We start from the raw sequence: 72089 nt of genomic DNA on the forward strand, positions 1-72089 counted from the left end.
TTGTTTTCATTATACGTCTTTTGGGTTAAGCAAGAGCGGTAGGAAGTAATCTATATTAAATTGATATAAAAATAGAAGTTTTAATACCCGCAAAAACTATGCAAATTTGTAGAAATAAAGCCAGACCACAGATCCCAGTCAGCACCACAATGCCACTGGAAATACTAACACCATCAGAAAATTAGTTCAGACAAAAAAAATATTAGTGAGTGCCTACCTACATAATAAATTAACCACTCCCCCCTGCCCAACTGACAAGTTTGTTTCATCGTGCAAACATAAGACAATTTTTTGTTTTGGTTCTGAGACTATTTTTGTATAATGTTACATGTTTACTTTCTATACAAATACAAAAAAGAATAATGTTTCATTGTTTGGTACATCAGAACACGACCCCATGTGTCTTTTGAAGTTTTGGTCCTGAATTACTAACATTGTAGCTCACAATTCTAATATTGCAAAATACTAGTTAAGAGTCCTTTGGGAACCTTCGGAAAATGGAAACTAATGATTAATCCCCTAGGAAATAGTGGTATAAAATACAGGGCAATGTTAAGGTTGTCTGGTTGTCTCAGTGCCCGATTTGCTAAGGGAACGGACAATGCATTTGTGAGTGTCTGCAGCTGCATATGTGTGAAAAGGCCACACGGATATTGCTTTAAACCATACTGGCTGGGTTTTGTAGTTTTGAGGTTAGTATTATAGTCCATTAGCAATCTTTGCTTTTTTTTTTCCCCCGCAACTGTTTATGTTTGAATAGATTGTTAAAATGCAATTTTTTTTTTAAGCCTGGTTTCAAAACTCTAATGTGACTCTCAAGAGAGGTGTGTGCATGCAAACATGGTCATTTCTCTTCCTAGTCCCTGGACTAAATTATGGTAATCTGAAGTCCTGACTGCCTCAGGCTTCTGTTTCTAGTATTTCTGCTTGAAAGCACTCTGCGCCAGCCTGCTACCAGGCTTACAGGTGTCTTCCTTCTAAGCGTCCAGAGACACTTCTCACCATTCTTTACTCCACTGTGTGACACTGATGGCAAATCTGATACCCACTGCACATGATGGTCAACTGTACAATAAATATATCAGTCCATCACAGACATGATCTGAAGCTGCCAAGAGGCCTTTTTCCTAATTAGACACATCTGATAGAAAGATCACACAAAGAGCGAGTTAACTGGCACTGAACTACTGAGCAGACCTCAAAGCACTGAGGTGGTCTGCTGAAAAAGTGCTTTAACGTAGCCATCAACAAACTGATAAAAGAAAATGGAACAGGGCAAGATTGAGTCCAAGTGCCAGAAATGCCATGGATGTGCCAAATTACCAAAAACCCCAGGCATTGGAGTAGTACAAACTGAACAGAGGCCGATAGTTCCCTAATTTTCTAGGCCTGTTACTGAACCAACTGCAAGGAAGACTAGTACATTTAAGAGACTTTATAAGAGATGGAGTGATGCAGAAGCACAGCAAAACAGAAACCTATTCACCAAACAGTGGCTAGCAAAGGACTGACCAGAAGGCTTGGAGAACAGCATTTATAATCTGCACGGGTTAGTGAACGACATGCAGCAGGAAGCCTGGCTCACACTGTACCATGCTACTGCTGTCCTCAAGGGTCAAAATTCATGAAGACTCTGCAAAACAACCGAACTCTCATTAAGGGGCTAAAATCCTGTCTGTAAAGGGTTGGGCTTTTTGCACCAGTGTAGCTACACTAATACAAACCACCCTCCCTAAGTAGACTCATTGCACTGGTGTAAAACACGGTTTGCATCAATACAGCTCATCCACTAAGTCTAAAAACTGACACCAATTGTTTCTTAATCTCCTCTCCATTAAAAACAAACACCACACATCCGGATAATTAAAAACAGAGTTTATCAAGGAAACAAATGGCAGACCCTTGACTGTAGCTGTAGTATCACTGAATGCTAAAAACAGACACACACACCCCTATTTTATCAGATTATAAATTAGCTGCTGTGGAGTAGGCTTTAAAAAGTTACATAATTACAAATAACCACCACGTTGTTTCCAAGAACCTTTATACATCTTTTTAATTAGATTAGCTTTACAAGCAACTTGAGAGCTCTTTATAACGAACACTGCTTTTCAAATTACATGACTTTATAGGCAATCTGTAAATGAATCCTGAATTTCTTTGCCTGTTATAGAAAAAGGTCTCCTGTGTTACAGCTGGCTAATGTCATGAATAAAAATAGTATTATGAAGCTTTATCTTAACCAGGACTAAACACATACAGGTCATAAGACAGTTTAAAAAATACTTTTAAACAGGGACCTGCTTTGTGACGCAAGATTGAAGATTTCAACTGACATGAAATGAACAGATTCTAAAAGGATACTGTTAAAGAAATGGCTGCTCTGATTTGTTGACCCTTTTGTAATGATTGACAAGAAATGATGAAGCAAAAAATTAAGCACTTTTTTTTAACCTGTCTGGCAAGCAGAAACCTATACAGTGATTAGAATTTGATACTTTGCATACCTGCAGCAATAGAAGTTTGAATTACAGAGGGACTGGAATAGAATTGAAAGGTTTAGGTTTATTTCTGAAACAAAACCAATCAAATCTCTATCAAAATAATACAAAAGTAAATAAAATTAAAAGTGGTGGCTTTTTTGTGTGTGTTTGTTTTGTTAAAGCTGGCCTAATGCAATGCACTGCAGACCAGACAGTAATGAAGATTTGCACTCCTTGGTCAGGCTGGCAGAGGCACTTACAGTAGAGAGGTGTCTTGTTTGATTTTCTGGGAATGGAGGAAAGAAATTAAATTGTAAAGGGTGAGAACTAATTAAGGTCTGAACAAAATGAGAATTTTTCCATAAGGTCTCCTCCATTGTATCACAATACTGAATTTCCTCCACGCCCCATCCCACCCTTCACACACACACACACACCAGTCAGTTTGTCACTAAATAAAATTAGGGTTGTTGGGTCTTTTTTTCATGTTTTACATGAATAGTAATCTTTTTAATAAAAATTACTGAGCTTTCCATAGAAAAGGTCTCTGATTGAATACAAACTATACAGATGCTAAAACTGTTGTAAGCTGTAATATTATATACAGAAATATTTCTGTACACTCACATTGTTTTGGCTATGTAAGGAAATCAAGGACAGATAGAAAAAATGAAGGAGGTGAGCTCAAATACCAAAGACATTTGTAAATTTGGATGCTGCCTTTTAGGATTTTCTTTGTTCTCTCAAACTTTAAAGCTCAAGACTAGAACATCCATCTCTTAAGTAACAAAATTTCAAAGCTTTTGGATATCTCATCTTTATTCTGTAAAGTCCATTTTTCCTTTAAAAAAAATGAAAATGTAAAAATAAAGTAATTTTTTCCCACTAAATACTCAGGACTGATCAAAGGCCAGTGCCTTTTTGGGGAAATTCTTCAGCAGAGTGACAATCTGAAAATGTATTACACATGAAGCTTGTAGTGATGCACTTCAGCCTCAATGTACTCAATGTTCCCTTGATACTATATAATAGACCAAGGTGCCAGCCTGCAGACCAAATGGGACACCAGTATTCAGAAAGAACACAAAGTTTGTGAATTTCAATGTTCTATTAACTTATATACATAAAAGAACAACTTTCAGAAAGGAAGAAAAAGGTGGAATTCTCCTGTCAAATACATAGGGAGGAGGTTCTGGTACCTCTAAAAGCCTAGGAAAGCCCTTATGTATCCTAGGAACTTGATGGTATTTACCAGGTCCCCAAAGCCACCTACAGTATGGATAGTGTCAAGTTCACTTAGTGCCAGTCACATTAAAAAAAAAAAAAAAAAATAGAATCCTTCCCCTCTGTGGATTCAACATACAACACCATGAATTAGAAGTTGCTGATAGTAAGATAGTGATTTGTTTCTGTTAACAAGTTTCATAAAGGACATAGTCAAAAACAATACAGCAGCAATCTTTAAAAGTTCAAATTAGTGTGAGATATGAATGTAAAACAATCAGGTTTTTAGCTGGTAATTAAAGTGCTCCTTTTCTGACTTTAGATGTAAAGAAAATTAAAGTGATCATCAGTTACTGGCAATTCTTATATTAAATTAGGTATTTCATGGCAGAGAACAGTTTTACAAAAATAGATCAATGATATTTTGGAGAATACTGTATTTTTACTCAATTTTGATAAATTGTACCTGGTCATACAAAAATTACCCCAAATCCAAACTTTACCATATAAAAAAAGGGAGAGATGAATTGGATGACAGGTCTGACAAAATATAAGAATGGAAAAATTCTATGTAGGGCACTTATTTCATGTCCATATGTGTACGCTATTTCTTACTGATTGCTTATCTTCTTTACATAAGCAGTCACAGGTCTGGAGTCACAATCACATAGCACAATGCTTCAGCAGTCAAAATCTTCTGTTTGATGCAACATTGAAACGCTGTGTTTGTTTCCTTATTAAAACGTTGATTTCTTGTCAATTTTTCTTTATCCCATTATTCACATTCAAAAGTTAATAGTTTACTGGGGGAAAGTAGCAAGGAGAGTTGCTAGATGAAATGCTTTATAAAACGTCTTTCCCAATTGAGTCAGAAGGTTTATTGAGTTCAACCCTCACACCTTTTTCACCTGCAGAAAAATAATAAAATACATCAGCATAATATTTTAAGCATGTGCTAAAGAGTGTGCTACAATAAAACTACTGTGCCATTTCTATGCCCTCCTGTTGAAAGTTTGGTACTATACAAAATAGGTATTTTCAAAAGGTGTTTAACACGTTCAGAAAATAAAATACAAATTCATATACTTATTACCTTCTGATGAGCCAAATTCTGAGCAACTACTTTTATATTCAGGAGAAATTTTTTCCAACTTTGGTGCTTAAAGTTTGGATCGTAGGTGTCAATTGACTGAATTATGGTTGAAAACTCAAGTCATTTACTTAGCTGTTCAAATATGGAGTTAAGAGTCTAACTTTAGACAATCCATTTCAAAAGTGTAGGGCTCAGTCCTTACACAGAAACTCGCAAAGAAGTCAAGTGAACCTCAGGATTTGGTCCATCATTTTACTTTTGTGAAGAGAATTACTGAAGAAGAGAGTTTGTTACATCTTTATCCTTTTTAATATACAACATCCTATCTGAGGTATACCCTAAATTGCCACCTCTCCTGGCCTTTTCGTTGGAAGTGAACAGAAATACTTTAAAGTAAAATCAAACTGTTTAAGTCTCCAAATCATTAACAGAAATCAAGTATTTAGTTTTATAATTTTTAAATCTATACGTATTAATGGTAAACCAAAAGAAAGACCTATCGTCTACCAAGGCCAGAGCTGAAGTGCTCAGATTTCTGCATTCCCTGGAAAACTGACACCTAAAGCAGAGAAGGAGCTAAATTCCTCATATTGCTTTAGGAGTCTGTGTTGTCATCAACTGTACCAGGATAAATAGGAATCGTAAGCAGTGTGTGCATCTGCTCCCACATTTGGCTTCCATTTAAATCAGAGTCAAAATTCTCATTGACTCAGAGGAAGTCAGATTAGAACCAGATTCTCAAGATGGTGAAAGTCACCACAGAGCCACTGACTTCAGTAGTGCTATTCTAATTCTCAACAGCTGGGAATCTGGCCCTATAACTATACATGCAAAAAATATTTAAATTGACCTTTACTGCCAATGCCATCAACTACTTCACATCAATTTCATGCATGGCAGCAGAGCTAAACCACTCATTCTGATAAAGCTTGCTTATTTGCACAGGAAAATTAAATCAACTTCCTTTTGAAGGGCAAACCACAAGAGGAAGGCAGATTTTAGCTAAGTGGGCTTAGGGCAGCCTTGCAGAAGCAGCGACTATCACAAAAATCAACAATTGTAAATGAATACATTCTCAATTCTTTTATTCCAGATATTCAGTTTTAGCTTTCTTTGCTTTTCAATACACACACTCCATTCAAGCAGATTTATCAAGTCCTGTCCAACTGTTAAAATTATCTTATATTTTAGGTACTTGCATGGCCCCCATTACTCTCTAATCTCTAATGTATTTATCCTAGGTATTAGGGATGGGGAGAAGTAATATCCCAGTTTTACAGATCAGGAACAGACACACAGAGGCTAAGTGACTTGCCCAAGGTCATGCAGAAAGCATTTGGAAGAGTAGGGAACTGAATCTGGGTCTCCAAAGTTACAGGCTAGAGCAGAGGTTCTCAAACTGGGGCTCAGGACCCCTCAGAGGATCGCAAAGTTATTACATGGGGGGGGTCGCGAGCTGTCAACCTCCACCCCAAACCCTGCTTTGCCTCCAACTTTTATAATGGTGTTAAAATATATATATATATAAAAGTGTTTTTAATTTATGGGGGGGGGGTCGCACTCAGAGGCTTGCTGTGTGAAAGGGATCACGAGTAAAAAAGTTTGAGAACTACTGGGCTAGAGCCCTAACCACTGGACCACCGTTCTTCTAAAACATGACTACAAAAGTCATGTTAACCCTCTCTTGGTGACTGGTGTTAAGAATATTTAGATGTCTTTTCCAATAAACCAAGAATATATATATATGTATATATATATATATAAAATATACAAAAGTGATTAATTACCAGTTAGATATTTTACTTTAGCTCGTGCTCTTTCATCTGCATCAAAATACCACACTGTTATTGCGTACCTATAAAATGGATGAAAATACAACAAATGAATTCCTAAACTCTGGAAAACAAACAGTGATGTTTATTTACATAATACAACCCGTTTAATTGTTAGTTTTTTTCAGTACATTTGATAGAGTAGGATTATGGGGAATAGGGGAGAAGATTTTCTGTAAATGTCTACTGTTTTAATACCATTTATATGAAGGAAATTGTTATTTGAAAAGACAAAGTGGGTTTGCCATTGATGTTATGAATCTGTATTTTTCCAGTAAATCCTATACAATTATTACCCAAATCACATTCAGAAATTGTATTGTATAGTCTGCAGCCAGACCATCTTAGGTTGTGGTCTCATACTTCATAAATTAAGCAGGTTCAAGATAGTGTCATGCTGCAGGAAGTCATGCTGATCATTCACTGGGACGGAGAAGTAATTATCCCTTCCAGACAGATCAACCAGCATTCTATAGCCCATGTACAGTGCACGATAGGCACTTCAGAAATATTTTAGTAGTTTCAGTAAGTGGTACCCTTCCATCTGAATCAGTACTGAATCAATGCCCCAACAAAGCTTCCAGGGGTATTGTGCCTTTGGAAATACAATCTTTCAAACAAGATAGAATAAAGAGGAGGTCCCACACACATGTATTTAAAAATCCTATGGTACTTTTTGCAAAGGAGGTGGGGTGTTGAATTAAAAAGGCTAGAGCATAAAGATTATTACATTCTGCCTAATCAAAAACCCACAAAATTTTCAACAAGCTGCCTGTCTGCTGTCGTGTAGTGTTGCTGTACACTGTTAAACAATAACATGCTTCAACCCAGGAGCAGCTGATTTCTGTAATTTTTTTCTACTCCATTCTTCACATAAAAATAGACATATCTGATTACATAAGATAACTTAAATTTTCCGTATGATCCAGGTATTTGGTTCTGGATGTGAAATTCTCCTAAAACAGATTTTTACGGAGTAGCAGCAATGTCATTAGACTTTCATCATTCTTGTTCTAGAGTTGAAATACAGTAACCTTTGCTGCCACAAGCAATTATGGGCAACATCGACCTTGATATTTCCTAACTTTTGAGTACTTAAATTTTCAATCAGAATATTCACTCTTTTAAAAGGTTTAGACTTTTTCTTTTAAAATGTAATTTTCCCCGCCTTCCCCCCCGCCCCATAAATAAAAGGAAAATTCCAGACTATGAAATTTCTATTTAGCTAGTTACCACCAGAATGCCCTGTTCTGTGCAAGGTGGTCTGTAAATCTGCCAAGGGCTCTTCTTCATCATCACGCACTTCACCTAATGTGCATCTTGCTCTAGTGCACATCTTAGAAGGTGCATATTGAGTGAGGCATTGGTCTTATGATGCAATTCATCCAATGTACTCACTCCCTATAAGATCAAACACATACACTGTGCACCCAAGTTAGTCTGACAGACATATACCTATATTCCTTTGGGGCGTTGCTTTAAAAAGTGCTTTTGTTCCGATTAGGATTATCCCACTTTGGATGTGCAGTAAACATTGCTAAACAGTACGTAATCATCATCATCATCAAGCTTTTATAAGGGGCTTTTCATCAGTAGACTCTCAAAGCACTTTACAAAGGCCAATATCATTACCCCATTTTGCAGATGAGGAAACTGATGCACAGACTGAGGAAGTGATCTGTCCAAGATCACCTAGCAGGCCAGTGGCAGAGCCAGAAATAGAACTGACATCTCCTGATTCCCAGTCCACTATAACCCTTAGGCCACACTGCCTCACCAAATCAATGTAACCAAAACAGTCAAAAGGCTCAATGAGGGCTATTTCATCTTCCCCCCCCCCACCTAATATCAACTTTCTACTCCCAGCAGTTTTGACTATAGCCACTCAAATAAAAGATAGCAAGAATTTAAAAACAGGAAAACACGTTTTCTACCTATGATCCTTGTCCTCAAAAAAGCCTGAAACATTTTTGCTCAAATTAATTATCCTTTATGCAAAGAGCAAGGACTTAAAATTAAAATGCTGGGCAACATTAAGTATGGGTTTCACTACTAGCATCCCAGCTTTTACATCTTGACATATCAAAATGTTATGTGCAACATGAAATCTGGATTCTACAGAATTTATAATTACAATGATTTAGTAGTTAAAGTCCCCCCAGTGGATTGGCAGATAGCATCTGGTAATGCCACATTGGAGACACAGGTTTGGCAGTGACTGCAGATATGTTCACCACCATTACAATTCTGCTGTAGAATTAGTAGCACATTGGTGACAGTTAAGTTCTGTTTGCAATTCAGACAAGGAGCAACATAGTACTCCATGTAATAGAGAGAGTTGAGTACAGAGGAGCATCCCATCCTTTCTCCAGCCATGGCCACTTTTGTGGTGTAAAACTGGCAGGGGAGAACGAAGGAAATTTTAAAATAAAAAAAAAAAAGACAGTAACCTCCCCAAGTTAAAAGAATGGCAAAGAAAATTGCTATGACTAGCCGATCTCAGACACATGGTGTCTAACGAGGAGCAAGGAGGAAAATTAATACAATACAGGCCTAATAAAAAGTCAATTGTAATTAGTGAGAAGACATCACTGACTATGAGTAGGACCCTACCAAATTAACGGCTGTGAAGAACACATCACAGACTGTGAAATCTGGTTATTGTAGGGGAGGGGCAGAGCTGGGGGCACCCCAGCTAGGGACTCCTATTGTGCACCAGCCTCCAGCTGCTAGTCCTGGCCTGGGCTAGGGAGGGAGGGAGGGGACTTCCTCTTTCCTTGCAGGGGCTGCTCCTGGAGCTGAGTCAGACCCACCTCCAGGAACCTCCCCCAGCTGCAGGAAGCTCTGTGGCTGCTGGCTGGGTGCCCAGCTCTGAAAGCAGCACAGAAGTGAGGTTGGCTGTCAGCCCCTGACCCAAGCAGCAGGCTGCAGATCCTGCTGTCTGCCCCGGGCACGAGATTGCCAGGAAAACCCAGACATATGGTAACCCCCCCCCCATACTCTGTGACCCTCACTTCTGCTGGCTTCTGAGCTGGGTGCCCAGCCAGCAGCTGCTGCTCTCCAGTTGCCCAGCTCTCAAGGCAGCACTCCTGCTAGCAGCAGCACAGAAGTAAGGGTGGCAATCCCACAACCCCCTACAATAGCCTTGCAACACCCCCCGCCCCCGACATCCCCTTTTGGGTCGGGACCCAAACAGTTACAACATGTGAAAGTTCAGATGTAAACATCTGAAACCATAAAATTGATTATTTTTTAAATCCCATGACCATGAAACTGACTAAAATGGGCAGTGAATTTAGTAGGGCCCTAACAATGTGCTCTGTATCAGTCCATTTACGAGACTGATATAGCTTTGTGAAATCAAAATTACCAGTGGTCTCCTGTTTTGGAGTATTTATGTACAAAAAAGGATTTTCTGAATACTCAAAATTGTACCCAGAACTAGATTTTCTAGAAAGAGGAGAAAATGCATAGAAAGACAACAGCACGATGGCACTCTGACATCAAGCATCAGTAGTATGTTTACAAAGGAGCCTCAAATTGTACAAGAAATGGGCTCTGTTTCAGGCCATCCTATATTAAAATTTCCTCCTTGCTCTTAGTTTGTCATTATATGTTCTTCTCCCTCTAACAGAAGCTTTGTGAAATACATTCTTACATCTCATTCATCTTACCTTGTAGCAAATGCTGGTTGCACTTCATGAGGGTTGCGGCGGTCAGACCAGAAAAACAGCAGTCTATCAAATTTGGGTTCAATATCAGCAAATTGAGCTTTGCCTTCTGGGAATATTCGAAGAATACCTCCACTTACCTAAGTGATTTAAAAAAAAAAAAGTTGTAAATATTTACTCTTCATCCAGTGATTTCAAGGTGCTTTACAAATAGCAACTCTCAACACCTGTTTTACACTAAAAAGGTTTTTTTGTTTTTGTTTTTTAACCATTACCCATTTGAGGAAGTGAGACAGATGTTAAGGTGGTGACCAAAACCACAAAGCAAAATCAACACAGCCCAGAATAGCAGAGTTCTAATTCTGAGTCCCACTAGATTTCGCTCTCTCCAAGGGCAATTATTGATTTGCTAATGATACATTTAAAAAATCATGAAGCTGTAATTTAAAATAAGAAAAAAGTTGACAACTCTTTTTTTTAAGCTTTTGGGAATCATTGTTCTTTGGGTGCCATGTCACTGTCCACTTATTTCAAGCTCTTCCAAACTTGGAGCTCTTAAATAGGCGGGCGAGTATGCATAGCTACAGAATACCAACATCAGAAAAAGGAGAGAGTTACTCACAATGAATATTCTTCTAAAGATCCTGGTCGTCTTTGGTCACATCGCGCCTCCCTCCAGCTGGTTGCTCTGAGGGTATCATATCCCTAGTTTTTTAGCAATACATAACCATTCTAGTACTTTAGTATATATGCCATTGTGGCATCTCTAGAGCAACTCTGACATTGTTTTCAATGGGCCTTCATTTTCTCCAGAGGAAGACAGTAGTTTGGTGATTATGGAGAGGCTATGGTTCTCCCCCCCTTCTGTCCCTTCTCCACCCAATGATGTCTCCCTTCTACCTCACAAAGAGCCTGCCTATTCTTCATCCCTGTAATTCCTTCACCCCTCTCCTAGGAAGGCTGCTGCTACTGTCGAGGATATGGAGTGGACTGGCTCTATTCTGCTCCTACACCAATTTGTGCTTCTCCTTGGGGCCAGAAATCATACTGGTAATTCAGGCGAGGCAGGTCAGCTACAGATAGTTTAACCAGTGAACAGGAAAGAATTCACTACACCTAGTGAAAGCCTCCTCAAAGCTATGAACTGATCTTTGCCCCTTCTCTGTGGCATAACCTCCCGCCCAATAAAATCATAGTAATTAGTGCTCCAAATGCCAGTCTGAGCGGCTGCTGCTAAGATCATTAAGTAAACCAAAATTTTTAAAGGAAAATCACCAAAATGTTTAACCCTACAATCTCTTTACAGTCTGAAGGATGCAGCCATGCCAAAATGGGCTAGTAACTTACTTTTTAAATGAAAGAGGTTTACCATTTTGCATAGAAGGGTCAGAGGTGCAGGCTTTGTGGGCTCCCCCGACCTGGCTACTTACACTCACTCCAACTCAGATTTCAAATCTTCAAATTGTACACAAGTATACCATCTCCTCCACAGGGCTGCCGAGTGAAGTGGTGTGTGTCATGAAAACCTTCCAACATGAAAATTATCCTAATTGAACTCAGCTGTGGCCAGTTAAGCACAGGGATTTGCATATCAGATCAGATTGGTTAATATTCCTCCTCCTTTCAGTTCTCTCACTTTTAAGGTTAAGCAACAGAAATGTATTGATAAATCACATGACTTTTCAGACAATCATGAGTGAACTTTTCTTCTGTACTTAACAATAGGGAATAATCTCTGCATAATTGATTGCTCCTTAGTCCCTTGGCAATGCAATCTTTGTCGGGGTCCGAATTCATGGTACAGCTCTGCATCTCCTTCGGCTGTACTGAACCAGGATTAGCTACCAACACTTCCAAAGTGTTAACTGCATTTAGACATGTTGGTCAAGCCCCAAATCCTAGAGAGTAACTAGAAAACTACTGGCTAAAAACCAAATGGAGATTTCTATTAGATCCCGCACACAGAATGATCAGAACAGCGATCGCTACAGCCACAGTACCCATCTAGTAGTCTAGGAGCTAGTTTATAATATCACAAAGGCTTTGCCAGTATATTAGCAATATAGTGAAGATATTTCAACAAGATTCCAGGCAAGAGCAATATCCTTCAGAACCTGAAATTTATTAATTCTGCCATAAAGTACATTAGACTTTTTGGGAGCTCATAAAAGATCTTTTCTAAGCCTTAGACCTGGTCTATAAGCTTTTTTGTACTGGTATGACTATTTTGATTGGCAGAGATTTAAAACAACCAAACACAATAGTTACACCGGTACAACCCCTAAGATGGTTGCAGTTATGCCACTATAAAGGTGTTTTATGCCAGTATAGCTTATTCCTCTTCCTGTATGAGTAAAAGCTATATATATGGCATCTTAATGCTGGTATAATTGTGTCCACACTAGAGAGGATTGTATTGCTTTGAACTATACTGATATAGTTAAAATGGTACAGCTGGTGTTTTTAAAACAACTCCTTAACCTCCAGCTTCTCCCTTCAGACAGAATAGGTGTTGGCTACTGTTTAATGCCAGCTTGACTAAAAAAAATTTTAAAAATAAAAATTTAAAAACCCACATGCACTACAAAGTTGAAGCAAATATAGTATCCTTCATTTATACTTTCATACTGAATCTCATTAATACATTCTCTCTTCAGTTACTTTTTGTTTAATATCAATTGGGAAAGAGGTTTGTTCTGTTTATATTACATTAATGTGTATTCATACATATGAATATCATAATTTTTAGGTATCTGGGGTGCTCAGACACTAGTGTAACTGTCTTATGTTTTATCAAATAAGACATACAAAAAGTATACCATATTAAAAGCTTATTAGTCCCTTCCAGCCTCCCACTCCAGGAGGTTCTATCAATACCCTTCAAAACCCCGAAGCAATAATGCTTAATATTTGGTACACCTCACCAAGGTTTACAAGGAATTCTCCTATTTTATTTAAAGTAAAATATAAAGTAAGTGACATGGAGCTCAATGAAAAGCTTCTGGACAAGGAGCAAGAATCCTAAACACACACACACACACACACACACACACACACACACGAAAAAATTTGTTAATAAATTCTCTTATATAGAAGAGAAACTACATACCTTGGCATCCCAGTCTTTATTAAGATAATATATACATGTGACACATCTTCCGTCTCCATTTGGATTATCAACATGACGCACATATCCTGTTCCATTGCCTGGATAACAAGCCACCATTGCCTGAAATCAAAGAATCACCATATGAACCAAAGGGACATTTCTCCTACCTGTTAAAATGGATTTCTGCCCTTCATCTATGTCAGTTCACACTTAAAGCTTTTACTCCAACTCACACCTGTTAATAGGCATCAGCATCCACTGAAAGCTCCCTGAACTGGTGTAGCTATGGAAACAATTTACAAAAATGAAAAACATTCTCTTTACTTTCAGCTCCGCAAGACCTGACTCACTTGAAAGACACTGAACAAAAATCCTAGCAACAGGAAATATCAAGTAGAACTTCTTACTCCCTACCTGTTTGAATGACTCCACAATGAAAGGCAGATCTGCAAATGAAAACTTAAAGCCTACGATATAAAAGTCATTCCTTCAAAATGTTTTTATATATAAAACAAACCTGCCACAGAAGAACCCCTACTATGCTTTCTAATTGATAGTTTGTTAAGATGGGTATGGACAAGTGACAGATTCCATTTTTTTTGTGAATTAAGTCTATTTGAATTATTTCCCATGCTAAGCAATTTCACATGAAAACTTTAAGGATTTTATACTGCCACCCAACATCATAATACCTTGGTACCTATAATCATACACCGTATTTTTTGTTTTTCTTTTAAACTACAATTATGACTTTTGCATTTTTGCAAAGGGTATGATGGCTTCCTCCCCACCCTGACAAACTAGACTTAATGAAGGTCCATTGTCTAGAGATCCTTTCTAAGCCAAGGCATCACTGACTAGTTAAAGGTAGACTAACAAATTTAGCTCAGAATTTCAAACCCTAACCCTAAATTTTCAAATGGCTGAGCAAAGTTTCAGTCATACTAATCTTATGATAATCAACAAGAATTGTATAGTTTATACCTTGCTTAACACTTTAAAAACATGCCCCTCACAATTTGAAGCCTTTCAGTGCATGGCTTTGCTGGCACTATGTTTTGATATTGTGGTTGGGAGAGGATTTCTGGAGGCAAAGCTTTTTTAAAAATGTTTCTTTCTATAATATAGACCAACATAGGCTATTATAGAGTTTATTCCAAATGCAAGAAATTGCTGTTTGGCACACAGATCGGAGGGTATTTTAATAGCAGATTTTAAAAGCACTTAAGGTTAATTCAGTAAAAACTATTTTTACAGCCTGAAGTTTCCCTGTGTTAATTATAAATGGAAAAGAAGATCTTGCTACAAGAGTAAAAACCAACCTACATATTTTAACATTTAAACACAAATATAGTCCTATGTAGAGAAATTAGAATATACTCTTTGTTAAAGATGGTGTCAGTAAATACAAGTTTAAAGTTTGGTGAACCGTAACAAAGTATGGACATATAGTCACGTTAATGCAAAAAGCTAAGTTAATATGACATTACAGCAGAAGTCTCAAAGCCACAAACCACACAAAATTCAGAGTTTGCTTAATCCCTTAAATGCATTCACTCACATTACATAAACATATTACACAGAGTAATGTGACCTAATATTTGGCTAGGTCAACATTTATCACTGTTGCCACAGGAAGATTAATTCAGTATTGTTTAGATTTTGTGGGTTTATGATACCAAACAATGTCATATTAGTGTTCCATAACTTCCTGTTTTGTATAAACAGGAATTAATGAATGAAAAATGAAGCTAGTTTTGAAAAGGAAGACATTTGGCTTCCGTAAAAAGCCAACCTCTCTTTTGAAAAATGTCAGTCTACCACAGAACCAGTATCTGGTCCTCTAGAACTTGCACAGCTTTAAAAGCTGAGTAAAGTTTTTGCTGGATCCAGCCTCACCCACACCTATCCCCAGCTGTTATAATTTCATCTGCACCTCCATCCAAATGTTAAGGAATATTAAAATATATAAAATGGTAAGTTATTTGAGATATTTGGATGAGAAGTGCAACATAATTCCATTACAGATATTAAGCCTCAACACCCAGATGAAACAGTACTACTAAACTCATGTAACAGAACCTCTCTGTCTCTATTTTCTCTTAATGACTTGAAGATCATTCATTGAGTCAGTGAGAATCAAGAGTAAAACCTACAAATCCTGCTTCCCATACCAGTCCCTTCTAACCACCAGAAAATACTCCTTTTAAGACACTTAAGTGCATCCAGGGAAGACAAGTTACGCAGAATAACATAGCTTCCACAAATTTGTAACTCTGAAAGGAAACCAAATGAGTAAGTTACAGGAAGATTCTCTTCATTTACTGTTTCTTGACGTGATCCAGGAGACTGGATTGTACAATTTTAATTCTGCCTATTGAATTTAAAGGAGAGCCTTCAAAGCCATCTGAAGACGCAGACCTACAAGCCCTTTTTAAGATAGCATAATGAAGACCCAATTATCACCATCTAATCTTTAATGTAGGATTTCCAATAAATATGTTTGAAGTCAGTAGTCAGTAATGCTTGAAGAAAAGGAGTACTTGTGGCACCTTAGAGACTAGCAAATTTATTAGAGCATAAGCTTTCGTGAGCTACAGCACTAGTGAGCTGTAGCTCACAAAAGCTTATGCTCTAATAAATTTGTTAGTCTCTAAGGTGCCACAAGTACTCCTTTTCTTTTTGTGAATACAGACTAACACGGCTGCTACTCTGAAACCTGTCAGTAATGCTTGAGTGTGTTTTATATGATTCATATGAATCTAAAATACTCAATGCTTAGAAACCAACTTTTATTTTTATTTTTTTATTTTTTTTACTTTACAGTCTATTAGTAGCAGAAGCAAATACTAAAAGAAAATAGTTTTGCTGTGACACTTTATCTAGCTAATATATATTGGTCATATCAGTAACGGTGACTCAGCATTTAGGAGCAAAATGGAAAGCAAAACTGCAATAAAATGATATTGCATACTATATTTACATATATTGCTTTATTATTCATTCCCCTGCTCCCCCTCCCAACTGAATTACTCTAAAGGAAAACTAGAAAGCTTACAGTTTCCATAGTGTCTGTGAAATGTATTTTTTTCTTTTCCCAAACAATATAAATATGTTCTCATGTACTTCAAAGTTATTCATATTTAAGAGAGTTTTCATTTTGCTACTTAAGGATAAAGCAATTATATATATGTAAAATGAAATCACACTATGTTATTCCATTATATGCTATAGGGGTGTGTGTGTGTGTGTGTGTGTGTACGTATGTGTGTGTGTGTGTACGTATACATATATAAAATTAAGGTGTAATACCTTTATTTTTATTTCTATCCAACCCTTTGGAAGGCAATATTGAAAATAATGCAGAAGTAAACTTGTAGCCGAAAGACGTACCATTTAACAGAATATTTTCCATTTAGTTAGAAGTTGCGTCCAAAGACTTAGCTTGGATTGATGCCCCTTGTACTGGATGTTTTTGGTAACAGGAGACAGAAGTCTCCAATAAGAAACATCAGAAACTGGGAAAAAAACTCCTACTAGTCCTGCCCCAAGACTGAAAAAAGCTGCAAGAGAAAAGAAAGTAATGATCCTCTGGGTCTCTGCCCAGTTCAAACATTTCAATGAGATTACTTCAAGATTCAGAATGTTTTAGGTGGGTAGAAAGACAGTCACTTCTACAGGTATTCTCTATTGACCAAGTACATGATTACCTTGAAGGGACAGAGAGACGTGTCCGTGGCCAAGGTAGAGACTGAAGTAGTAGGTGTCTAGAAAGGCTGGACAGGAGCACTGATATCTGGGAAGCTTCTCTTATTCTAAAATGCAGTGTGCAGACTGGTGCTGATTCAGTGGCTTTACAATTATACTGCATTTGTGGCCCTTTTCTCCTCAAAAGGGCAATCTTTCTTTACAGGATTACAGCCATTTGATTTGTCCAGAAGCAAGACAGAATGAGCTACTAAACCACTATCCGCTGCACTGCTCTGCAGACAACTGCTGGCAGGCCGAACAAGATGGAGGTGTTGGTTGGCAGGTCTGGAGTGAACACGGATGGAGGAATGAGGAAGGACAGAACCCTGGGCTTACCTTTCCCTGAAGATTCCAGCTATTTGGATTATCTGCTAGTTGAAGTAGGCATGCGTTAGATTGCTCTGCTGATGAAAGCCACCAGGAAGTGGGGGCTAGGTTGAACTTGGCCACCGTGTGTGTCTGTCTCTGTCTCTCTCTCTCTCTCACACACACACCAAGAAATATTGTAGGAACTGATCTCCTGGATCAGGCAGGTTGGTGTAATGGGACAGACTGCTCCACTGCGTTTCTGAAGATGGCCACTGAAAAAGAGCATGGTGAGCTAGTGAGCTAGGCTAGGCTGCACTGAAACACACGGTGAGGGAGCAAGAAGGAATGAGGATTCAGCACAGAGGATCTCCACTGCAGCTTGCCCTTAAATGAAGGTAAACAAATTTCAATTACTGAAAACAGAATTCTATTTGACGTTCTCTGCAATCTGCAAGATGGAGAACAGTGATCCTAAAGCCGCCCTCTCGGGTGGAAGCAAAATAAACTGGTGTCAAATGGTATGATGTGGTAGTCTGACCTCTGAGGAAGGAAGGGAAAAAACCAAAAGTGGAAACAGTCTCTACAGTGGTGGAATGGCAATGGATGCCTATATATGAGCAGTAGTTTATATTCTCTTAGGGAGCTTTCATGCAATCCATGAATGAATGACTGTCCCACATTGTGTCAGTCAAAACAAGATTTCTTCTGAGAGATATTTTTTTAATACTAGTCTACCATAGGATACCTAGCAAAATAAGTGAAGTAACATACGTACCCTAGAAAGTTTGATAGCTCAGGACCTGCTTTTCCACTCTCCTTTCCCCCTAAATGATGCATGGGATTTTGGTTCTAATTAATTTAATCCAAGAGATTAACATGTTTTAATCTATCTAAAAGCAGGTAAAGCATAGACAGAGGAAGATTGGACATATTGCACACAAGCCTAATTAGTGTGAGGATTGCTGAATTTCTTTCACTTCAGTTCTGGGCCACCAATTAATTCCAATCAGAATGGCATTTAAAAAAAAAAAAGACATGTCCATTAAGATAGATAAAAATCAATGCATTTCATAATTGCTCGGTCAGAAAGTGGAAAATTTAAGGTTACTAAAATAGTCTAAATATGACTCGGCAACCAAGAGCTGAGAGTCCATAGCACATTACCAAGCCTTAAACCATCCGGGCATACAATAAACATAACTGGTGTGTCATTTAGCAGAGGAGAGTTCAAACACTGTCACTGTGTCTACACAAAGTTCTCTTAACTGCCTCTTGAAAATGGAATTCTCTTGTATTCAACAGTACACGGTTATGCAGTAGGGAGCTCCAGGTGGTGCATATGATAATGATAGGTGATCTACACAGTAATCTCTTCTATATTATATGCATATACACATACACAGAAATCTTGATGGGCTTTTAAATGAGATCTGGGAAATCTAGCCCCAATACATTGTATACATACATATTATATTACACACAAACAAAACCTGGTTCCCTCAAGGGCTGAAAACAAGAATGTCAAAATATCATGAAAAGGAATGGGCTTTTTCACAGTATTTTGACATTCTTGTTTTCAGACCTTGATGGAACCAGGAAGTGTAGATGCACACATTTAAAGTCTAATTATGTTAGCCAGATATTTTTTAACTTGAGTTCAAAAACAGAGGCTTGGGTTTAGTTTAAATATTGGTCAAGTATGTTCTCTTTATCTAAACTGGTTCATCCATCTCTGATTTCCTAAAGTAATCCAACTTTTACTTTGTTTAGAAGTTAGTAAGAAGAGTTTGATCTCATTGTATTTGGTCTATAGCCCTGGACCCAGTCTCAAACTACTTACTAGTATACCATGTTTTATTGCTTCTCTCTTTACCCACTGCTTGGAGTGAGCTAGCACCCAAACACTGATATATCTATCTATCTATCTATCTATGTTTGGGTTCTCACTCACTCCAAGCAAATCTCCAAGCCTTCTGCGGGTACACCTTCTTTGTCAACATTGGCGGATGTTAAAAGCTTTTTAAAGGAGAATGACTATCAGTGTGTCCCTATGTTTTTATTATTTATTTATATTGTTGATGTAGGAAGTTTATGTCTATTTCTTACTTTGGACTTTCCCTCTCCTTCCCCATACAGCTAGGACACAGACACAAATTTCTATCTATAGTACCTCAAAAATTTGTAATGACCAGAAATAAGGTACCATAACAGTCACAAACAGTTTGTATGAACAGCAACACCAGTAACCTTAAAAAAAACAAACACCCACAATAAATAACATGAGCATAGGGCATTTGTTAAATGTTCGCCTATAATCTGTAACTAACATTTTAGTGTTTCACTTTGTACTAGAAAAATTGGAAACATTTTCCACAAAAAAAATAGTTTTGAGCTCCTAAACCTATTTCTGCATTCATTAACTTAGAGCTTTTCCCCACTCAAGATTTTGAAATAGAATTTACAGTATAGATTTCTGGAGACTAATTTAAGTACTCTGTATAAATACAAAGCGTATAAAAGTGTTCCACTTCCCTCAAAACCCACATCTGGTACCAATGTCCCCTTTATGTCCAAATAAGCATGTTTCCTTCCCTGTAATACAGAACTGCAAGGCCTTTTCCTGACAAACAATCTTTGATAATACAGAGTAGATGTTTAAAATTTAATCAAATTTAGTCTCTCTGCAATAATCAACAGTGTGTGGCTGAGAGACTAGAAGTGTCAAGTCATGCATTTCAAATCTATACTAGCCCCCTTATGAGTACCATCCTTGAATAAGATATTACAAGTTTAATATAGGGAGTTGTGTGTAAAATTAATGATTTCCCCCTCCCCACTCAATGTTATAAAAGATTGGCAGGATAATTCACTATTTCCTAGTACCGGGAGACACTTCATGAATAAAAGGAATCACTAATACTTGCTTTAGCCATAGGATTGCCTATTGTGGTTGAATGTATTCCTGGAGATTTCATCACATGACAATGTTTAAAATGTAAATGTAAAAAATGTAAAAATAGGGTTGGCAACCCTATTTAGCCAGCTGCTTCATTTTTTGTTTAAAACGTATCTTATTTCTAATTAAAGGCATAACAGGAACTTTAATACTGGAATTTAGCTTACAAGTAAGCTTTCTTGACTTAAATAAAAGTTCTGTTCAAGGAGGGTTAGTAGAATTGGACCCACTTAATAAGAAGGTTAACATATTAGTATACGTTTGTTTTAACACTGTTGAGGTACACAATGTATGTCTGAAAACAGATTAAGATTACACAATCTATGTTTAGTGCCCAAATCAAAGTCTCAGAGACTAACTAAAAGTCTTAATGAACAGAAAGGCTTGCTGCTATAATCACACCTCTTTAAAACAGATATTCAGCACAAATGTGTAAAAAGCACATTTAAAAGTGGACAATTTGTATATATTGTATATCATTTAATGCTGCCAATTGTGCTCCAGTCTAGGCATGACATACTACCCAAAATTTATTTGGATAGCATTTTGGTACTTACACAATTTTTGAATGAAAACATGATAAAAATGTAAATAGTAGTCTATTACGTAGAAAGGTCAGGATAGATAAAAACCAATGTTTGTTAAAAAATCTCAAGAAATCATTTTAAAAAAATATTTAAATTAAATACAGGTTGTTAGGTTTTTTTAAAATGAGCCTATTTGAAATTATGACCACCTACGTTAAGGCCTAAACTTATTATAATTATTAAAATAATTTAGATTAAATAAAGTAATATTAAGCAGTACAAATTGCTGCCAAGTTTTAAAGAAAGTCAGCCACTGAACTGGTGGAATTCATTGAGTAAGCACCTGGAATCAGTATTTGCTGAAGGGCTAACCCAGCTTATGATAGCAGTAGCCTCTTCTGCAGAAGCAGAGAATATCTTCTTCATTTCAGTTTTTTCATCTAGTTTAGTTTGGTTTTCCCTCTTCTTATGGATGAATAAAAGCTACATGAGAGAGGTGGTCTAGTCATAGGCATCAACCCTGTGGCACGGGGAAAAAAAAATGGTGGATACCGAGCACTCACCGGTAGCCCCCCTATTAACTTCCCCCCCACTCCCCTAGTGCCTCTCACCTGCCAGCAGACCCAGTGGATCAGCGCCTCCCCCTCCCTCCCCACGCTTTCCTCCCGCTGGCTGCAATCAGCTGTTTCACAGTGTGCAGGAGGCAGGGAGGGAGAGCGAAGATGCAGTGCGCTGGGAGGAGGGGGTGGAACAGGGCAAGAAGAGGTGCAGCGGGGGTGGGGTCTTGGGGGAAGTGCCTGGGGCAGAGCCAGGGGTCAAGCGCCCCTCGTCACTTTGGAAAGTCGGCACCTGTGGGTCTACTGGTTCTAAAATTTTGAAGGATATGACTACTAGAAACAATCAGCTCAATTCACAAACTACTTATAACATTGCCTTTAATAATTTAATTAGTTCAATGCAACACATTTTTATAAAAACTTTCTTATGCATCCTGCTTATTTAAAGGTAATTTTATTTAACCAATAAACATTTTAAAATGCTGTTTTTATGTATTTCAAAATTGAATGTGAACTTCCATCCAAAGTGAGCTTTGACACAAAATCACAAGTAAAAAAAAAAAAAAACCCCAAACATCCAGTAAATAAAAAAAAGAAAATGCATCATTCTACATTTATAACATAATAAAAAAACCCAAAATTAAGAAACTGAATAGATGTAGATAATCTCTATAATTGCTTAAATAAATGTGCAAGACAGTGCATCTTCCTGGGCAGCAAAAAAAAGCATCAAATTTAGTGTAAAGGCTATATTATACACACCCATTTAAATGGTTACCAACCAATGAGAATCAACTGCTCTTTAGAAAAATTAAAAGTACAAATGCAAGACAAGATTAATAGAGATTTTTTAAATCAAAGTTTCCTGCTTGCTGATTTATATCATGATTAAAATCAGTAATTTACATTAATCCACCCTGAGGACAGTAATACTGAAAGAGAAACTACTGCTTTAAAATAATTTTCAACTGTATTTAAATCTGATAAAATAATATTTGTGACCAAAGAGAAACATATAGCCTAATGATGATGCCATTCGGCTTTATAAGTTTTAACCTATAAAATGTGTCTACACAACTTTTCTTTACTTTCTTATCATTACATGTGCAACCCCACTAACGGTAGAAACAATGGGAGTTTCTAGAATAGATAAGTGTTTTTTCTACTACATCATCTCAACCTACTCAGAGCAAAGACAAACCAAAATGCTGTTCACTCACTGCACATGCTGTTACCATAAGTCTTGATATTACCATTCAAAAGTAGCTTCCCTCTGAAATTATTTTTTGCTTCTTAAAACCAGAGTTTCAAAGGTAAACATTTAACCAGTTCAGACATTCACCACTGAACACTTAACAACAATTCAAATCCTGGTTTAAAGGAACAAAGAACAGCATGTATCATTGCCTGGAAACCATCAATCCAAGCAATAGCATAAGCCCAGTGGGCAAGAGACCGCATAAGGGGCACCTTACACCTTTGTTCCCCACAACTTCAGCACCCACATCTGGCCCATGTGCCACAGCCACACATGCAGAAGAGTGAGGCTTTTCTTTTGCAGTTCTGTTTACTGACAGATCAACATTAACAAAAGTGAGTGTCTGAGGGAAAATAATAAATAAACCATAGAATGGCTTTGTGCCAAGGCCAGCTCAGAATGTTTACCATTTTAAGAACATTGTGCATTTTACAAAGCACATGTTCATGTGGTTGTGGTGGGCAAATCAGATTTAGAATCCCTTGTTCCTTTCTCAGTTAATGGAAAATGGGAGTGCTTCAATGACAGCACCTTCAGGCCCGGTCTATACTTGATTTAAAAAAAAAAACAAAACGAAAAACGATCAGTTCTACCACAGATTCAACTGAATCAGTTCGTAAGAATTTTTATTTGTTATGATTCCCTAGTGTAGACACCACTTCAGAGTGCAGAAGTGCAAGTAATGCACTCTGGCCAACAGACAAGTACTGACTAGTTAAGAGGGAGCAGCATCCATTTCTCCTTGGGAGGGTCACTTGCAATCAGGATGTCAATGGGAAGAGAACAAAGGAATTCTGAAAGAAACACCTACTTTCCCCTGCCACATACATGCACCACAAAAAGTCAATCAGTTGTACCACCAGATGTCAGCAATCTAATAAGGGACTTGGCTAGATCTGTTCCAAATTTGTTCATACCAAACTTTGAAAAACCATCATGAAAGGTTACCAAAACCAGGCACAAAGTCTACTAGGCTGCCCTTTACCATTATAGTGACTAATGAATAGAGAAAGGATATACCCCTCAAAAAGATTTGCTCTTCCTTTACCAATGGGGGATAGGATTCCACAAGACTGACTTAACTCTAGTCAACAAACTTAATGATTACTTGCTGTGAAAGTTTATGTCACAAGAGTCAATCATAATTGCTGTGGAAGACGCTGGGTAAATGCTACCATGTGAGGGACAAAAGTGAGAAAACAAGTCAAGGAAAGGGAGCCAAATAGACACCATTCAAGAACAGAATCAAAGAGAAAGACTAGTTAGCAGGAACTGAAAGTTAAAAAATTCCTCTGAAATAAAAACATAACTAAAAACAGTTTTTCTCCTCTTCCACCCATTTGAAAGAATAGAAGGGGGAATCCTGCACCAGACAAATAACAAGGAGACCGAGTATTTGGCAGCCTTACAAAACAGTAAATGCTCATTCTTAAGCCATCTTACAAGTTTTACATTTGGAAGAAAGAGCAACACAATGATCTGGACCCAAGAATGATTTCAAGACAGCAAATATGCACCTCTATCCTCTCAGATGTATTCCTTCAAAATGAGAGTTCTTACATACATGACATCACAAGTCCAATTAGCAGCAACCTTTTCACCAAACTGGAGGATAGACAGGCTTTTAAATATACCATACTTCCTAGAAAAAGGACTACAAGGACTAGTTATAATACTTCAGATCAAAGGTGTCATACTCACACTCCATGGGTAGGATCTGGCCCATACAATATATTTGTGAACAACATAGGAGATTCAGAATTTGCAGAATCTAAGTCTTCATTTAAAAAAGCGTTTCTAGTGGCTGTAAAACAAGTATTCCAAGTGTCAGACTATAAACCAATGCAATGTCAGCCCAAGTCTGCAGAAACCTTGAAACAATGGCTCAAAAGGTGTGAACTCCCCACTCCACTAATTTCACTAGAGTGTTCATTCTAAAACCTAATGATATTTCAAAGTGTAAACTAACTAACTATCTCACTACTTATTTTAAGAAGTGAATGAGGAAGGGTTGGGAGTTGCTGCAAGGAAGGAAATGCAAAAAGGACAAGACACAGGGAAGCAAAAAAGAAGGGGAAAGGAGGATGGGGAAAGGAAGAGAAACAAAGGCCAGAAACAGAAGTGTTCCTAAAGGTTAGCAAATTTTCCCCATTCAGTAATAATAATGAATGCAACGATAAAGCATTGAACAAATTAAATAATAGATCAGTTTAGTTACTACATACCATGCTTGATCTCTGGACAAACCTCCCATTGAAATTAATAGAAGATATGCTATGGATTGAGGAGAGTAGTCCCAAATTTTTACTGCAACTCAAGGACTATAATTTAAAAATGGAAATTAGCCCTCTACAGAGAATGGCCACGCACAGTCTTTCACATGCCTTTCAGAAGTATGCATCAGTGATGTGTCATCCCCCACACTGTGAATGCTAGTCTCTTAATGGCAAATGAAACTTCAGAAACACTACCCCTGTTGGTCAGCAAATTGAGACACTGAAGTAGTAATTTTTAATTGATGGGTCTTTTAGATTAGTACAATTAAGAACATACTGATCCCAAAATTTAAACACTAGTACCATTCATAAGCCTTCACTGACTTAAGATATCCAACAAACAAGACAGAAAATGTTGAAACAAGAATCTGACTGAAGGGAGATGGGGGGAAAAAAATAGAAGACTTACAACATGATCCAAAGCTTGCCAAACACAGGCTTTGATGATTGAGGGAACAAGTTCCAAAAGCATGTTTTTTAATTGTGAATGCCCTGCTACTGACCCCATGAAACCAAGTGCCAAGCACTAAACAACTGAAGCACTCCAAGGTGCCTTAACTATAATTGCATGACATAGGAAAGAAGGCAATCTTTTAAACAAATGAATTACAAAACATCTCAGATTTGGGAGCGTATCAGTAGCACCTAGAAATGCTCCTGAAAGTAAACAGGAAAACAGTAGAGAGCATACAGCTGAAGTATTGAGTGCTCATGCCTATCCATAACACTCAGAAGGCAGGCTATGGAGTTCTACACCAGCTAATGTCTACAGAGATTTCTCAAAGGCCACACCACGCCACATAGAGCACAGGACAATAATCCAGTCTGGAAGTGACAAAAGCATGGATAACTCTGGTCAGATCCAGATCAAAGAATGATCAAGAAATTGCAGTCTGTTACAGATGGAAAAAAAATACTATGAGCTACTGCTGGTAACTCCACATTAAGATACAGCCAAGGATCCAAAAGCACCCTAAGTTTGCAAACCACACTAGAAAAGGAAAAGGAGTACTTGTGGCACCTTAGAGACTAACAAATTTATTTGAGCATAAGCTTTAGTGAGCTATAGCTCACTTCATCGGATGCATTGAATGCATCCGATGAAGTGATGTAGCTCACGAAAGCTTATGCTCAAATAAATTTGTTAGTCTCTAAGGTGCCACAAGTACTCCTTTTCCTTTTGCGAATACAGACTAACACAGCTGCTACTCTGAAACCTAGCATCTACTTCCTTAAGTCTTATCTCAATATCCCACTAGTTGCTTTAAAATTTTGAAAATTTAAATTTAATAATCTAAAAAAGGTAGAATCCCTTGTTAAATAATAGCTATTCTTTAAAGCTGTGTTACCGGCTTATTTCCAGTATTTACTTAAATTTTTCATATTTTATTTTTCAAGTCCATTAGGTGAGATTAGACTGCTAAACATAGATAAAATAATGGGACATCAATTTCTTCACCTGTGGGTCACCAATTCAAATCTGACCCAGGTGAGCAGCACTTAAGAGCAGGTACTATCTGATCATCATTCAATGGCCTAGATGAATGGGTATCCACAGATCAGCTCCAAGTGGAAAGCTCACCATAATTAGCACCTCTGTTAGCAGTCTCCTGATAATATAACAATGACAGAATGGGCATGGACATGGACAATGCTCCTCCAAAACATGCTCCCCCTAAACACAGCTGAAACACAATGTCAGAAGAGCAGGGGAAGCACACATTGGTACTGCCTGAAAAGGCTCTATTCTATGGCTAAAAGGATTGCTTCAGTTTCTGTGCTGTAAGTCTGGCACAGAGGTGGGCAAACTGTGGCCTGCAGGCCACATCCAGCCTGCGGGACCGTCCTGCCTGGCCCTTGAGCTCCCCACCAGGGAGGCTAGCCCCTGATGTCTCCCCTGCTGTCCCTCCTCCTCTGCAGCCATGCCGCCGCATGGGCGGCGTTCTAGGTGGCAGGGCAGTGCGGCACCGTGTCTGGCTCCGGCCGGGCGGAGTGGCTGCCAGACATGCTGCTCTGAGTGGCATGGTAAGGGGGCCAGGGAATCCCAGAGGGCAGTCAGGGGACAGGGGGCAGTTGGATAGGTGTGGGACTCCTGGGAGGCCTGTCAGGTGGATGGGGCAGAGGTTTGGGGGGAGGGGGCGGTCAGAGGATGGGGGGTTGGAAAGGCGTGAGTCCCGGGGGTCCTGTCAGGGGACAGGGAGGGTTGGAAAGGCGTGAGTCCCTGGGGTCCTGTCAGGGGACAGGGAGGGTTGGATGGGGCGGGGAGCAGTCTGGGGGTGGGAAGTGGGAGGGGTTGATAGGGGGTGGGGCCAAGCTGTTTGGGAAGGCACAGCCTTCCCTACCCGGCCCGCCATACAGTTTTGCAACCCCAATATGGCCCTTGGGCCAAAAAGTTTACCCATCCCTGGTCTGGAACCTCTTAGAAGCACAAATTTAAATTTACCACACACACACACACACACACACACACACACACCCTCTCTTTAATTTACACTGACCTTTTTCTAAATTTAACAGCAGCAAAGAACAGAAAGCTATCTCCAGAACTATTTTAAGTTAGGACTTAACTTGCATTACTTACCTAGACTGTAAGCTTTTCAGACCAGAGACTGTTTTTGTTATGTATGTACATGCCTAGCAAAACGCGCTTGGACCTCTAGACAGTATCACAATGTAAATAACAACGGTCTCAAAAAAACAATGCTTTCCAGTTAAATTCACAGATTTGAAACAAAGCAAACCATTTGCCTTACAGAGTCATTAACAAGCTTTTGAAAGGGTATTTAAAAAAAATGAAATGTTAAAGAGAAGTGAGAACAGAGTACTTGACCCTGTTCCTTCTGCTACAGAATCAAAGAAGAGTTACACATTGTTTCATGCAGTGCGGGGGGCGGGGGAATGAAGGTGCCTAAATTTAAGTGAAATAAGAACATTTTTGGAGAAGAAACAGTCCCTTTTGTAAGCAATTTAAAGAAGCCCTGATTCAACTTTTCCGTTGGAACTAATCTCCAGACTCTAGAGTGTACCTACCCTGCAAAAATTTGTGGTTTTCTGCAACAGTACAGAAAAAGCTTATTAGTGGGGACAAGACCCAGTAATGCTTTGGCTGGTCATTTTCAAAGGGATACCATCAACTTGAAACATAGTCTATTTATAAAGCAAGTTAAATGTATCTTCAAGTACTACCCCTACTCCCAAGTTCCCTCTGCCAATTTTGTAGTTTTACTTCACTTTTTCCTATATTAAGTATTAACTATACCTCTTCCTTGCTAATGTGTGAAAGATTCAAAACGGGAGATTGAATGATTAGATAACACAATTGAGGAAACTGTTGATATACAATAAGAAAAGGAGTACTTGTGGCACCTTAGAGACGAACAAATTTATTTGAGCATAAGCTTTTGTGAGCTACAGCATCCGATGAAGTGAGTTGTAGCTCACAAAAGCTTATGCTCAAATAAATTTGTTCGTCTCTAAGGTGCCACAAGTACTTCTTTTCTTTTTGCGAATATAGACCAACACGGCTGCTACTCTGAAACCTGTTGATACACAGAGAGCTGTCAAATGCACAACGAAAACTGACAAAAAAAAGTATGCATTTTCTCTTATCCTAAGCATAACTAATCTTATGCATTACAATAGTAGGTCAAACTTAATCAGAAAAATGTGTTTTAACTTTGTGTCCTTTTAACACAAGAGCTTTGAATTGCCGAATCATCCCATATTTAGATACTAATACTTACGTTAAAATAAAAAAGTATTATGAATAAAACTAAGCATATCCTATGCCGGTAATTCTAAATCAATAACGAATGTAACTAATTGGTAAAATTACTCAGATAGGTTCTTCTATTTTTCCCTAAGTACACGAAATGGAGTGGAAAGCTAACATGTTGTTCTATCTCCAGAAACAGTTACCATTTGTGCTTATATAAGTTGTTATAGCAGACTGTTACAATACTGGCTCACTTTGGCAGAATTGCAATATTATGACCAAATGGTGATCTGCTGTTCAAAGATAAGTGCAGAAACAATTTGAGTGTGCATTTGCTAAAAATAGGTATAAAATTAGATTTATATTTTTCAAGTACCAGGCTAGTCCACTAACAATATTTCATTCCCATGAGTTCATTACCATTATAGGAAATAAAGTAATTAACACCACGCCCACCAAGGGGACTGAGGCCTGGTACCAGGCCCCAACATCCTAAAGAGAGTAATTTTCTAGCCTTTGTGATTACTAAGAAAGTCTTCTGAATGCAACATAGCCTTCATCGCTCCGTAGACATACGAACTGAAACAGCAGCTCTAATGGCCAGATTATCCATTCCAGTGGTAAAAGCCACAAGAGGAGACTTGTTGAGAAGGAATTTCTGAGAGAATCTCTTCAGATTCCCATGCATCATCCCATCAGAGGCAGGGTCTGCTCTCCAACCAGACAGTTCCGCTGGGAAATTCCACTTCCTTCCTGCTGTACACAGACAACTTAGATCAGCTGGGATACTCACCCCCGCCTTCCTAAACCACCAGTTTTGTACAGAGTCCTCCACTGTAGAGTTTGCTCATCCCATTGGTATCATGGAGCACATAAGAGACCTATCCAGTTTCATTGTATTTTCTCCATTTAAGCCTATTTGAACATATCAGTTTTTACTTAAGTTCCTTCTCATCCCTATCCCTTTGCTTTGAATTTCAATATATAGGAGTGATTAAAAACTGGCATGCTTTGGAAAGTAACGTGAAAACTTCCCCACATTATTCAATCCTAACCTGAAACATTCTTCTGGTTCCATTCCTGGCTTCTCTCAAAGTAAGGCTGCCAAATGATAGCTATGTAATGAGGACAAATGTCTACTAAAGTTTAAAGTGATTCAATGATGCTCACTTGCATGGAATGTAAACCAAACATCCAAAAGTGGCAGTGAATTAATGTACAGAGTGCCACCTTTCCTTATCTAGGGGTACGTTATCAAGTTACTAACTGTATTTCCCTATGTTGCCTATACCCAAATTTAAAAATATTTTAAATAAATTATTTTTCCCACTACTGATACTAGTCTATTTTTAAAATTTTTCTCAGCTCAAGCAAGATAAATGAAGTCAGTTTTAGTCTTGTTTATAATCAGTTTCAAGCTCTCAATGCTGCAGTGTTTGAGGTGCAAATAATGCAGATAAATGTTTAGAACCATTTTACTTAAATATTAATTGAAACACTTCAGTTTATTGTGGGCTTTGAAAGAGCTTGATTTTGCAAATTATAAGGTACAAGTCTTTGGGGGGGAGGGAAAGAGACTGGGGGGGAACACCCCTATGTCAAGATATTTTACCTACTCTCATAAGTAATATCCAAGTTTACTGTAAAAAATACACTAGAGATTTGGGGAGATTGGGCCATCCTCCCCCCACATTCTGTTTTGTGTATTTGAAAGTTTGGGAGGTTTTGTATCATTTCACTGAGGTCACCTTTCCCTGTTCACACACCAGTAGAAAAGGAATAATTTTTTAAAAACAGGAAAAAAAATACAGCTTTACAACCACAAAAACTGGCAAAAGTACTCATGGCAGGTTTAATACTGAAGACTAACTCTTTTTAAATTAATCAGATTTCAAGTTGACAGCACACCTTTAAAAGGCAAGTAGTAATCAGACTTCTGGCCCACTCACTCTGGCAGCATTGTAATATAGCAACAAATACTCACTGTATCTGTACTGAAAAGATGCATACTGACTTGCCATAAGATCTGCTTCTTCTGTTTCCACCAATCAAAAAGACAGTACTTGGGAAAAAAAAGGATGGATTTACTTTTATGAATAAGAGGGTTTCAAAACTGGCTCATGCTTCCCCCCCCCCCGACTATAAATAAGGTTAAGACATCCAACAGTATGATTGACCATTTATTTCACTGGGCATAATAGAACATGCCAGCTGAAATTTAATTAGCTCAAGATTCCCTTATCAACTGGCCACAGTTTCCTTTCTCACAATGCCATGGCTACATGCCAGCTATCTTAACAGCAATGGAACAACTTCAACCTAAATGAATAAGAGCTTGATACCCTTTACTAAAAAACAGATCAAATGTTCTAACGAAGCACAAGCTGTTTGTTGAGTTTCACTATTATGGTGAATGTTAGCTGAATGGATGTTTAAAATGAAACCGTAAAAAATTAACTCAGGATTTAGTAAAACTACCAGGAACAGCTCTGAAAACTTTTCTTGCGACTACATCTTCTCCTCTTTCCACATCTACAGGATCTTTAAGAATGCAGAGACATCTATTGGAATTTTAGTGGAGGATTCTTGTCAGTATGCGGGTACGGAGAGTTTTAAGACCTACAGAAATTAAAAGTTCTATATTACATAACTTCCAAGCACATTCAATTCCTGAATACTATCAACTTAAATTACTCATTGTTATACCAATTAAAAAGCTGATCTAGCCAAAATTATCTGCAACCTCCTGAACTGCAGAAGTACTGCAAGGTCACAGATCTTGGCTCCACAACAGGTCAACCTAGTAGTCACAGCAAAGGCACGTCAATACAGAAATCTCCATCCTCCATCCCCTTGCTAAGAACCCCAAACTATTAACCGGACAATTGAAAATGACAAGTGGAGGGCTGTGAGGTGGGATCCCTCAGTAACTGGGTTTAAAATATATTTAAATTGAAATCTTTGGTCCATGTACTGCCCATTAGAAACTCTACTCCAGCTAACCACCCACTCCCCGTAAAACATAGTAGGGGTCCCTAAAACGGGCATTGCACTCATCTGACATTGTTTTCAAAATCCTAACTGACATTTACTGAAATGCAGGAAAGAAATGGTGCAGACATTCTATGGGTCCTCAAAATTCTGAATAGCCTCTACTGTAGAGATCAGAACTTCTGTAAGTCAGTTGCCATAAAAAGTAGCTTTAGCTCAATCGTGTCCTAATTGTGTTTGGACTATATTAACTGAACTATAAAAATAATCACCAGTCTTAAAGAGTTGTTGTTAGTGCCCACTAGAAATTTGAGATGTTAGGCTGTAGAGTTTTGTAATAAAGGGATTTTGTATTATTTATAGTCAAATTCCTATAAAAATATCGATTTTGAGTTAAAATTGCTCAAATATTTCTTCCCAATGCGAAGAACAAAAAGTAATGAAATCCTAAATGAAAACACTGTTAAGCACGTAATGGCTACTGAGTTTGTCTGCAGTCACTGCACTTGAGTGTCCAATTCAGGAGCTTTCAACCTGAGATTATGACCCCAATTTGCCAGCAGTTTTTGCAGGGTCATGAGCCAACTAATTCTGATTCTGATCTTTTACTGAAGATTTGCTCAGTAAAATGCAACCAGTCATCAGAATCCAGGAGGGGTATCTTAAACGACTAAGCAATTAGCACTACAGTGCCTCCTTTAAAGAGCTATGAAAAACTATGCAAAAAGGAATGGGATTTGAAAAGGTCCATTGAAAGTGAATATGGAGTCCCTGAAGGGGGGGTGAGGGGGAAGAGGCTGTTAAATTCATATGTAACCCATTGCTTTCTATACTATTTATACCATCAAAAGGAAATCTATATTCTAATAATTTGGCATTCTGCATTACCAAAACCCATCCAATTATAGGAATAATATTCTCTACATCTCTCCCCCAATTCCAAAATGGACCTTATTTCATCCTCTAGTTTGTTCACATGCAAATGAAAAATGGCCATAGTAGCCAAAGAAACAATGTTAACAAGAGGCCTGCAGAATTATTATGGATAATATATTATAATAGAATATCCAGTATATTCATATAAGTAGCAGAAGCTGGGGAATTCAAATAACTTTCTTGTCCATTCATTGAAAAGGTCTGTTAATTTGCTTGTCTGTTCATTTAATATATTACTTTATTAGCATTAATATACGGTCTAATCTGTAAGTCTCTTTCTGGTATTACCAAGCGCTTCGAATCACGGTTCCAGAAACTCCAAGAACCATTCATCTGCTTACATATTGGTTATTTCCCAAACAGCACAAGAGGTAGAGGAGCCTTGATTAGAGTATTGAGGGACATGGGTTAGATCAATGATTCTCAACCAGGGGTACATGTACCCCTGGGGGTACACAGATTTTGAAGAGGATACATCAGCTCATCTAGATATTTGCCTAGTTTTACAACAGGCTACATAAAAAGCACTACCGAAGTTAGTACAAACTAAAATTCCATACAAACAATGACTTGTTTAGACTGCTCTATCTACTATACGCTGAAATGCAAGTACAATATTTATATTCCAGTTGATTTATTTTATAATTATATGGTAAAAATGAGAAAGTCAGCAATTTTTCAGTAATAGTGTGCTGTGACACTTTGGTATTTGTATGTCTGATATTTTAAGCAAGTAGTTTTTAAGTGAGGTGAAACTTGAGGGTACACAAGAGAAATCAGACTCCTGAAAGGGGTACAGTAGTCTGGAGAGGTTGAGAGCCACTGGGTTAGGTTACAAAACCTACTTAAAGCCTTCTTTTCAGTCAGAGTTTTCTGAAGAGTTATTCTTTGTGGATAACATATGTTTGGCCTTCACCCTAAGGAGAGATTTTTCCAAATAGTTTTAGGAAAGCTTATTTAGCTGGTTTTTGAATTATTAGTGAGAGAAGAAATAACTATTCACCTGAAATGTTGCTTCTCTAAAGGTATGTTTGCTTAGATTCCTACTCTTGGATATTGACTCCTGGCCTTCATAACAATAGGAACAACCTTAGCTCTCAAAATTTCTGGCCCTTTGAGACACAGGCAAAGAGAAATTACTTATCTGCACAGTAACTCGAGTTTGAGATGTGTTGTACACACACACCGTGCTTGGCTAGATCGGAATCTTTTGGCCAGCAGTGTCCAGTATGGCCAAGCATGCACCGAGTGTCTTTGTGCTTTGTACTGAAGGCATAAAGGTAGGTCTGGCCCAACCACAAAATCCAGATGCTATAGAACTCCATAACCGAAGGGATCGAGGGTGGGTCCTGGAATATATATTTATATGGAGAACAAATAGCTAAAAACTCCAGTTACAAATGTTTACAAAAGTTTAGGCTGGAAATTAGAAGGTTTCTAATTATCAAAGAGGAGTGATGTTCTAGAACAGCCTTCCATTATGAGTAGTGGGGGCAACCAACCTAACTGGTTTAAGATAGAGCTTAATAAATTTAAAGACAGGATTACATGACTAGCTTGCCTGCAATAGCAGGAGGCTGGACTTTCTGATCCAGGAGGCCCCTTCCAGATCAGGAGTTATCAATTCTTTTTTGTCAAGGTCCAAATTTCTTGTTCAAGTATAGTCAAGGTCCAGACTCCAAAGAATAACAATAATGATTCTAATAATAAGTAAATAAAAAGATTTCATGGTCTGTTCAAAAGCTTTGGCAGTCCAGATTTGGCCCACGGTCCATCTATTGACTACCCTTGCTTCCAGTCCTGCGTTCCTATACAGGTAAGCAATTGCTTTTTCTTCAGGTGCTATATACAGTCTACTCTTAGTGACTCGGAAGCCACGACCCAATCTAACAAGGTGAATATGGACTTCATCCAACCCTGCATGCAACATAGGTGTAGTCTGGCATGCAACATAACAGAAATGCAATAAACCATGAGGTCCAGTACACTGTGACAAGTCCCTCCCGTCGTTTGAGGAACTGTCTGAAGTTGAGTGATGAGCATGGACATAGAATCATAGAATATCAGGGTTGGAAGGGACCCCAGAAGGTCATCTAGTCCAACCCCCTGCTCAAAGCAGGACCAAGTCCCAGTTAAATCATCCCAGCCAGGGCTTTGTCAAGCCTGACCTTAAAAACCTCTAAGGAAGGAGATTCTACCATGGTCTCCAATTTCCCCTGAGGCAGGCTAGCTCTGTCTACACTGCAATTAAACTCCTGTGGCTGACCCATGCCAGCTGACTCAAGCTAACGACTTGTTTAACTGTGGTGCAGACTTTCAATCTAGGACCCTCCCACCGAACATTCATGCTGAGCATTCTGAGGTCCAGAATAGTTCCCTAACTGCCATTCTTCTTAGATATGAAGTAGTATTCGAAACAGAAATATTTTCTTCTGTGTTGTGAAGGAACCTCTTCAGCTCAGAGAGGAGAGAGAGCTCAGCCAAGAGGTGACTAGTCTCATGTAAGAGGGGTTAAGGACTGGGAAGGTGGGTTGTGGGTAGGTGTAGTACAGAACTGAACTGTATAATCAGAAGTAATGATCTCTCAGATCCTGGTCTGTTATAAGTAAGGCTAAGATTTTGTCACGATTATTTTTAGTAAAAGTCACTGACAGGTCATGGGCAACAAACAAAAATTCACGGAGACTGTGACTTTTACTAAAAATAACCATACAAGCTGCAGGGCAGGAGCACATGGCTCCGGCAGCGGCCCCTGCCGCGTGGCTATATGGGGAGCATGGCCTCGGCTCCAGCCCCAGCCCCAGCCGCTGATAGCTGAAGAAGTCACAGAGGTCTGGTAAAGTCACTGAATCCGTGACTGCCATGACTAAATCGTAGCCTTAGACATAATGTTTCATAACCCCCAAAATAGGAAGAGGAGGTTTCCAAGACTTTTAGAGAAGGAGGAAGAGGAGTCAGAGTCACGGTCAGTTTGTAGCTCTCACCCAACAACTCAGAAGGATTGTTTACTGGAAAATTTTGACTATGAAGTGATAGTAGTTGCTGTTGATCTTTTTCCCCCACCCCTCTAGATCTGTGCCACTTCCTAAGAAGCTCAGAGTTTCTGGTAACAGAAGGAACTTGGGGGGTTGTTCTCTGCCTTGAGTAAGTCTGGGACTTATCTGCAGTGAAAAGGATGCATGCTGTGTATGCACCCAAAGGTAGTGCAGAAATTCTTAAAGAGCATAGAGGGCATCATCTGTCTTCCTACTGAATAAACTGGGGCCCTCAAGCAGAAGATCCTCTACCATGGACTGGACCTCTCTAGGGATTACTGATGTCTGGAGCCAGGATGAGCGCTGCATCATCACTGGTACTGCCACAGAACATGAAGTAGCATCTGCAGCAACCAGAGATGCGCATAAAGACACTTGCTATTAACTGACCTTCAGTAATTACAGAAACTGTTCTCTATGATCTTGTGGCAATTTCTCAATAAAGTCTGCAAATTCAATGTAGTTGAGAAAAAAAAACATACCATTCTACGAGTGCTCGATAATTACAGATTCTCAACAGCAAACTTGGAGATAAATAATTTTTATGAGCAAATAGGTCCAACCATTTTGGATCCCTTTCAGTTAGGGCTATTTTAGAGTGATGCTGTCTGCTCTTTTTGTTTGCAGCTGCTACTACAAGAAAGCCTTACTACAAGATAAGAATACAGATACACAGCTCCCCCAGAAGACACAAAATACCTTTTGTCAGCTTTCTTGGCTGTTGGGGCTATAGTAGCTGGCATCTGCCAGTTTTTTCAGGTTCTAAAGGGACCTCATTTATTGGGACAGTAACCGATCCTGGCACAGACTGATGTCCTCCTCCTCTTGACGTTGTTCCTCCTCAGAGGGTTCTTCAGGATGCTGAATCTCAAGAGGGGTTTCTTAAGGCTGAGCTGTTTTCTGCCTCCAAATAAACACTCTCTCTCTGGGATGGTGTATGTGAAGTGTGTTTCCAATAAGGAACCCCGGGGCTCCAGTATGGCTATGAAAGGGCATTATAAAGTAATGAGATAGGAACTCAGTGGGATGGATACCAAGGCACATGGAGGAAGTAGACTCTTACGATGTGTAGAATAGGACGACACTCTGGAATCACTCTCTGAGTCAAAATCTGGAGGCCGCCTCTAGGAAAATAGGTGGGCAACTCACCTTCACTGTTGGGAGTATGAAGAAAGAAAGATATTTCCATCACCAAAAGGAGAAGCTGCAGAGGAAGCAGTGGTTGGTCATAACCCTTGCAGTCCTTCAGAACCATGAACCTCATTGGTCCCCCTCAGCATCAGTACCAATGTAAAACAGCTTGTTTTAAAGGGTAATGCTGAGACACTGGCAGTTGGTGTCAAAAAGAGGCAGGCCCATTTGTGTCTCAAAGTGAAAGGACCAAGAATCTTTTCAGACCTAGAGGAATTCTGGCCTGACTCAAGCCAGGAGTAAAGACCTAGTCAATATGCCATATCTAAGAGAGGAAAAATAAGTTTTCATCTAAAAGAAGTTTATAACTTTTTTCTCCGCCAATAATTCAAACATGAACTAGATGCCAGAAGGGGGCTGCACATCACAACCTTTGTGGGAAGGAGCAGGGTTCTTTCTGAAGGAGCAGGCAAAGAACAGCAGAAAGTAGGTCGTACTTTGAACGTTAAACAAAGCATGGACTGAGAAGAGAGGACAAGATGCCAAGAAAAAGAAGAGGGCAAGGAGAGGCTGAGAAAGAATATAATGGGACTGAGACGTAGTGTTTCTGTTCATTCTACATTAAGGTTACAAAAGTTAAAAACAATGAAGTAAGGCTATGCAAAAGTATATGTTCTTATAACTAACCCACACTGCCTCTATTGTATGTTAAAGTACACATTATCAATTTAACTACATACAAAAAAATTACACAGATATACAATGTGGTTACGTCAGTACTCCGTTTACATAATAAAATGCAGTTTTTAATTGCTAAACCATTGTTCACAAAAATGAGGACAAACAAATGGCCAAATATTCTTTTTCTAAAGAACTGGGCAGCAAGCACACATGCAATTGAGAGACGGTCATTTGAGGACCCTATTTTTAAAAATAAAAAGGTTCTTTACCTATATAATCACCTTTCATAAAAGCGAGGATCAGGATGAATAAAAGGTGAGTGAAAGATGGAATAAAACATTCACTTTAATGATGAATTAGCACAGTTTTTGTGCTTAACATAAAAACCAGCTCATCACCCACTGTAATTCAACCATTCAAGGTGGAAGTGGACACTATGAGAACCTATAAGTTTAGGCCACATCTATGCCATGGGGCATACAGCTACAGTGCTGTAGCTATGCTGGCATAACCCTGTGCATACACAGCCTATAGTAATGGAAGGGGTTTTTCATTCTCTGTAAGAACACCACCTTCTGAAGCAATTGTAGCTAGGCTGACAAAAGCAGTCTCCCACCAACCTAGCTACACCTATAGCAGGAGTTTAGATTGGCATAGCTACATCACTCAGGGATGTGGATTTTTCTTACCCTTGAGCATCAGAACTATGTCAACCTAAATTTTATGTAGGTCAAGATTTAGCCATCTGTGATAGGATGAAATAACTGTGGTGGCTGTGTCTGACCCCTTGCACTACCAAAAGGCAGAAGAGAGTAAAGATCCAGCTAGTCCAGCCACATCACATACTGGAATATAAAATGTGCTTTCAATGAACTACCACACAAGGAAAAAAAGATTTCTCCATAGCTTTGGATAAGTAAAATTTTACCAGAAAGGACTACTAGCAGACTGACAGCAGGAGATTAAATTATGACTGAGTAGACAATATAAAAGAGGAGTATAGTAGGGACAGATTTTGGGGGCATATGTACTGTAAGAGTTAGGATATAGATGCTGGAGCTCTCGTAAGATTAGATTGGATTTACTAACTTTCTAGAAATAATTTTGACTTCGTAGAAACTAACTTTCCAAAAGTAGTAATATGATGTAATCCTACTAATGTAAGCAAGTTCTACAGACTGGGAACAGAAAAGACCTTTTATGCAAAGCCTGCTCTGTGTAATGGTTGGAAAAGATCAGAATCACAGCCGAAATTATACTGCCAAAAAAGAAAATCCCCAACATGCCAGGAATACCAATACCAGGAAAAACAGTGAGGATAGTACTCTGACATATAATTAGATTCTCATATGGTATAATTTAGAGAGAAAACTTATGAGAAGGAGTCCAAAACAGCATTTTGTCCAGAATGCAATTGGCTACAGACTCAGAATTAAATCCAGTGGTACGTGCTGTATCACTGGATTTAATTCCCCATAATACTTAACAATTTAGCAAGATAATGGTAATTTTAGAAATCAGTACGTTGTTACACTTAAGGGTTCATAACCAATAGTTCAGAATCTCCAGTCCACAAAGTTCACTTTCCACTATTTTTGTGATGAAAAGTGAATTTATATAGTGCAAAGCACCCAGGAGATTGTCTCTAGAGAATGCCCCCTGTGTAAGGGGAATCTCCACCACCAGCTTAGAAGCCTTCTCTGCCAATTCTACTGCACCATGTGTTGGAGTTTCACCCTAGGGTAAAGAGAAGGAGGCGGCACTTGGGCACGTAAGAGGCACGTCAGAGTGGGGCTCTAACACATCCAATTCTCCGCTGGACTAAGGACCCTGAGAGACCTTACATCAATGGTGTAAATTAAACTTGCTCACCTTGCAGCTTTAACTTAAACCAGGACAAAATAGCTGAGACCCCACCTTTTTGTTCTGTGTTTGTATAGGGCCTAGCATAATGTGGTCCTGCTCTCTGAGTAGGGCCCCTAAGTGCAGCAGAAATACAAATATTAAGTAATAATAGGCATGCAGGAAGCTACAGATGACTCCCTCCCAGTCTCCCCTCTCCATTGCTTCTAAGCAGAACTCAAGTGCAGTGGAGAATCAAGCACAATTTGTTTTAAATGTGCTAACCACCTTTTAGTCACTGCTCTAGGAATACATCCTTTCTGATTTTAAAAAGGGCATGCTTTGAAAGAATGGTCACATTTGTACCTTATCTTTGCAAAAGAGTATACTGTGAAGTTCTGACTACTTGAAGGTCATCTGAGAAACCTGAAACTTTCACACCGTGATGTTAAATGTGATCAGGAATGCAAATACAGCAGACTTTAAAGTCACTGTGGTTTGAGGAAGTTGATTTTACTTAAACCAGCACAAGCCGCTAATGTAAATAAACTCTTGTTTAAGTTTAAAGTCATTTTATTTTGCACAGCTAACTACCAAATTAAGGCAAACAAGTGCATCTGTTAGGGATCTGCACTGGTTTAAAATAAGAAGTTTTAAAATAAATTTAACCTGACTTAATTAAACTAAGCCTACTAACTAGCGTAAGAAATATTTTTGTGGTGATGTCCACAAAGCCACACTCCCTGCAATGTAAAAAAAGTACAACAGATGAGTATTGCATTTAATTGTAACACATCACCACCTATATTAAATAAAACTTTAAAAACTTAACTTACTACACCTCTTGATTTTGTTCTATAGTCTTTTCCCTTCCTGGGCTGCACTTCACTTTTTTTATTTTCCCTGTAATAGATCATAAATCTCTCTCTTCCTGTGTCATCAACGTCCGTCTCTTTTTCTCTGTCCCTCCACTTGCTTATGTTCTCTACCACCTCTATATTTCCTTTCTTCTCCCCCCCTCCCAAAATATCAGTCTACCCTCCCTAACAGACACGACCTCTCATTCCTCAGGCTAGTAGATGTTGGGTAAACATTTCAAGGCCCAGCTACTACTCCTTTTCTTACACTTAAGGCTTGTCTACACTGGCAATTTACAGCGTTGCAACTTTGTCGCTCAGGGATGTGAAAAAAACACCCCCCGAGCGCACATTTCAGTGCTGTAAAGCACCAGTGTAGATAGTGCACCAGTGCTAGAAGCTGTGCTCCCACTGCTGGTAGCTACGCCTCTCATGGAGATGGATTTTTTAGAGCGCTGCGAGAGCTCTCTCCCAGCGCTGTGCCATGACCACACAAGGCACGTTAAAGCGCTGCCACAGCAGCACTTTAGCACTGCCAGTGTAGACTAGCCCTTACTAAATAGCCTTCCAGTGGTAATGACCCTCCTCCAACCACTATATAAAAGCCTTGATTGAATCTGAACAGATGATCTTGTCTCAACTGCTTAGTGAGGAAAAACTTTCAGCATGGAAATCAATTACTTAAATGTTCGGATGTTTTTCAATAGTATTAGCCATTAAAAATGGCATTATGTCCTTTCATCAGCAATCCACTCACTTCTGTAAAGGTACCCAGCTATTAGCTAAAGCAGAGAGTTTTTGCTTTTGCATCTCTAGAAAAAAGAAGGTAGAAGACTGAAAAAGGTGTAAAATATTACAGATGTTTTCAACCAATGAAACATTTATGAAACTCAACATAATTCCTACCCTTTTATTACAGCAGGCTATGGACTGGAGTCATTTATGATTCATTCCTTCTCCTAACAGAACAAGTTTGTTTACAGGGCTTGGACCGATGCTGGTCAAAGATTCAATAAAAATGCTGTGGTGACTTCTGTGCCAATGCTCACCCTCTCCACCCCCTCAACAACAACAAAAATCATCAGTTTTCTAGACACAAGTACAAAAGGCCAGACGAGATTTTACTGAATCAGGTTGTAAGGACTGTTTTAACTAGGTGTCTAAACATCAAGGTTAGAGTTAGAAAAATATAAAGAAATCTGCTGAAACAAGTACATGCATGCTTTTTTTACCAACATAAAAAATACCTTCACTAATAAAGAGACAATTCCGAAGGCCAACTTTTAGTTTTGTATTTCAAAATTTTTTTTACAAAAATCCTATTTAGGGACATCACTTAATAGAACTACTTAGAGCGCTTGTGCTATGGGAGTATACTGCACCAGACCTTGCCGGTAAAGCAGAGCATTCTCGTCCTGCCAGAGCAAAGCCCAACTCTAAAATGATCTCTGTAGCCCAGGGTATTTTATGCTGATTCACCTACTATTCTGTTAAAGTACTTCGTTATGATGAATATTAAACATTATAAGGCTTCTTTTATGTTCTCCCATACTAACCAATCCAAAATATTACAGACACAAATATAAAAAACAGAATGTTTGGAAGGCAAGACTGCAACTGTCCCTATAACATGTGAAGCGTACTTAATACAGTAAAAAATATGTAAGCTATAGCATGGCAAAGTGCATTATACCAGATACCCATGTATGTTGGGGCTTACACAAAGCTGGATCCTTAGGTATAGCTGGGAATCTAGCATAATCACACTTCTAGTATGCCATTGTTTGTTTAAAAAAAGAAACACAGTTTTTGCTACCAAAAAAAGCACGCTTTTGGTCTAAGGACTGTCCAGAACAGGGCTTAAAAATTTACTAGACTACAGAGTACCCAGAACTAAGCCTGGTAACCAGAGGTCAAAATGAAAGGTGCCCCACCAGCAAGGCCAAATGGCAGTGACCCAATGTGGTTCCCCACCCCTTAAGCTCTCTGATCTGCCAGGAATGTGGATGCTCAGATTCTTAACATACTGCAAGTCCCTCAACCTGGGACAAAAAGAAGGGGGGAGGAAGGAAGAGACTCATTTTTCATAACAGTTTTATGTAACAGTTGTATAATAAATGTGGAGCCTTCTTTCCCTCCTCCTATCAAGCAGCCAGTGGTTGGAATTGTGTAAGAAGTCTCCACTACTCTACCCCTCCCCCATCCTCTACTTTTTGGGCTCTCCTCTGCATTTATTACACTGCTGCTGGCTCTGTATTTATTACCCTGCTGTTGGCACACAGCCAGTCCCCTGCTGTTCGTGTGCCTCAATCATCCTCACACCTCTCCTCTTTGCCTCTGTCCTATCCACCTTTTGTGTGTTCCATCTCGACTATTTTCCACCCCAGCACTGTACTACTCAATCAGGTGATCCTGATTAGCATAGTGAAACTACTCTTGCCAGACAGAGAAAGCACTCTGAAGGAGTGGCACAAGTGCAATTCTGTACAGTTCATGGAGGCTGAGGTACGAAGAAATAAATGTTAGTTTTCATAGCACTCCTAGTCCCTGTTAGCTGTGGGAGTAAGTGAATGAACTTGTTTCAGAAATATACACTACACCGAATACCTTTGCAATTTTAATCTTCCTTTTGAGACTTTTCCATCTTCTCTACTTTTGTCTATCCCCTAACCCACTCAAGAGAACGATTCTTGTCAATTCACTGACTTCCACTTTGTCCCTGCTGAAGTTGCTGAGGAAGTAAGTTTACCCCCAGCAGCACAAGCATTAGCCTCTACTATAAGGAGAGCAAGGGAAAAAAAGGGGAGAGAAAAGCAACATCTCTCTAATCCCTATATCTCTTGGAGGGATCTTGTCCATAACACATCATCCCCAGAGATTTCAGAAGGTATAGATTGCATCCAAGTAGGACTAACCACATTCCATCAGTCTTATTCTTACTCCATTTAGAACTAACTGCAGGAAGGAATTCTCTCCTGCCCACATACATCATTTCACAATTAGCCAGGTGGTTTCTGCCATGGAGGTGTAACCACCTCTGAAGCATCAGGTATTGGCCACTGCCAGAAGCTGGTAGGATATCAAACCAAATGAACCAATAGTTTGATGCTGCATGGCAACTCCTTCCTCAAAGTCCCAGTCTTGCTATTTACAAACACACTACCCATCTACCGTAAATTGCAGGATTGAGGTCTGAATTACAAAAAGGCTATGGAAACTGCAGGATTACCATTCAAATAGTACTACTCCAATTTCAAATCTAACAATGCGACAGATTTTAGGAAGCTGTTTTGTAATATTTTAACTTTGAGGACTGTTTGAGTGGAATACTTACTTGAAGGATGAATTGGCTAACAAATCCCACACTATGGAGTTACACAAGAAACCCACATACTCATAGTATGTCAGCCAGCAGTTTCCAACATAATAGCCTTTCAAATTAAGTGTCAGGACACCAAGGTACAAAAACAAAATTCCACACATACTCTCCATCAGCAGGGAAATCTATTTAATTTACTATCTCCAAAAGAAGTCTGGGGCTACCCCCCTTCCAGTTTCTTCCTCTCCCCCATAGCTTCCTACTAGCTGATGCTCTGCAGCAACAAGAGAGTCCGTCACAGTGCAACAAGACACACATTGCTTTTTAGCAGTTCACACTAACATTCTTATGTTGCAACAGAAGTAGCAAGTTGTCAGAGATTTAGGTGAAAATGATGTTTCAACTTTTTTTGCAAATGTTTAATAAAGGACTAGTAATAAGAAAAAATATCAAACTTAGAGATGTCCTATACAGTATCCCATAAAGGCTGTGATTTTTTTTCCTTTAAGAACCCAAAGAAAACAGTTGCAAGTCAGGATGACTATGACAAGAAACTTTGAATTCCATATTAAGAGGGCTAGTGTCTCAACCAAAACAAACAAACAAACAAAAACACTAAGGAAAATATAAAATGTACTCATTTTTGGCAAAACTGGCAAGGAAAACATCTCACAAACAATCACACCTTTGCTCTCCTTACCACTTACATTTTACAGTAGGTTATAAAAACAGCACTGCCTGATGACTCCACTACAGGAGAACAAGTTACAAAGTTTTTTTTAAAAAAACCTGGATACTTACCCAATAATTTCCATTTTGTTGTATTCGTAAGTGCGCCAAATATTGTAACCGGACATATTATAGTCACTAAGCCATAGTCTCATATCTGGCAGTTTTATGCAAACACTTATCTACAGCACTCTCTGTATTACTACATCAATCCAACTCATGGTAATTTAATAGACTACATACATGCTAAAACCTCTACTGCCAAGAGCATATTCATAAGCAAACACCCAGTAAGTAATGCTAGAAGTATTCATAACAAGAATTACTATTTCAGAATTTATAATTGCTTCAGTTTATGAGAAACTGATCAAACACTGTTGCAGCATGAGAACTCCAAAGTGATCAAATTACTTAATATCCAAGGAGAGCACTACAGACAGTGACCATCACATTCCAAATTTTCAGGAGCCACGAGTTCAAACAGAATTTAAAGGAGGATCATTTTCACCCTTGTGTAGTGTGTGCAGCAGATACCGTATAACTTCAGACCTGTCTTTTACTTATGAAGGAAAAAACTCAAGTCAGTCAAATTAAAACTGCATCATTTTCAAAACTATTTTCCCACCTGTACTATATGAGTTTTCTGCCACATTCAGAACAAAAAACTGCCCTGCATATAAGAGGATAGAGAAGAGGAAAATTAGAACTAACAAGTCCTGTAGCAACCTTGACATTCATGAGTAATTACAGACCTGCCTCATCTCTCTCCTGCGAAGAGAGAGCTCTATTTGAAGTTGTGTTTTTGAAGCAGTGTTTCATGAACAAGGATTGTGTTGCATGAGTTTAGACATTTAATACCGTATTAGAGTTTTGCAATGGGATGTAGGATTCATGAAAGCATGCCCACTGACTGTCCTAGAAATGGAAGTCAGCCACAGAACAGGCACAGCATTGATAGCAGCATAGTTTTAACCATGTGGGTCCCAGGATATTAATTTTTTTTTTTAAATGTCAAGCCATACAAAGCTCTTCTTCAGGTCTGATTTTTCCCAGAGCTCTGTGTGACTCAAAAGCTTCTCTCTAACCAACAGAAGTTGGTCCAATAAAAAAATATTACCTCACTCACCAGCAATACACATTGCTCCACCCTGACGTTTAGGGACAACCCTCTAGGAATGAGAAGCTGTTCGGTTTCCAGGACTATCCAATCCTTGGCCCCTGCCAAGCCCATGCTTACACTTAAAATGAGAATTTGAGAGAGTTTTAAACAAGGTTAGACAACACAGCACAGTTTCTTTGGTGCTGCACAGTGACAAAATTGACTAAGATGCTCAGTATTGGCATCAGTGGAGCTCGCCCGTCAGTGGCGTTTTTGACAAGAGGAAACAGATTACACTATTTTATTTTTCAGCTCTCACTTGAGTTGCCCCCCTTCAGCGTGTGACAGAAGGGCCGCGAGAGGCGATGATCTAACGCATTAACCAGGGCGCTGCTTGGCCTCAGAGGCGCTGCTAGAAAGGGGGATGCGCGCAAGAGGAGGAAACGGGCGAGGAGAGAAGCCCCAGGTCCTGGGGGTCGGGGCCGAGCCGCAAGTGTGGGCGCGAGAGGAATGGGGAGGGGGGGGGGAAGGAGGGTCACTCACTTTCGTCCTGCCGTTGATTTTGTAGTTGCCCAGCTTGCCATTGCAGTGGCGGATGAGATCGTCCATGCTGTTCATGAGGCGCCCGATGGTCTGGCAGCCGGGCTCCTTGCCCTCCACCCAGGTGATCTTGTCCCCGCGGATGTCCTTGGAGGAGTCGCTCTTCTGGCTGACCAGCTGCCCGTCGGTGAAGCGGCCGGTGTGGTGCAGGGCCCGCACCTCTCGGGCGATGCGCCCACCCACCTCCTTGCCCAGGAACTCGTCCACCACGCAGATGCCGTGCTTGTTCATGCAGGGCACGATGTACTCCAGCGCCAGCCGCTGCGGCACCAGCGACTTGGTCTGCCCGTTCGGCCGCAGCGCGCCCCCGCCGGCCCCGGCCTGGCCCCCGCCCGGGTACAGGTTGGATTTGTCCCGGTAGACGAGCCCCGCCTCCCCGGCCGGAGCCGCCGCCTCCTCCTCGGCGGGGGCCGCCGCCTCCGACAGCGCGGCAGCGGCAGCGGGAACATGGTTGTTGGTCAGAGGCGCCGCAGCCGCCTCCTCCTCCTCCTCCTCCGCGCCGGGGCCCGCGCCCAGCGGCAGCTTCTGAGCCCCGGCTCCCTCCTCCCTGCCGCCGCCTGCTCCCGCGGCAGCCCCGGCGTGGTGCTCGGCAGCGCCCCCTGCCGCCGCCGCGCTGCCACCGCTGCGGCAGATGAGCTTGTGCTTCTTCCAGTCCTGGCGCTGGTGCTCCTTGCTGCAGTAGAAGGAGCTGCGGCAGCGGCCGCACCGCAGCAGGTTCTCCATCTTCCCGCACAGCTCGCAGTACTGCCGGTCCCGCTCGCCGCCGCCGCCGCCGCCGCCCTGGCCGGCCCCGCTGCCCACGCCGCTGTCATTGGCCATGGCGCCGCCGCCCCTGGTGCTCCGGGGGCTCGTGGCCGGCAGCAGCGCTCAGGCGGACCGCGCTGGGAGCGAGCCTGGGAGGGCGGGTGGCTCTTACTGCATCATGGCCGTCCCCGCTCCGCGGCGGCCTCCGCTCGCCTGCCCGCCTCCCGCGACGGAGCCCGGGCCTCCTCGTGGGTGGGGAGCGGGCACCCGCGGGAGCCGAGGCCGCTCTGATCTCCCCGGGGGGCTCAGGCTCGCCACCGCCTCATCGCTGCCCCGGCGAGGGAAGCAGCTGGGAGTGCCGGGGCCGCGGCCTCTCCCCGCTGCGCCGGGAACTAGGGTCTCCTCCTCTTCCCGGTGCGGGTCGGCGTCTCCTCCCTTCGCCTCGCCGCTGCCTGAGTCGGGGGGGGGGGGTTGCAGGGACGAGGGGGAGGCGCCACTATCTCTGCCCGCTTTGCACGTACGCCACTTCCAGCCAGCTAGCGCGCCCGGGGCGGGGCCGCAGAGGAGGGGGGAGTGCGGGCCAGCTCAGCACTGCTGCAGCGTTGGGGGTGGGGCTGTGACACCCCTCCTGAGGGGTGGTTTTACTTCGTCAGCCACCTAAAGGGCCGTGATTTGTTTGTATTAGGGCAGATGGGGTGGATTTTGCCCTCAGTCGCTTTAAGCAGCCCTGCCAGGACCTGAGTAGACCCCTCTTTGCTCTCTCTCCCAAGCCCAGTTGGAGCTAAGGCCAAAACCTGGGAACCAAGCAGTCACATTTTACAAAATTATGTTCTGATCTCCTCAGTTCCCCCTCCCCACTCCTCTGTGCTTTGCGCTGCTGTCTGCTAAATAAACTGCAGTTATTTATCTAATAGCAGCCATGTGATCAGTGCTGTACAAACGTAAGTCTGGTACATAGTAGGACGCTTGACTTATAGTCCTAAATTCTGCCACTGATCTACTGAGTGGCCTTGGACAAGTCACTTAAAGGGAAACTGAGCTTTAGTTCACACTTTTGTCTGAAAATTATTTACTTACTATAGTTATAAGACCTAACCTTACTATAATGGAAAGTTTAGCAGGTTTCAGAGTAGCAGCCGTGTTAGTCTGTATTCGCAAAAAGAAAAGGAGTACTTGTGGCACCTTAGAGACTAACAAATTTATTAATGCTCTAATAAATTTGTTAGTCTCTAAGGTGCCACAAGTACTCCTTTTCTTTTTGGAAAGTTTAGCAAAATTGTTTGTGCGTTTGACAACACTTTCTGAATAGTCAATTACACTATGGTTTCTCATGTACATAGTTCCCCCTCTTTTTTTTTCCACCAAATGCATCCGATGAAGTGAGCTGTAGCTCACGAAAGCTTATGCTCTAATAAATTTGTTAGTCTCTAAGGTGCCACCGGTACTCCTTTTCTTTTTAGTTCCCCCTCTTCTTTGTTTGTCTATTTATTCATTTATTTTGGGTGGAGGGGGATGTTTTGCAGAGCAACAGGGGAGAGAAAACTCTCTCTTTTTTTTTTTCTCAAAAAAAAGACAATTTGGTTGTTAAATGACAACCGCTACCCAGGGATAGAAACTACTTTTTAAAAAATTAGATTACAGATTAATGGCATCCCTTTAATTTCTTGGTGTCTCAGTAGCCTCATCCGTAAAAGAGAGCTAATAATACATATCCACATTAGTAAAGTGCACCAGACTCTGCACTGAAAAGCGATAAACATAAATAGGGTCCTACCAAATTGATGGTCCATTTTGGTCAATTTCTTGGTCATAGGATTTTAAAAATGGTAAATTTCATTATTTCAGCTATTTAAATCTGAAATATCATGGTGTAACTCCCAAAAGGAGTTGTGCGAGGGTCACAAGGTTACTGTAGGGGGGGTTGCGATACTGGTACCCTTATTTCTGTGCTGCTGCTGATGGCGGTGCTGCCTTCAGAGCTGGGCAGCTGGAGAGTGGCGGCTGCTGGCCAGGAGCCCAGTTCTGAAGGCAGAGCCACCACCAGCAGCAGTGCAGACGTAAGGATAGCATGGCAAGATATTGCCGTCCTTACTTGTATGATGCTGCCTGGAGAGCTGGGCCCTCAGTCAGCAGTCACCACTTTCTGGCTGCCCAGCTCGGAAGGCAGCAGCACGCAAGTAAGGGTGGCATGGTATGGGATTGCCACTCTTATTGCTGCACTGTTGCTGGTGGGTCACTGCCTTCAGAACTGGGCGCCCGGCCAACAGCTGCTGCCCTCCGGTCGCTCTGAAGGCAGTGCAGAAGTAAGGATGGCAATACCCCCACTAAAATAACCTTGTGACCCCTCTGCAACTCCCTTTTGGGTCAGGATCCCCAATTTAAGAAATGCTGGTCTCCCCCGTGAAATCTGTATAGCATTGGGTAAAAGCACACAGAAGACCAGATTTCATGGGGGGAGACCAGACTTCACGATCCATGATGCGTTTTTCATGGCCATGAATTTGGTAGGGCCCTACACATAAGTACAAAATATTATAAAATGACACCAGCAAGAAAAGGCAAGATTTAGATCAACAGCATAGATGTTTTGAGATAGGGAGAACAAATCAAAGATGACATCTGCATTCTGGGCTTTAGTGACAGGGATGGTTCCTAGTGGTATTATTGACACTGATGGAGAAAGGAGGAAGTGGAGAGGGCAGACCAGGAGGTCAATTTTTGCCTTTCAAGCTGATGTTGTAAAAGTCAAAAGATGTCAACTAAATGGACCAAGATGTAGGTTCGGTTGGAGATAGGCCAGCCAGGGCGGCTGATCTAGTAAGTAGCCTAGGACTTGAGAGACCTGGGTTTGAGTCTCTGCTGTGCAGAGCTGTCCCATCCATAGGACAGACTGGGGCAACCGTCCTGTGCTTTGGGGAGCCCTGCACTTTGGGACACGGGGTCCAGGGCTGTCTTGGGAGTTAGCAGGGGGTCTGGCACTGGCAGCAGCAAGCAACCTGGCCCTGCCCCGCCCCGCTGGCTCCTGGCATTACTCAGGGGTGGGGACAGAATCCAGAAAGAGGTGGGGCTGGTGTTTGGGGAAAGGGGTAAAATGGGGGCAGGGGGTTGGGTGAGGGGTTGGAGTGGGGGCAGGGTCAGAGCAAGGTGGGAAGAGGTGGGGCGGAGGCTTGGGAGAAGGGATGGAGTGGGGGTGGGGCCTGTGGCAGAGCGGGAGTTGTCCTGGGCCCTGCATCCTGCTAGGGCTGGCCCTGCTGCTGTGCCATTAACCTTAAGCAAGTCATTTAGGGTGGGATTCGCAAAGATATTTAGGCACCTAACTCCCACTAATTTCAATGGTAGTTAGGTGCCTAAATACTTTTGTGAATCCCACCTTTATCCTCTCTGTGCCTCCTTCCCCTATCTGTAAAATGGAGATAATAGTACTTCCCTACTTCAAAGGGGTGCTTAATCCAAAAAGGATTAAGATTATGAGACAGTCAGATACTATAGTAATGCAGGCCATATAGGTAACTAATACAGATAGGAAAGGTAGCTCTGAGAGTTATTGCCATAGAAATGGTGGTTAGAGGAATGTGAGCAGATGGAGTCACCTAGATAAAGGATGTAAAGAGAGGAGAGAAGTGTGCCAAGTGTGGGATACTCCCAGAAAGTGGGAGGAGAGAGGATTGAATAAATTAGTAGAGAGTCAGAAGGAGAATTAAAAGAGGACAGGATCATGAAAGCACAAAGGACAAGATTTCAAGGGGAGTATGACCAGTGATGTCTAAGGCAGCAAATAGAGTAAAGGCCCTCAGATTTGGCCACGAGATTATTGAAGATCTTGGTGTTTGAGAGGGGTGGGAACCAGATCGGAGGAAATCAAGAACACAGTTGTAGGAGAAGAACTTGAGGCAATGCTTGGGTAAAGAACTTTTAATGGGTTTAAAGATGAAGGGAGATGAGGAGGTAGTTGGGAAGGGAGGTGGGTCAGAGTGGGTTTTTTAAGACCATCATATAAAGTGGGAAGATGTTATAACCTGGGTTTTCATACTTCACCCGCCTCTGAGAGATGTTCTTTAACTACAAGCAGAGAAAACTGAATTTCTAAAATGTTGGGCCTGATTCTCCCCTCATTGGATTTAAGTCAAGAATGACTCAGTTGAATTCAGTGGCTTTACAATGTTGTAAAACTGGCACAAATGAGAGGAGAATCAGGCCCATTATTTTCTGAACTTTAAGAAATGATTGTAATGATGCTATATTCTGTCAGAGAAAAACTCTAGTGCTAAAGGCGAATGCTTCTGCTTCAGCGAACGTAACTCGCTTTATCTAGGAATGAAGCTGAAGGCCACAGAAACTACAATTGTTGCAATGCGCAACAGCTCATCTCTTAAGCAAGAAAAAGCACCACATTTATCTCTGGGGTAACTAGTAATACTCATTAAGCCAGGGACTAATTTGGCTCTAAGAGGCGACCAGTGCCTCACACAGTCTGCTGGCTCCACCACATTTGTTAAGGGATACAGTTCAAGGTCCTGGTCCTAATTTTTAAGGTTCCTAATTATCTACAACTCCCCCCAAAACAACAGTACTACACAGAAACACTAAAGCTGACAGAGTCAAGCTTCATACTTATAAAGGCTCAGGTATTTTTCATGACTATGCAACTCATTAGAAGGGGAAATTACTTGAGCACAAGCCCTAATGTGTTTAGAACACAAAACAAAACTGCTTAATAAAAATCTTCCTGCAATTACAAAAGCTGAAGAAAGAATGCGAGAGAACTGAACAAAAAGAAATGTATTATTTATATTGCTATAATGCCCACAATGTGCTAAGTGCTTTCCCAACTTATAAAGACCCTGTTTTTGCCCCAACGAGCTTGTTGTCTGAAACAATGGTTGGAAATGATGGGGGAAAGGGATACAGTATACAAGCATAGTGTCCAAGGTGATGGTTGGCACAAATTAAAAATTCAGCATTTTTGTGGAGGGTTTAGTTTACTTTTTGTTTTTGTTTTTCATAAATTATTCCCCCACTACTCTGTTACCTAACAACTATTAGGTGGCTAATTTCTTGTAGCTATCAGGACAGAAGTCAGACTTGAAAAGAGATTTGAAAGATGATAGGATAGTAGTCAGATGTATCATCTTGAGGGAAATACAAACAAAAGATAAAAAACAAGTAAACAACTTGTCATGGGCAGGGTCTTTTAGCATAGATTTAATGCAAGTTAATAATTTTTGTAATACTTTAGATTCTAATGTGATGGGATCATTAGAAATACCTAAAATGGGTAGATGGTTGGGCCATCGGGGTCCAGGGCAGGTTCAGGATCTGGTAATAATAACTTAGCATTTATATAGTGCTTTATACATTTAACACTATGAAGATACTATAAAATACTACTGGATGTAGAGGCTACATAGGTATCCAGAAAGAAAGTTCAAAGCCTCTGGGAGGTAGATCAATAAGTATTATCCCTATTTTCTAGATGGGGAAGTGGAGACAAAAGGTTAAGTCACTGTTCAAGAAAAAACATGGAACAAATCAACCTTTTAAAAAATTAATAAAAGATCCCAAAACCCTACTCCAAGCATAATTTTTACCCAGAGTATGTCTACACTAAAAATGCTACAGTAGCAAAGCTGCTGCTGTAGTGCTTCCGTGTGGACACTACGTACTCCAACCGGAGTGGTTCTGCCATCAGCATAAGTAATCCACTTCCCGTAGAAGCAGTAGCTAGGTTGATAGAAAAACTCTTCCTATTGTCCTAGCACTGTCTACATGAGGGGTTAGGTCAGCACAGCTATGTCTCTCAGGGGTGCCGATTTTTCATGCTCCGGAGAGGCATAGCTATGGTGATGTAAGTAAGTTCCCAGTGTAGACCAGCCCCCAGAAAAGGCAGAAGTGTCAAAGACGTCATGAAGTCCAGTAGGAGTTTTGCTGTTGCTATTGGTTTTACACAGAAGATGCTCATATACTATGGTGATGGGAGGCAATATAAAATCCTAACATAAATTAGATAGATAAAGGACACAGGTCATTGACAAAGCCAAGATTAGAATTCAGGATTCCCTGATTCCAAGACTTGTTCTCATTCCTTCAGACCACACTGTCTTCTATCTCCTCAGCTAGACTGGTTTCATTCTGCTAAAAGAGTTAAATCACTGACATAAACAGTGGCAATTTTCAAGCTTGCTTTTCATCCTAATGAGTGAACTGCAGTGAGTTTGCAGCTCTTCCAGGTAAAACTAAAGGATTGTTTGTCTGAGTTTCATTCTCTGTTAAGCCTACATCCTTTCTAATCAGGACATAATGTACAAAGTACAACCACAAGTCTATGCAAGTGCTCTTTTGATGACTGCATGTTGTTGTCCTCGGGTATTCAAAGGGTGTAGTGCAGTTTGTTTATTCAGAAATACCTACTCCTTCCTTTCTGCAAAGCTAGAAAATGTTCTTACACAGGAGTTTATCAACAACACTTTGGGTTGCTTTTTTAAAATTAAGAAAAGACAGCTTCCTTAATAATTATAATGCTCTTATGTCTTCTTACTTTGTACAGAAAATCATAGAGAATCTTATCCTGTGAGATGCTTCAATTCCTTTTGAGGTGAATAGGAATTCATGGAGCTCAGCAACTTTCAGGATCAGGTTCATAGTTCTCAAAAATACAGAGGGCCTGCTTCCCCACTGTCTTGCACCTTATGTGTACAAGGAGTGTGCAAAATGGTACCAAATCAGAATGATGGCATTTCATAACCACTTTTTACAGGTGTAAATTACTACACAAGATTCAAGATAATGGAGAATCAGACACAAAATCTAGTTAAGAATTCAAAATGCCTTTGGCCAAATTCTGCCCTTGAGGGCATGACACGTAGGTTTTGAACGTGGTTCTATAAGATTCATGTGTGCACCTACACTCCAACCCCCCATGTAGCAGTCTGCTAACATGGGCTTATCTAGGACCCATGATGCCCAGCTCCAGTTTGAGGCTCTGTCCCAGTCCTATTGGGAGAGTCCCATTGGCCCTACTTAAGCCAGTAGCAGGAACAGGAAGCTGTCCGAATCACTGGGCCTCTCCCTGTTCTGGACTGTGTGCCTTGTGCGTCCCACTCCCATGGCTTGATTTCCTGGTATTTTGACCCAGTGTGACTTTTGGCATCTGATTTGTGGTTCTGATCTCCAGCTTGTCTCCTGCCTCTGACCCCCGGGTATCCTGACCCAGCTTGACTCTGGTTCCTGACTCATGGTTCTCATCTCAAGTGTATCTCCTGCTTCTGATCTCCTGGTACCTGACCAGGGATTTCCCTATACCCCCCATCCCCTAGTGAGGGTGTATATCCCCCATGAATTTCCCCAACACCCCCCAAGTGGTTAACTAGTTACATGCAGTGTTACCAATTTAATCATTGGTTGGAAATTTGAATTGAAATTGAAACATTAATACACACCTTAGAAGCAGATACAGTGTATGATAAAATACATGTACCTGAAAAAGTATAATAGGTTTGAAAAGTATGAACAAAGACTAGCTTCTTCACACAGGTATTGTTTTTTCTGACAATGTTGATGCATTTGTTTCGGCAATGTTGGCCAACCTTATAATTTCAAATAATGATTTTTAAGCAAGGTCTGAATGAGCTCTCTGCTGCCAGCTAGTGATGAGACGGGGGTTGGAGGAAGGCTTCAGGACCAGGCTGTATTTACATCAACTTACCTACTCTACCTAGGTATCCAGCAGACAGAGCTGTGCTGCCCAAATGATCGATTTTGGCTGATGTTGGGTTATAAATCACTTTAGTATTGAATGTGGGGGTAATGAAATGTTATCCTTATTGTATGAGTAAAGGGCAGCAGAACTATACTTAGCCTATCTGATTGAGGGGGTCATCCTCAGTGCTTAATTTTTGCCAGGGCTGAGCCTCGGCACCTCTAGGCTTGGCAGTTCATAGCCCCGGGAACTCTGGGCTTGCCATGTCAGTTATGAAAGTAAAAAACTTTCTTGAGCCCCAACACCTCTTTAATTACAAATTAAGCATTGGTCACTCTCACTTGAACTGCACTCGCTAAGTAAAGGGTTTGGATGGCAGATCCCAGTGGATGAGGAGGGTGACAGGGGTTTCACTTGGTGGTGTGGGCTGTGCTGACACAGCTGACTCTTGACTCCTGTCTTATGAGTGTGGATTCTGGCTCTCACTACTAGGTCTGGCTGCCCATGACCTGGCCATGACTGCTCGTTTGGACTACAATAACCCTGCAGGACAGAGCCCAGTGTGAGAAGGATGGACCCAGCAGCATCACTACAGCCACCGTAACCATTGGATTCACTCAAATGGGCCCTCTTCCTCCAGGCAGATAATCAAGTGCTATAGGTCCAAGTTGCGCAGCTGATTGGGAAAACCAGCAGCTGCAGGAACAAGTGAGGCAGCTCAGTGCTGAGAATACAATCCTGTGAACACAGACTACAGTGCCTTGCCCCAAACAGGGGTCTGCAATATTCTTGCCTGAAGACTTCGACAGGAAGTGCAGGCCATTCTGGGGCTTCATGAACCAATACTGCCTTCAGTTTCTGATGTGTCTCAAAATCTGTGCCTCTGATCAGTTCAAGGTGGCCTTGGTAGTTAGCCTGCTGACGGTCAATACATTAGACTATGTCTCACCCCAGCTGGAAGGCCATAGCCCAATACTGCAGAACTGAGATGCCTTTCTCCAGTCAATATTAACCATCTTTGATGACCCACACTGAGCCTGAATGGCCAATGCCACCCTGAGGAGACAGACACAGTGGCCTCCTCTAGGCACACTTCTGCTGCTGGCCCATGTAGAGATGCCTACGGGCCTAGACACACTTGTGGATCTTGCTGCTGTGATCGGCTGCGAGAACAAAGAGAGGAGAAAATAGGTTCGATGCAGTCTTTCTACCATGACCTCACCTTCTGTATCACCTGCTCCTATACAAGCCAATCTGGTTTATCAGTGGCTCACTCCTGAAGAAAAAGAACAGTGCCGTCAGCACCCTTGTACTTCTACTGCAGCGAACCTGGCCATGCTGTTTTGGCCTGCCTAATATGAACACCAAAGACCTTGGAGAAACAATATGGTCCAGGCATGGTGGGAGGAACCAACTTGGTGCTTGAGAAAATAGAATTTCCCCGTGCTGTAGTCCTCACTGAGACACACCCTGAGCCCCATCTAGAAGCTGGAGTCTATCCTGGTGACATTTGCAGGTGTCTATCCAGCAGTGCATCTCGGGGGACCCCTGACAGATTCCCCATCACCAACCCACATCAATTCAGGAACAGTGGACAATTTTATAGATGGAGCTACAGCTCAGGCCTACAGATTCCCCTGCAACACAAGACCAAGATTGACATGGAAACTATTGATGGCTCCTCATTGTCTTTGGGTCTGGTTATGGAGGAGACTGTCTCCCTGGTGGTCATTATTCAGGGACACAGAAATAATACAATTTGGTGTGATCCATTCCCTGCATTTTCTCTGGATCCTTGGCATCTCCTGGCTAGCCCTTCATGATCCCCTCATTCACTGAGAAGAACAGAAGGTCACTTGCCCATCAGAATTATGCCAGTCTCTAGAAACCCCATCTCAGCCCTAGAAAGCCATTTCCCTGGTCTTTATGGTGGACCTACCAGAATCCCCACAGGAAAACTGCCCAGGTCTGGATAAACAATGTGATCCATCTTCATGGCTTTCTAAATCATGCAACCTCCGACGAGGGGCCCCAGTTTACTGCCCACTTCTGGTATGACACCCTACATCTGTTAGGGTTCCATGCACACCTGTCTTCTGCCTACCATCCTCAGTCAAATGGCCAAATGGAAAGAATCAACCAGATCCTAGAAAAAATTTTATGGTGATACACCAACCATCACCAGGATGGCTGGTCTTCACTGTCACCATCCACTGAGTTCTCATATACTAATGCAGACCATGCATCCACAGGCCACAGTCTGTTCTTTGTCAACTATAGGTACCATCCCCCTGATTTCTCTCACAACTATCCAACCTCCTTCCCCCTAACCCATTGGCCTCAGATCTAGTACAACACATCCATCACATCCAAGAGGAGGTGAAGGGACACCCTGAGAAGGCAAAAGAGGACTACAAAAAGCATGCAGATAAACATAGAAAATAAGGCCCCACCTACACCGCAGGACAAAAGATATAGCTTTCTACAGAACACCTCCACATGGACAGACCTTCTTGGAAACTAGACCACCATTTCCTTGGCCTGTACCAGATTCAGCGACAAATCAATCTGGTCACCTTTGAGCTCCAGTTCCCTTGATCCCTTAGAGTCCACCCCTTACTCCATGTCTCACTTCTAAAACCCTATGCTGAGAACACATTTCCCCATAAAGTCCAATCACCACGACTACCAGTGCAAGTACAAGGTCAGGATGAATATATTATCCAAAAAGTCCTTAATTCTAAGATCAAGCAGGGCAAATTACAGTACCTAATTGACTGGGAAAGTTACAGTCCAGACAAACACACTTGGGAGCGAGCTAAAAACATTCACACTCTCACCACTATGAGAAACCTGGATCTACATGACCCAGAAGGCACTAGTAGGGGATTGAGGGTGCTGTCATGACCCATGAGTCTCAAAACTGGGTCCATAAGAGCAGCCACACTCCAATCCTCCATATGGCAGCCTGCTGACAACTGCTTATCTAGGACCCATGAAGCCGATCCCCAGTTTGAGGCTCTGTACCCTGAGGTCCTATTGGTGGTGACCCAGAACAGCTGATTCTGGCCATACTAAAGCCAGCAGCAGGAACAGGAAGCTGTCTGAACAGGCTCCGTCCTGTTCTGGAGTGTGTGTCTTCTGGCTCCAGCTTCAGCTTGATTTCCTGGCATCTTGATCAGGTGAGATTCCTGGCATCTGATTCATGGTTCTAATCTTTAGTTTGTCTCCGGCCTCTGATCTCCCAGTATCCTGACCCAGCTGATTCTTGACTCCTGTGTCATGAGTGTTGACTCTGGCTCAGACCACTAGGTCTGGCTGCCCATGATCCAGTTCTGACATGTGCATATTCTGAGTTTACACTAGTCTAAAGTCAATTCAGTTTCTTCAGATTTATACCCATGTAACAGAAGAATTTGGAAGCTAATCACTGAATTTCATAAAATTGACCAACTATGAATTTTAAAGGAAAAACTGTCATAATCTCATTCATTTAGTCCAACCCTTCTGACAAGTGAGGATGGTTCTATAGTATTCTCTCTATAAACTCATCTAGCCTTGCCTTAAATATTGCAGGATTCTTTCAGGCTCTTCAATTAAAATTGCCCCACCCTCTGTAAACTTTAATGCGTTGCCCTTCCCAGAATACAAGTTGATCTTGTACTGAAAATGTAGTGTCCTGGTCTAGGGGAGGGGTTGATTTATATGGAGCTTTATTAAAATGCATTTATAGCCACTGTAAGAAATTGTTCACTCAGTATGTTTAGATTTTGATACGGAAGAATAGATTGTATGTTACAGAACAACATGTTTCTGAATCTGGGGATACTGGTGACAGTGATCCATAGCTGTCAGTCTATGAAAATGTAACCAAATTTTACAAGAAGTTCAAGACCATCTCATTCTGGTTTTTTTGTCTTCATTTTAAACTTTGTACTGTGAAAAGTCAAAGGCATGTTCCATGCTGCTTGGGCAGATTCTCTAGAGAAGCGGTTCTCAACCTATTTACCATAGTGGGCCGCATATACAGCTCTGTGTTATATGGGCCACATCCACACAATATATATATACTCACATGGGCTGCAGCTGTGCTGATTTGACTGCAAGCAGCCTGTGGCCTGCGGGTTGAGAACCACTGCTCTAGAGAGAGGGTCACTAACCATTGCTTTTTCTAGAAAAAGAACTCCCTCTCTAACAGTCATACATATTTTTTACCCTCTGGTTCAAGCAAGCCTTCAAGCTTTGAGGGTGCTTAAAGTCTGATTATAGCCAGAAAAAATACCTTTTAAAAACATTTTCCTGAAATTTACTGTTTGAAATGAATGTGTTTATCAGCATATTTAACAAATAAACAGCTCTGTAAACAAAAGCCCTTTTATATAAAAACAAGTCAGTGGAGGCAGCATCAATGCAGGCTTCTATACACTGGCCCCAGCAATGTTCCTCAAATTTGCTGTCAAGGGGACACTTAGAATTAGAGCAGTAACACAAATCTAAAATGAGTCCCTTCAGCATTGAATGGAGTTACAGTGTGCCACAAAGAAATCATAACACAACCTTTTTACTTTGCATTGTGATGTTTGTTTCATGTTCTTGTGTCAGCATGACTCAGCATCATCACATACTGAGAAAACATCAAGGTGAAAACAAATCAGAGTAATGCTAGGATGCCATGCCAGGCTATAATTATTTTGCATTTATCTTTAATCTATTTTATGCTATCTTCCTATTCCTCCTCTTTCAGCTACCGGGGGACCATCTCTCTTTCTCTCTCTCTTGCTTTTCCTGCTACTCAGGGGGGTTAGGAGGGGTCCTGGTTACTCTGATTGGCACTTCCCCTGCAACCTCACAAGAAAGTGTATAGTAGAGGGGTTCTGACCCTACCCAGGGAATCCTTGAGAGCCGCATGCAGGGCCTCAAAGAAACACATGTGGCTTTATAGCTGTTAGTTGTATCTCACTGAATTACAGGGTAGTGCAGTCACTATGCTCATTCAGTCCTTGATCTTTCAGACATTGCCAACAAAGGAAGCCAGGCAATCATAGTGCTAGTCTTCATCTCCTAGACATTGGATGGAGCCCAGTCACCAACTTCATAAAGACAGCCAAAGAGCAATCAGTTAGCAATGGCTTTCAGTCACTAACAGACTGGGACAGATTCTAACCAGTGAACTGAAGGTGAAAGGCTCTGTATCTTAAGACCAACTTCTTCTTTGGGCTTGTCTACACTGGGAAGTTTTTTTAATTAAACTGCCTTGCATTCACACTCAGAAATTCTTTTCTCAAATTATCTGGTGACAATGTGAATTGGAGAATCCATTTTTAAAGTGAATTCATTTCAGGATGAGTTATTTCAGAAAAAAAGTTCATTTGGGCACATCTATACTTTGGATTAACTTTTCTGCCTCTGGCAGTTCTCCCACTGCTATCCCACTGTGCATTGTGTCCCACCTGGATCAACCTGTCTGTCAGACTAGCAGCACTACAGGGGTTGAAAAAATTGTAATGCAGGCACGTTTATGGAAACAGCATGTACAGAAAGAGAAAAAACAATATAGAAAAATACTTCCCAGTATGAGCAATGCCCTGGGATTTTAGCTTTCTTAGCATTTAACAAAGTATATTTCCAACATGAGACATTTAACAATGCACAGAGATTATAAGGCACTCATGGCTATTATTAATAAACCTCTCATCATTGTTAATCCCTTGGGTTCAGAACTACTGTATGTGTCTATTTTGAAGGGCACTTTGTGCTAATCTGAGGGTGTTATAAAAGGTAATTTAAGTCAGAGATAGTGCTCTATTTTGGCACAAACATTGCAAGGCGATGCAGCTTTCGCGGGGCTGCCTGTACAAGCAGCACTGCCTTTCCAGTCCTGGATCACCTTCTGGTGAATAACATCACTGAACCTCTTGCTGGTTTGCCCATTGCCATTTCAAACAAGAGCCTTCTTCTCTGCCTCTTAGTGACACCCCTCAGCGTAACATCCTCCAAAGTAAGGGCAGCCTGAAGAGGTGCACATGGCGATTAGTAACTTGTCCTGCTTCCCTAAACCCTTCCAGCCCACCACAAACTCGGGCTTGGTACACGGGTCCTATACAAAAGGGAGGTAAACAGTAAAGTATCTCCAAGTTCACCCAAGAATTGAAAGAAGCTTCTCAATTATTAATTTCTAAAGTTGAGGAACAAGCAACATTTTGTCTTGTCTCTATGACAACAGTGATTGATATAACTACTTCTGTTTCTCACCTCCCACAGTTCTTCTACCTGAAGCAGCCCCCAAAGATTGGTGCATGATCATCCTCTGGAAGTATGACAAACCTCTGGGTGAAGAAAAAGAGGACAAGGGAGGAACTGTTTTCATGTCTGTATTCCAGAAGAAGGATAAGAAGACAGAGGAGTGAAGGGGAAGTTCTTTTTTGCAGAGAGAGATGATAGAAAATTGACAAGGGAGAGTATGGAGAAAGATAGCAACATGCAGTAACAACTGCTGAAGTTGATACAGAAGCAGACAGTCCTGCTGGAGAACATTTTGGTACAATGTTACCATCACACCCTCACTCCAAGCCCAACCCTGCCATCTCTTGAAGCCCATGGAGAACAATGCCTAAAAACTGGGGCCATCTTCGCTCCTATAACTACGAGTGCTTGTTTCTTCCCTCACCATTTGTAATGGGGTGCATAGACTCACACACTTCAGCTGCCATGAAAGGTTTAATAGATGGATCTATTACTTCTCCAGCTGCAACCAAGTGACCAATTAGCAACAGTTGGTATAAAAGGCTGCAGGTCTGTAAGAAGGATGGTCACAACCTCGCAGGGTCCTAGAGTTCAGGCGGCAGCCTGAGCCAAAATGTCCACACTACAATTAAATAGCCCCTTAGCCTGATGCCTGAGAGCCTGAGCCAGTTGGTATGGGCTAATCATGGATTTTTAATTGCATTGTAGACGTACTCTAAGTGACCTGGCCGGAAGGCTGAGTCACAAGAAGGGACAGACCACTCTTTGGTCCAAGGTGCTGTTGGCAGAACATAACTGAGACAGAGGAAGTCTACACTATGTCCAGCCATGAGGAGGCACGCTGACCACTGATGGAAGTTCTGACACCATCCTACATCCCAAGCCTAGGACAGCAATCAGAAGCCCTGCACCTACACGCATTTGTGACCAGGACAGCACTTTAGGCATGTGTGCCACATCTGCACTATGTTCCATAAAGGTTGCACTATTCTTTGTTGTGATTTATATTCCGCTAACTTTGTGTTATGTTCAGTGAAAGTTTTAACTGCATGACTTTACATTCGCTATATTATTGACAGAGGTTCAATACAATTTCATCCAATCACATATGCTAGACACATAACAAAATGTCCTTTCATTAAAACACTGTACAAAGCATAACAAAATTGCATTTCATCACATTTTACAGACACACTAATGAAATCCTTACATAATGCATAATAAAATTTCATTTTAGTTTCTAGCTTCCAAGTGGAAGCACAGGGCATTCCTGATTGTTTGCTGCTGTCTGCAGAGGCAGCCTCTCTGCTGGCTGCTCATAACATTCCCAAAGACTGCACCTCTGCTTCCCACCCATCAGGGAGGCTCTCTCCCTTGCTCTCATAGTTGTTGTGCAAAATACAACAAGCAGCTGTTGCTCAACAGCCTCCAGTCTTGCCATCAGGCACCTCTGTCGTCTTTTCAGCCTTCCAAATGGACATACTACTGTCACTCTGCCACTCCTCAGGGTATAGTTAAACAGCTCCTGTGTAAGTGGCCAGTAAAAGGCTTTGTAAGCCAAAACAGAGAATAAACTGCGTCTCCCAGAATGACTGGGTTAATCACAACACCCTTAACGCCCATAGTAGTCCTGGAAGCAAAAGTTCCCTTTTTCACTGCAGAAAACAGGCCCAAGTTGCTAAAGATCACTCCATATTAATATTGGTGAACCTGCCATGGTATCAACCAGGCCTTGGAGCTCCATGTAGAAATACCCTTTTCTGTCAATGAACCCCAAGACCTGGTTTGGGAGGGCAAAGAATAGGTATGTGAGTCCCATCAGTGGCCACAGTACAACTTGAGAATCCAAACCATGCAAATTCATCAGTAACCTCCTGTGCATTGCCAACCTTTGTGATCTGAGGCAGCGGCACTCTCTTGATAGAAGCGTGCACCCACATGACAACAGCCCCAACATTTGATCTGCTTAGCTATTGATCAGTAGCAATTTGGGGTGGCAAGCTTGCAGATGGTGATAACCACATGCTTCTCCACTTGGAGGGGAATTTTCATGTTGGTGTGCAGCTCTGGGGTGAGCTCTGCACAGATTTCTAGGAAAGTGGCCTTTGTCATCATGAAATTCAGCTGCCACTGCTGATCATCCCAGGTCTGCATCTCTCTCCTTTTCCCACCAGTTACTGCTAATTTCCTGAGCCCAGAAATGGCACTTCACCAAGTGAAGCTGCTCCAGGAAAAGTTCATCCACTAGTAACTGGATAACTTCATCCTCATCCTCCATCCAAATCAGCATGGCAGCTGACTCCCACACCTAAACCCATCCAGCTCTGTGACTGCAAATATAAGTACAACAGGGTCTATATATTAACAACGGTAAAATCACGGCTTGCAGTAATGTGTTCTCTCTCTGCTGTCTGACAGCAGTTTGAAAATGGCACAGGTTTGCAAGAGACAGATGAATGGGAATCTGCTCGTTTGACCCCAAATCCCAGAACTCTGGGCTTCTGGTAGGTATCCCACAATGACCATCAAGAAAAAAATCCCAGAATGCACAGAGCCCAGCAACAGGACATTGCATCATGGATATCTGCCCTGTATGTGGTGTGCTTATTTTGAAAAAAAAAAATCAGTGTTGTGTGGATGCACTGATTTGAGGGGAACTAGGTTAAAGCCATCCCTGCATGTATTTCATGGAATCATAGAAGATTAGGGTGGGAAGAGACCTCAGGAGGTTATCTAGTCCAACCCTCTGCTCAAAGCAGAACCAATCCCCAACTTTTGTCCCAGATCCCTAAATGGCACCCTCAAGGATTGAACTCACAACCCTGAGTTTAGCAGGCCAATCCTCAAACCACTGAGCTATTCCTTCCCCCAACTTGAAACCATTGCTCCTTATTCTGTCATCTGCCACCACTGAGAACAACCCTACATCCATCCTCTTTGGAACCCCCCTTCAGGTAGTTGAAGGCTACTATCAAATCTCCCCTCACTCTTCTCTTCTGCAGACTAAATAAGCCCAGTTCCCTCAGCCTCTGCTCATAAATCATGTGCCCCAGTCCCCTAATAATTTTTGTTACCCTCCGCTGGATGCTCTCCAATTTGTCCACATCCTTTCTGTATTGGGGGGCTCAAAACTGGACGCAGTACTCCAGATGTGGCCTCACCAGTATTGAATAGAAGGGAATAATCACTTCCCTTGATCTGATGGCAATGCTCCTACTAATGCAGCCCAATATGCCATTAGCCTTCTTGGCAAAAAAGGCACACTGTTGACTCATATCCAGCTTCTCATCCACTGTAATCCCCAGGTCCTTTTCTGCTGAACTGCCGCTTAGCCAGTCAATCTCCAGCCTGTAGCAGTGCATGGGATTCTTCTCTCCTAAGTGCAGGACTCTGCACTTGTCCTTGTTGAACCTCATCAGATTTCTTTTAGCCCAATCCTCCAATTTCTCTAGGTCACTCTGGACCCTATCCCGACCCTCCAGCATATCTACCTCTCCCCCTATCTTAGTGTCATCCATGAACATGCTGAGGGTGCAATTCATCCCATCATCCAGATCATTAATGAAGATGGTGAACAAAACCGGCTCCAGGACTGACCCCTGGGACATGCCGCTTGATACCGGCTGCTAAATAGACATTGAGCTGTTGATCACTACCCTTGAGCCAGAAGATCTAGCCAGCTTTCTACCCACCTTATAGTCCATTCATGAAATCCATACTTTTTTAACTTGCTGGCAAGAATACTGTGGGAGACCGTATCAAAAGCTTTGCTAAAGTCAAGATATATCACGTCCACCACTTTCCCCATGCCCACAGAGCCAATTATCTCATCAGAGAAGGCAATCAGGTTGATCAGGCATGACTTGCCTTTGGTGAATCTGTGTTGACTGTTCCTGATCACCTTCCTTTCCTCCAAGTGCTTCAAAATGGATTCCTTGAGGACCTGCTCCATGATTTTTCCAGAGACTGAGGTGAGGCTGGATTTTCCTTCTTCCCTTGTTAAAAGATGGGCACTATATTTGCCCTTTTCCAATCGTCCAGAACCTCCGCTGATCTCCACGAGTTTTCAAAGATAATGGCCAATGGTTCTGCAATCACATCAGCCAACTCCCTCAGTACCCTCGGATGCATTAGATCCAGCCCCATGGACACTGTGCATGTCTAGCTTTTCTAAATAGTCTTTAACCTGTTCTTTCACCACTGCAGGCTGCTCACCTCCTCCCCATATTGTGCTGCCCAGTGCAGCAATCTGGGAGCTGAGCTTGTCTGTGAAGACTGAGGCAAAAAAAGTATTGAGTACTTCAGCTTTTTCCACATCATCTGTCACTAGGTTGCCTCCCACATTCAGTAAGGGTCCCACACTTTCCCTGACCTTCTTGTTGTTGCTAAAGTACCTATAGAAACCCTTCTTGTTACCCTTCACATCCCTTGCTAGATGCAACTTCAATTTTGCTTTGGCCTTCCTGATTACACCCCTGCATGCTCAAGCAATATTTTTATACTTCTCCTTAGTCATCTGTTCAAGTTTCCACTTCTTGTAGGCTTCCTTTCTGTGTTTAAGATCACCGACAATTTCTCTGTTAAGCCAAGCTGGTTGCCTGCCATATTCGCTATTCTTCCTGCACATTGGGAAGATTTGTTCCTGCGCCCTCAATAAGGCTTCTTTAAAATACAGCCAGATCTCCTGGACTCCTTTCCCCCTCATATTAGCCTCACAGGGGATCCTCCCCATCAGTTCCCTGAGGGAGTCAAAATCTGCTTTTCTGAAGTCCAGGGTCTGCATTCTGCTGCTCTCCTTTCTTCCTTTTGTCAGGATCCTGAACTTGACCATCTCATGTTCACTGCTGCCTTGGTTGCCACCCACTTCTACTTTCCCTACCAATTCTTCCCTGTTTGTAAGCAGCAGGTCAAGAGGAGCACAGCCCCTAATTGGTTCCTCCCGCACTTGCACCAGGAAGTTGTCCCCAACATTCTCCAAAAACTTCCTGATTGTCTGTGCATTGCTGTATTGCTCTCCCAGCAGGTATCAGAGTGATTGAAGTCCCCTATTTGAAGGGAGGTAGGTTAAAAACTGGATTTGAGGTTCACTTATTTCTGATTAGTAATTTCACAAATGTTTATAGACAAAAACATATTCCAAAAAAATTTCCCCTTGTAGACAAACCCTTAGCGTTCCATGTTCTTCATCAATAGTTTTCATACCACTTTTAAGGCCTAATCTTGCTCCCATCAGAGACAGTGGTAGTTCTTCCATGGGGTGCATGATCAGGTCTTTAATTAGTAATCCTGCCAGGTGCTGATCATCTCCTGTGAAATAGCAAACCTTCAATTCCCAGGAAGTCAATGAGAGAGGAACATGCTCAGCACCATCCCGAAGACTGATGCAGAAGCTCTTTGAGAATATATAATGTACAAGTAGAAGTCAGTGGGAACTGAGAGCTTCTCTAAGAAGGCACTTGGCAACCTGCGGAATTGAGCATTTGATGAGGACTTGATTTTGTAGCATTTTATGCAGACACTTCAAGTTGCTGTACACAATAATTTAATTAATGCAGTTTCAAAGACACAGTCTCTTTTTAAACCTTGGCAGTCTATAAGAAGGTTAGAGAGTTAACTCCCAAATGATTTTTTTTCAATGTCAGATCATAATGATGACTTTTATTGTGAACAATACTGCAAGAGCAGGGGGTTCCCACTCCACCCCATCCAAAGCTCTGGAGAGGAATTAAAAAGCAATTAAGGAAATGGTGGAGACTCTCCTCTGCTGGAGGAGCTAGAATCTTTGGATGAATGCACAGTTCTTTTCTCTTTTTTTCTGTTGGTCAGCTAATCAATTGTAATTTATCTCCTTTTACATTCTTCACTTCTAGTGAGGATAGTCTTGTACCATAAGTAATATAAATTCCAAGACAAGAAAGATCTTAACACTTACGGCTATGAAAGGGGAAACTTGTCCGTGTGTTTCAGTAATCTAGGAGAGGAAGGAAAAGACGATAGTCAGAGTTTTTGTACTGATAAACCTAACTAATGAATTTGTTATTTCTCAGTAAATGTAGGTCTCATGATGGGCCAACTTCTAGAATGGGTGTGAACTTAGTTTTGCTTGTTTGTTGAGTGAGCAGTGGTCTTTCCCTTCTTTCTTGGAAAATGGAATTACAATATCATTTATGTAATGCTGCAAGTGTGTACAATGCTTTGTAAAAATAAACCAGACACAATATTTACTCTGAAGAAGCTTACAAATGAAAATAGAGAACCCTTGCCACAGTACTGCTTGTTGTTTTATTTATAGGAAATTTAAAGTGTTTTTTAAAGCCCAGTTGACACTAGGTATTAAGTCTTAGGGTTTGGCTATATAGAAAAGTTTTACCAATTATATTAGAGGGTTGCACACTTTGTTGCTTCTGTTGGCCAAGCTCATTGCACACTCCCGGGGCTCCATATGTTTCTCCATTCTCTCCCTGACTCTCGCCGACAAGCTCCCTATGTGCTGCCCTTCCATCCCCCTCCACTCTAAGGACTCCCTTCAGCCCCTCCACATGCTCACCAATGTCAGGGGCTCTGTGTGGCCCTCCATTCTCCCTTTCCCCACTCCAGGATCCCCCATTCTTCCTCCCTTACCACGTGTTCTGAGTCCCCCCATTTTCCCTATTTCCCCCACAAGCCAGGGGTCTGTGTATGCCCCATGTCCTCCTACCCCCTACCATTGTCCTCAATTTTCCCGTTCATGTCAGGGGCTTGTGTGCTCCCCCTTTCCCTATACCCCCATGCAAGGGTCCCTTATTCCCCCCACCATGCCAGTGGCTCTGTGTGTGCCCCCGTTCCCTCACACCACCTTCTCATTTCTTTCTTTCTGACTGGGAGAGAAGTCTTTCAGGTTGTCAACATTTTAAACTGTACTGGGCTGAGAAGTATAGCTAAAATGGGGGGGGTGTTATGCTGGAATGTGATAATGGCTGCCTGCCATCAACTGCTTCTTTGATCTATAGTTAATTACAGAGATGGTAGAAACTGCTGGCTCTGCTAGCCAAATGTAAGTGGCTTTGCGTGTCCTCCATTTCCCCCTCCTGTTTTTTCAATGTAGTTCACCAAAATCAATAAGGTTCTGGCAATTGATGCCTATAACATTTCCTGATATTTTGGAACTGATTGGATGAGGTATTCAAAAGTTATTACATTTCAGACATAGAAATGCATTGAATTAATTGTAAGTACTCACTTCTCTCAGCCAGCCAGTATAACCCCTGTGTGGACACTCTTATTCCAGTATAAAAGTGACTGTGACGGGGTGGATCGGCCCTGCACTGGTATGGCGGGGGTTAATCCTTCCCTCCTAGCAGAGGAATCCCTGCCCCTGAGACTCTGCTGGGCATGCTCCACCTAGAAGTCAGGTATAAAAGCCTGCAGAGCTGCTTAGTCAGGGGGAACCACTGGAGGGGAAGGAGGCTTGTTGCTCTCTCCAGCAGAAGAGAGACCTGCACCTCAGGATGCAGAGGCTAGATATGCCCAGATGTGCTGCAGAGGGGAGGCAGAAGATGCTGCAGATCTGGTTGAATCTGAGGAATGGATAGGAAGTGACCCAGGAAGGCCTTAAAGGGGAAAGGTGTTGAGACTGTTCTGGCCAGTGTGTTTCAGGAGGATCCCCAGCAGACCACTGGTGAGGAGAGCTCACCACCAATAGGGCCCTGGGTTGGGACCAGGTGGAGGGAGTGGGCCCAGGTCCCCCTACCTCAGCCATTCACCTTTGAGGGGGGTGGCCCATCCAGTGAGTTGGTTGGACTCTGGCCACTAGGCCACATTACCCCATCAGGGGAGGGGAACTAGATGGACTCTGGCCATTGGGCTGAACTGCCCTAGGGGCATGTTGTATGGACTCCAGCTGCTAGGCTGCATTATCCCATCGGGGAAGGGAATTGGGTAGACTCTGGCCATTGGACTGTACCACCCTAGGGGTGCATTGTATGGACCCTGACCATTAGGCTGCATTACCCCACTAGAGAAGTGGAAGTAGAAGGACTCTGGCCATTGGGTCACACTGTGCTAATTACTGAGGGGTTTAGAACACGGACTTGGGAGTCGAGAGGTAGTGTTACTCCCCGCCCCCTTGACTTATGGGGCCAATGAGGTACCAACACTGCCACAGTGACTTTTTGAGTTTAGTTTAAGCCTGTTCCTAAGCTAAATTTAAAAAAAGAGGCTCACTTTAATAAGTGTCCACATGGGGGTTATACCAGTATAACTATAGTGATTTAAATTCATACCTTAAGTTTCACAGAAACCCCTTTCCTATATCTACACAAGGCTTAAATCTACATTAGCAGTTTCATTTTTTCATCAGATGTTCAGAAAGATCCAATGCTGACATTGGTTGTCAGCAACTGGTCAGTTTCCCAGTGCATATGGGGTTTAAATGAAGGTGAGTGTGCTCTTGAAGAAACCTAATAACATTGTTCAGGTAAAACAGTATGCTACCAGAAAGGTTCCAGCACAGGAGAGGAGCACTTCTAAAGTGGTGCCTAAATGTTAGGCCCCCGAAAGAGGAGACTGGAAAGGGAAGCTTTCAAATATATAAATATTAAATGGTAAAAACTTCATTAATGCAGAGTTAAGGTTTCCCTGGGAGGGCTCGTGCCCTTCCGGAATGCTGAGTGCAGCAAAACTCAAACTTGTGAAAAACAGAGTTAAGATCTGTCTCTCTCCTTCCCCAGCCCCCACCCCACAATTCCCCCACTATAATAATATAGGTATTATAAGGTATAATAACCTTCCCACCAAAATTTCAGCTCCCACATCATAATTGGTATATTAACAGATAAGAAGTTGCTTGCTGTTTCCTGCCCTATGATGATGCAAACACATATCACAGGTTACTAGAGGGCCGCACGCTACCTTGGTTATGTAGCCCAAGCTGTACACTGACTGAACTGGGTCCTCCCTATGACTACTGCTGACCTAACCCCAACTGAGCCTGGGCTTCTTCCCTTAGTAGCCTGCTTCAGCCCAGCTTCCTTCTCCCCCTCTCCCAGCCATGCCCCAGGTCCACCCTGTCCCATCCCTGAATCCCTCCTCTAAACCAGCAAATGTTCTGCTGTACTCAATTACACTTCTCCAAAATTCATAAACACTGACAGAGGCAAATATTTCCCAAATGTTTACAGTACATTCTCAGATTTCTGCTCAGAGTGGGTCCCAAACTTCAAAGCTGCACGCTCAGAGAAGTGTTAAGTGGTCCACCCATCTCAATGAGATGTCCTCTCCTGAAAGAGAATACCTCATGGAGATGACTACAACCTGAAACATCAGCTCTGGGACATCAGCCTGAATACAGCCTGAAACATCAACTTTGTTCCATTCACAGCCCTGTGTGTTCCTTCCCACCCTGCCCAGTGCTGGAAAGTTTTTGATATGTGTCAAGCATACCTATTCTCAGCTCCTTACCCCTTAGCATCCCTCCCCCTCACATAAGCTCCACAGCCCCTCTCACGTCTCCTATAACTAGGGCTCTACCAAATTCTTGGCTGTGAAAAATGCATCACAGACCATGAAATCTGGTCTCCCTCTGTGAAAACTGGTCTTTTATGTTCTTTTACCCTATCCTATACAGATTTAATGGGGTGGGGAGGCCAGCGTTTCTCAAACTGAGATTCCTGACCCAAAAGGGATTTTCAGGGGGGGTTGCAAGGTTATTTTAGGGGGGGTACCGTACCATGCCACCCTTACTTCTGCACTGCTGTCTTCAGAGCTGGGTGGCCGGAGAGGGGTGGCTGCTGACTGAGGGCCCAGCTCTAAAGGCAGCAGCGCAGAAGTAAGGGTGGCAATACTATACCATGCCATCCTTATTTCTGTGCTACTGCTGGCAGCAGCTCTGCCTTCAGAGCTGGGCTCCCGGCGAGTAGCTGCTGCTCTTCGGCTGCCGAGCTCTAGAGGCAGCGCTGCCACCAGCAGCAGCTCAGAAATAAGGGTAGCACTACTGCAACCACCCCTTACAATATCATTGTGACGCTCCACAACTCCTTTTTGGGTCAGGACTCCTACAATTACAACACCATGAAATTTCAGATATAAATATCTGAAATCATGAGATTATGATTTTTAAAATTCTATGACTGTGAAATTGACCAGCATGGACTGTGAATTTGGCAGGGCCCTACCTATAGCCCATCCCCATTTATCCCCCAATCTCAAAGCAGTGCCAAGTCCCTCTCACCTCATTCCCCATCCTCTCTTCACCTCCTAATAGTCCCCTCCCCTGCCAGGAAGCACTCACATGTCTATTTTTAAACAAAAATATAATAATAGAATCATGAGGTTAGAAGGGACCACAAGGGTCATCTAGTCTAGAAATTGCATTTCTACTCCTCCACCCAATAAAATAACAAAAAACTGACAGGTTTTAGCAAAATGCTATTTAACCCTGTGTGGGACTCAAATTGACATTGGTGTTCAAAGACCTACTGTGTCTCTCCTTGAGCTAACCAGCAAATGTGAAACTTTAAAAACTAACAAATAACACAGGTTTCAGAGTAGCAGCCGTGTTAGTCTGTATTCGCAAAAAGAAAAGGAGTACTTGTGGCACCTTAGAGACTAACAAATTTATTAGAGCATAAGCTTTCGTGAGCTACAGCTCACTTCATCGGATGCATCCGATGAAGTGAGCTGTAGCTCACGAAAGCTTATGCTCTAATAAATTTGTTAGTCTCTAAGGTGCCACAAGTACTCCTTTTCTTTTAACAAATAACAATATGTTAATTCCTCAGTCCATGCGTGATCAATGTAATCTACGACAGTGGTTCTCAACCAGGGGTCTGGGGCAAGCAGGTTTCAGGGGGGCTGCCATTAGACTTGCTGAGGCCCAGGGCAGAAAGCCAAAGCCCCACCACATGGCACTGAAGCCCAGGGCTCCGAGGCCTGCCACCTGGGGCTGAAGCTGAAGCCTGAGCAACTTAGCTTCACAGGGCCCTCTGTTGCGTGGGGCCCCAGGCAATTGCTCAGTTTGCTACCCCCTAACAAAAGTCCTGGCTTTTATACACAGAAAAAACAGTTGTTGTGGCACAGGTGGGCCATGGAGTTTTATAGCATGTTGGGGGGTCTCGGAAAGAAAAACGTTGAGAACCCCTGATCATGAAAGGCTCTTGAGTTTATTCTAATGCTTATCTAGAGAAGCAAACTCTTGTCTTTTTGAAAGAGCATTTTAATTTGATTTCCCCCAAAGCGCTGGTGTGTGCAAGGCACCCTGTTGGGGTAACCCTTGCTTTATGGAAACTCTAGTGTGATTATTTGAGCCCTGGTTTGATCTCTGTTACCAAATAGGTTGCCAAAATCTATCAACTTTAAGAAAAGCTGTTGGGGGGTAGGATGGGGGCTGTATCTTGGGAACTACTTGGTCAGATAGCTCCAAATTTGGATCATTAACAGAACCATGCAGC

General features: G+C 41.5%; 1 protein-coding gene and 1 long non-coding RNA gene across 4 annotated transcripts in view; both read right to left on the minus strand.

The window, feature by feature from the left end:
• Positions 1 to 1860: 1860 nt before the first annotated feature.
• Positions 1861 to 47290, minus strand: EGLN1 (egl-9 family hypoxia inducible factor 1). 3 transcript variants are annotated; one of them, XR_006280098.1, is made up of 6 exons: positions 45924 to 47289; positions 13413 to 13532; positions 10307 to 10443; positions 6588 to 6655; positions 4934 to 5073; positions 1861 to 4615 (listed from the first exon to the last, which is right to left on the minus strand). XR_006280098.1 is itself a non-coding variant. In XM_038396143.2 (5 exons), exons 1-5 carry the CDS (start codon positions 46797 to 46799, stop codon positions 4551 to 4553), a joined length of 1266 nt encoding a protein of 421 aa, XP_038252071.1. In that variant the 5' UTR covers positions 46800 to 47286; the 3' UTR covers positions 1861 to 4550. The 3 variants fall into 3 exon arrangements, 2 of the variants coding, with proteins under 2 accessions (XP_038252071.1, XP_038252072.1); XM_038396143.2 differs by lacking the exon at positions 4934 to 5073 and having other exon boundaries at positions 45924 to 47286; XM_038396144.2 differs by lacking the exons at positions 4934 to 5073; positions 6588 to 6655 and having other exon boundaries at positions 45924 to 47290.
• Positions 47291 to 65670: 18380 nt separating this feature from the next.
• Positions 65671 to 72089, minus strand: part of LOC119853049 — an 8692-nt gene continuing 2273 nt past the window's right edge. The window contains exons 2-3 of the long non-coding RNA XR_005291925.2: positions 66596 to 66634; positions 65671 to 66127 (exon numbers count right to left, since the gene is read on the minus strand). This is a non-coding gene — a long non-coding RNA (uncharacterized LOC119853049). The remainder of the gene's footprint in view (positions 66128 to 66595; positions 66635 to 72089) is intronic.

Source organism: Dermochelys coriacea, chromosome 3 (genome assembly GCF_009764565.3).
Source record: "Dermochelys coriacea isolate rDerCor1 chromosome 3, rDerCor1.pri.v4, whole genome shotgun sequence".
NCBI lineage: Eukaryota > Metazoa > Chordata > Testudines > Dermochelyidae > Dermochelys > Dermochelys coriacea.

Coding starts and splice junctions, on each gene's coding strand:
- EGLN1 (XM_038396143.2), bottom strand. CDS start 46,799: ATGGCCAATGACAGCGGCGTGGGCAGCGGGGCCGGCCAGGGCGGCGGC. Junction 10,444..13,412: donor ATAAAGACTGGGATGCCAAG/GTATGTAGTTTC, acceptor TAAATCACTTAG/GTAAGTGGAGGTATTCTTCG. Junction 4,616..6,587: donor TAAAGTAAAATATCTAACTG/GTAATTAATCAC, acceptor ATTTTTCTGCAG/GTGAAAAAGGTGTGAGGGTT.